Source organism: Lepisosteus oculatus, unplaced genomic scaffold (genome assembly GCF_040954835.1).
Source record: "Lepisosteus oculatus isolate fLepOcu1 unplaced genomic scaffold, fLepOcu1.hap2 HAP2_SCAFFOLD_58, whole genome shotgun sequence".
NCBI lineage: Eukaryota > Metazoa > Chordata > Actinopteri > Semionotiformes > Lepisosteidae > Lepisosteus > Lepisosteus oculatus.
In genome coordinates, this window is record NW_027168128.1 from 22,239 (window position 1) to 94,327 (window position 72,089).

Below are 72,089 nucleotides of genomic sequence, written 5' to 3' on the forward strand. Positions count from 1 at the left end.
GGGAGTTTCACAATGGCCCTCCTTATAGAAATGTGGGTTTGATTAAAGGAGTGAAGAAAAAGCACTGAATAATATTTGCTTCTGTAAACGTAATCATCTCAAAATATGGTTGAAGAAATTGAAGAAGGTTAAACATAATCCAAAACGTATAAGGTCAATTTAAGTACAACCAGAATTCTAGTGTTTATGCAATGCATCTGTGGGTTGATATGAAATATGGCCGTACTGCATTTCGAACAAGTTATAAGGGATTTAGCCAGGAGAGGTATTGTCATTCACTCAGTAAGGTCTTTATTCATTTTGCAATATGGGAAAAAGCCATCACCTGTCTGCGCAGAGAAGTGAAAGCTGATTCAAAAGCAAGCAGGGAGACCCCTTGTTTTATATCTTTTTTAAGCTGATGCAACACTTCAAGGACAGGCAAAGCAGTCATTTTCCATTCCTTATAGGTTTTTGCTTTAAGCAAAGAAGAGCAGTTATTCAAATGGTTTCTCACACTCCCTTCTTCAAGCAGCCGAGATAAACAGTATTAAAACATCCTGTGCCCTTGACAAGTTGGGTGCTATCACACTTTGTTCTAAGTATCCAGCTGCTTCTGCAGGACAGCTCTGTCCGTAAACAACATAGAATAAAACACTTTTTCTCAGTAACTTTTCATTACATTCCCTCCTTTTTATCCTTAAATGTGTTCATACCACAGAGTCCTCATAGGGGTCACCCAAGTCAGACAACAGCACAACAGCAAAAACACTACAACAGGCATGAATAGCTTTAAGAAAAACAGTCCCCAAGACCCAAAAAATGATTTTAACCATGAAAAGAAGGGGAACTCATTGCCAATGCCCTGTTCTTGATTTACCCTGTTCTTAAGTTCTTTCAGCCGGTGTATTGCGAGGGTGAGGTGACGATGGTCATCATCACTAGCAGGGATATACAGATGCAGCCATTCAAAACAAGCGGGCGATACCGCATTATTTTGCGGTGTGCTTATTGCGGTGTAACACAAGTTACCATATTAATACCGTGTATTCTCGCATAGTACCGCATAATACCACATGTTCTAATGAATGACCTTGGACACGCTGTAAACTCAAAGTATTGCCCTGGTCCACATTCTTTTTTTCATTGACCGTCTTTGTAAAAGTAACACCACAGCATTTCGTTGATCCAATCACGCATTTGTTTCCAATCATGCAAAGTACAGTCATTTTTGAGAATCTCCAATTCACCATGCCTTTTGCATGCTCATAAGAGATATTGATTTAGGAACATAAACATATTACTGTATGCAAACTGTACTGTATACAGTATGTATATGTATATTTAATGTCTTTACTGTGCCCGTTTAAGTATTAAATATTTATATGGAATTTTACCACTGAAGGGAAATCTTAGTAGCTGAGCATAAAAAGAATAGGAGCATAACGCGTGTGAAGGCCATAATCGATATTAATTTTGGAACATAAATATACAGTATTACAGTATGTAAACTGTATATGGCTGGTCTCGGTACAAAAATACACACCAGTATTCCATTTCTCCCAAAACAATATTAAGCATCGAAGTCTTTAACTAACATGTGAAATAACGTGTGTATAATAAGTGGTAGTTTTAAGCTTTTCTGCAAATACGCTCAATACAGGAGCAAACAAGCATACTTTTAGAATTTGATTAATAGGGAATATAATATGGAATCGCATATCTAAAGAAATTAATAATGATATAATTCTATTCATGTGCTGAACTTGTAAGTGAGAGGTTGGCTATTCAAATCCAGCCTGTGCCATGACTTTTCTTTTAACAAGCATTTCTTTGAAAAAATAAAATAGCAATATTATGGACAATTAATTGACTTTTTATATTTCTAAATATCACAACATGTTCGAATCTAAGTCATTTTTTAATAACAATGAATAGTCACCACGCATGCTTACACAGCTCCCTGGGTAAAGTATCACAAAGTCTTAGAGAACTTATTATTATCAACAAATTGTAAATACGCTGTTTACATTGGAGTTATTAATATTTCACTTGAGTGTATGGGGGATTGTCAGCAGACCCCCCCCCCCCTCTTAGACTGCGCAAACAATTTTTTTAATTTTTAGAAAGAAATGGCGGCTGTATGCTTTACAATATAAACATTTACTGTCAAACTTTAAATCAACAATTGATTTAAAGATGATCTGTCAAAGTGCAATGGAAAACAATATTGTTTTTGTTTTTGTTGTTTTTATCCCGTAAGGCACTTTGAGAAGCCACCTTTAAAGGCGCTATATAAAGGCACTGATTCCTATGGAATGTGTATTCTTTCTTCTTTTTTTCAGCATGGAATAAACCTATTACGTGATGTTAAGGTTTGTGTGAGAAGCCAGGGTATCAGCTTGTTCCCCCCTCCCGCACCTCTCTCTGTACAGTAGAGGCTCCTGTCCTGACTGGTGGAGCTCATACAACTGTGTCTGGAGAGGATCAAGCGGGGTATCAGCTTCAAACCCACGGCTGGGCAGCTTGTTCCCCCCTCCTGCCCCCCTCTGTGTACAGCAGAGCATTCCTTCATGACTGGTGGAGCTCATACAGCTGTGTCTCGAGAGGATCCAGGGTATCAGCTTCAACCCCATGGCTGGGTAGCTTGTTCCCCCCTCCCACCCCTCTCTGTGTACAGTAGAGCCTCCTTCCTGACTGGTGGAGCTCATACAGCTGTATCTGGAGAGGGAGAGAGAGAGGGGTGCGGAACCAGGGAACTATTTACATGAAAAACGGGCGATCTCCCCAGCCCGTATGCCCCTTTCACTGTGTGGCAGCTGCAATAGTCAGCGGCCTACCTAAACCCCGCCCTGACCACTCCTGTCCTGCCCCTCACCGCGCACCCAAGCCGGGTGTTCTTCAGCCGCCCCCCAGGGCGAAAGCGCTACAATGCTAAAAATAAGATACACTCTGCAGACATTCACAACAGCGACTGTCAGAAGATAGGACACAGCAACTCAGACACCCATTGAATGGAAAGGGACACTTTAATGTTCTGTGCGGGTGGTACAGCACCCCACTGCGCCCGCGCGCCAGCAAAGAGAGAGATACACACCAGTTTTCATTGTCAAAAAGTAATTGTTTTTTACTTTTGTACAATTTGTTTTACATTCCTCTTGTTTAACAGGAATGTTTTGTTTCTGGACAGACTGTTAAACTAGGGGAAAGAGTGCCTATGAAAGACGGGTTCCTTTCGCGAAGTCTGGAGACATTAGAAGCTTGCCACACCCGGACTGTTACACCAACGCATTAGCAAGTTAAAGCTATCCCATTGAGGAGCTGGGCGCAATAATTGTTTTGTTCCTTGATTTTCTGATCTGCAAGGCCATTAGAATTCTGTCTGGCATTGCCAGATTGTGAAAAAATAAAAGTATTTAAATCATAAGATACAATCTACAGACATTCACAACATATACATATCTTAAAACATTTACATATCTTGTTAAATTATTACTTTAAATATATACTTTAAGTTACTGAAACAGCCAATTAATAAAATCGTTGCAATTTTGTTCTTGTTTGGAGGTGGGGATATTCTGACAACAATTGATTTAAAGACAATCGGTCAAAGTGAAATGAAATACAATATTACGCTGGGTAAACGTTCCGAGGTCAAATTCTTCAGTGATGGGGGTACCTTTAAAGGTCTAAGCCGGAAACCATCATTATGTCTCATTTTTGATTCTCTCTTCCAAATGAGAACAAAATTGCGACAATTTTATTAGCGGGCTGTTTCAGTAACTCAAAGTATTTATTTAAAGTAATAATTTAACAATAAATCCCGCACCCAGCAGAAGAATCCTACTCCGTTGGGCTGCTGAGCAAGGCCCTTAACCCCAACTGCTCCAGGGGCGCTGTACAATGGCTGACCCTGTACTCTGACCACAGGCTCTCTCCCTATCTATTTCATCTGTGTGTCTGTGTATCTCATGGAGAGCAAGCTGGGGTATGCGAAAAGATAATTACTAATGCAAGAAATTGTAAAGGGTTAATAAAGTAATGTTGTTGTATATCTAAGCAAGTGTTCCTGCATCCCTCTTCTGCACTATAGGCATGGCTTTTATTCTGTTTGCTCCATTTCTAAAACTTTTTGCTCATGTGCATTTTTGTATTTTTTTACACCTCTAGCACTTTAACGTCCTGAATTTTCATTTGCCTTAATTTGTAGAATGAATTTGAGTTTTAGCCTTAAAAATCTTAAGTTTTCACTATCTTTTGTTTCTTGTCCTACAACTGTTATAATTGATCACCATGACTTCATTCAGCCTTTCCTGAACGTCTATGACAGGCAGAGAGAGTGCTGTTTCTGGTGCGATCTTTTGCAGCTGACATTTCACTGTTTTAAACGAACAAGAAATTAGATTGCTCATAAATCACTTATTCTATATAAATACAGCGTAATTGCCCTCCGAAAATCCTCTTTTTCTTGTTCGTTTTAGAGACCTTGATCAGATGTCAGAAAGGATTTATTTTCTCTGTATTTCCTACATTGCTTTGTCGAGATTTTAACTTTATATTTAGGCTCAGATTTCAACTATAAATCGTAAACTAATTAATAGCAGTAAATACTGATGTTTTGCTCCCTCTTACCACAAAAATATATATGTTTTGTAGCTGGGATGAACTTTATTTCGTACGCGTAGCTACTGCGATTTGGACACGAAGCGGTTAAAGATGGCGGCAAATCAGGCACCCAGAGAGGGGGGGGGGGGGCGTCTTCTCGCCTCCATAACTAAAATGCCAAATAGAAGTGGCTTAAGCGACATACACAGTCGTGTAACTGACAGTTTGAGGTAGCCTATCGTGTAAATTTCGCTTTGTTGCTGATAGGTTAAGCTTTCGAAACTCTGCCCCAAAGTCATGTGACTGATTTTTCGCCCTGTTTCGTTGGTTAAACGCAATGATCACAAGCACCACCATGGTAACTGGGATGTGTCGTTTTTAATTCCGTTTGAATTATAACTGTACGTACTGTCTTCATATTTGGCCAGGGCTTTAAAGAGAAGGCGCGCCAAAAAATTTCGGTGCCGTCGTCTCCGCTTTAAAGGTACAACCGTGCTGGAAGAATTTGACCTCGGAAGTTTGCCCAGCGCACTTCAAGTACTGCACCTTCTCACACGTGTAGCCAGCTGCGTTGAGCCGTGGTTATATGATGTCATCTTTTATTTTATTATTTTATTTTGTGAACTTCCCCCAGATGAGTTCCGTTTCTCTGTATGGAGTTGGCTTTGCGACAGCCCTTGGGGTTTGTTGGTGGCGGGGCGCCAGTGAAGGTGCCCCTGGGGTCACAGGCGGCTCGTTTCTCTGGGGAGCCCTCAGACGCGCTGTGGCCGCCAGTCGGGTGAGACGCCAGCGGCATTTTTAATTTTATTTTCATTACAGATTCGTGTGGCGACATTATATATATTATTTCTGTAGTGGTACAGTTGTGTGCCAGATGAATCGCGGTAATGCACGAAGGTGATGTTTAATGCCTCACACGGTGTTGACCCACATGTTGTGTTTTGCTGAGCAGGAGAGAGAGAGACATTCAGCGTGTGTGACGCCAACGGGTTTTCTGTTCTAGAGGCTCTGTCATCCGTTGTGTTATAATTGTTTTCTTTCTTATTTAGTATTTCAGGTGTGTCGATTTTATGAACCAAATGTTAACGTACAACACGGGAAAAGGTGCATTGTAGAGTAAGATAACGGATATCGGCTTGTATCGTGGAGAGGACGTATACTGTGCTGAAAGATGGGAAGAGAAAGGGGCGATTTCTGCGCGCATTCTAATCATTGTGATTGATTTGATATTGATCTGATATGTGTGGTCATGTGAATGTACATAGATGGTGGGTATGGTGTTAATAATATATGATATGATATAATTACTTGTATATATCATATATCATTCTTTCTATTTTTATATATGGTAATCCTTCTAGATATTATGATTCTGTTTCCCGAAAGCATCGTAGCGCTAAGAACATCGTAAACTCGCTCTTAAGCTCGATCGTTAATTGACGAGTGTTTCCCAAAACCCATCGTAACTGAAGTAGCACGTTAAATCCTTCGTCATCTACGTGCTCCCCGACCCGCTCGTTCATCACTAAGTGCTTCTTAAACTGGCCTCCTCCTGCCCACCCTGAGCGCCAGAGATCGCCAGACAGAGCACAGTCACTTCACGGCAGGGGCATCCTCTGGGAATACAGGACACTAAGAGTTTATATGAAGGACTTTGATATTGTGTTGTACTGTGTCAGAGGAAATTCGAAAAAAGAACATTTATTTATACAGTGATGAATTTATGAGTCATCTTGGGTATATTTCATATTCATTTTTATACTTGACTAGATGATATTATTTTCAGTATGAAATGCAGCAATGCATTATTTTAGTGAAATCATTGGGCCTAACATGTATTTATAATGTAGCGCCACGCAGGGCGCTTTAGTCATGCGCACGCAAGGCGGGCTGAGAACAGCACCTGGGTTCTACCGGACTGTATAGCGGGACGGAGGCTGGGATACAGTCTCTTCCCTTCAGGTGTGTGTGTGTGTGTGTGTGTGTGTGTTAGTGAAGGTGCAGCGCTGTAACCCCTGTCCCTGTGTGTGTACCTTTCCCGATTCGAGTTAATAAATGTGTTGTTCAGCCCCATTCCTGAGTCCCACGCCTGCTCCATTCCGTACCCAAACCCGCGGTCGATACCGCGTAGTTCCAACACCGTTTGATGTTCTGTCGTGATTGTTGACGGTAAAGCTTAGATCTACTTGTTTTTAAATTTGATTATAGGTCCTGTATTTGTTGAGTGACACATGCCAAGCTTAGTAGTTAATGTTTCCATTGAGTTCCAGTACACCCAATAACTCTAAACAACAGTTTTTTCTCATGAAATATTGTGATTCTTAACTATGGCAGCGCGCCAAAAAATATTGCTTTAAATCAAGGACGTCGTGCGGGACGCATACACTGTCCACGCAGTTAATCTTGGTTTTCTTTTACGGCATGTCAGTCCTTTCTTTTCTTTGCTCTTAGAAACAATAAGGTCCCTTTTTGTGCCTATCTATATGCTTTTGCTTAAACTATGATGTCAAGTTTACTTCATATTCCTTTTCACAACTTTATTTCATCCCACTGAAGGACCAAAACCGACACCATATAATGAAAGAATTGTCAATCGATTGTTTACATACGTACATACGTACATCGTAAAGTTGCTTGAAAGTCTCTAAGATTAGTTGTTTTTGGGAAACTCACCCCTGTTCTTTATCCTTCTGCTCTCACTGTGTTTATTACCGCCATCTACTATCTCCTCTAACTGTGTATTGTCATCATGCATATCTTGTGTATTATTTATTGTTTTTGGTTTTGTCATTCTATTAAGAAGCCACCTTTCAAGGCGCTATATAAATTAATGTTTATTATTATTATTATTATTATTATTTATTTTTTTAAAGTTGTACATTCTGACGCCATGAGATTTTTAGATTTTGAGATTCTCATATTTTTGGCTTCTACAACAAACAGTAACAATGCGCTTGAATGGTTCTGCAAAAGTTTAGCTGTATCTTTAAAGCCATCCTCATCTTTATCAGGTACAAAGAAAAGAAGAAAAGAAGAAAAATAGTATTACCGTATTCCACTTTCTTTGTAAATACGGAATAACAGATTCACAACGCGAAGCTGTGTCACTCTTCTGGGTAAAAAAAAACGTTTTGAACACCCTGTTTTTAATAAGCTGCTGAGTAAAGAACAGGAATGTTCCTGCTGTCAGTTTTTACCGAAGATATCCCTAATAGTATTAATAATGAATGATCTTGGACAAGCTGTAAACTCAAAGTATTACCCTGGTCCACATTCTTTGTAATCGTCTTTGTAAACAAAAAAACTTTATTTTGTGTGACGATATAAAGTTTTCACGAAACCTCCTCGAGTTGTGAGAACACGTGCTTTGTGTATACAGCACATTGTGAATGTTTTCACAGCCTTAATTTAATTACTAATTAAATGACCACGGGCACTTTCCACCCCCTCTTCATTCTCCGAGTAGAATAGGCTAACCTTCTAATGAAAGACAGTCCACCCTCCCCCACGGAAAGGAAAAGTGCCCGCAGGCAGGCAGTATGGTCAGTAACAGTGAACAGTTTTAACTGCACTGCATCCCAGAGAATACCAGGGCGCATTTTTTCTACTCCCTGGCGGAAACGGGCTTCCATAAGAATCAGTATAGCTTCTGGGAAATCCATTTTTCCTGCATTAAAGATGAACTCGTTCAGAGCGCCGTACATTGCAAACTCCAAGCGTTTCATTATGAGCTGAAGACCCTCACAGCTGAAGAAGGATTCACAGCCGAAACAATATTATTAGAGTTCATAAAGCCTGTATTACGTACTATGCCTATGTCTGCAATACACCTTTGCTAGTTAATGCTACAGTACTTCACTTTCTCGGGCGTGAGTTTTTTAGGTAAAATCCAGGCTAGCAGGCTTGTTTTGTGATCTTCCTAAGATTGTTGAGCGCGGTGTCAAAATGTTTCCATATGAAAGGCAGTGACGTCACCATCCTGAGGTGTGTGTAGTAGATCTGTGATGTGGTTGAGCGTGAATTGTGGTTCACGAATTGTAATTCTCCTAAAAAGAGAATTAAAGTTTCACATAACAAGGCATGAGGTGTGCTGGCAGCTGTGGGATGCAGTTGTGGCCTGGCACGTTGAGGTGCGCTTTCAGCTGTGTGTGGTCTGACGCAGTGGTGGCCTGGCACGGTGAGGTGCGCTGGCAGCTGTGTGGTGTGACGCAGTGGTGGCTGGCATGGTGAGGTGCGCTGGCAGCTGTGTGACGCAGTGGTGGCTGGTACGGTGAAGTATGCTGGCAGCTGTGTGATGCAGTGGTGGCCTGGCACGGTGAGGTGCGCTTTCAGCTGTGTGTGGTCTGACGCAGTGGTGGCCTGGCACGGTGAGGTGCGCTGGCAGCCGTGTGGTGTGACGCAGTGGTGGCCTGGCACGGTGAGGTGCGCTGGCAGCTGTGTGACGCAGTGGTGGCCTTGCACGCTCAGGTGTTCTGGCAGGTGTGTGATGCAGTGGTGGCCTGGCACGGTGAGGTGTGCTGGCAGCTGTTTGACTCAGTGCTGGCCTGGCATGGTGAGGTACGCTGGCAGCTGTGTGGAATGACGCATTGGTGGCCGGGTACTTTGAAGTGCGCTGGCAATTCTATGATGAAGTGGTGGCCTGGCACGGTGAGGTGCACTGGCATCTGTGTGGTGTGACGCAGTGGTGGCCTGGCACGGTGAGGTGCACTGGCAGCTGTGTGGTTTGACACAGTGGTGTCCTGGCACGGTGAGTTGTGCTTTCAGCTGTGTGATGCAGTGGCTGCTGGGCACAGTGAGGTGCACTGGCACCTGTGTGGTTTGATGTAGTGGTGGCCTGGTATGGTGAGGTGCGCTGGCAGCTGTGTGATGCAGTGGTGGCCGGGCACGGTGAGGTCTGCTGGCAGCTGTGTGACGCAGTTGTGGCTTGGCACGTAAAGTGCGATTTCAGCTGTGTGACGCAGTGGTGGCCTGGCACAGTGATGTGCGCTGGCGGCTGTGTGGAGTGATGCAGTGGTGGCCTGGCACGGTGAGGTGCGCTGGCAGCTGTGTGACGCAGTGGTGGCCTGGCACGGTGAGGTGCGCTGGCAGCTGTGTGGTGTGACGTAGTGGTGGCCTGGCACGGTGAGGTGCGCTGGCAGCTGTGTGGTGTGACGCAGTGGTGGCCTGGAACGGTGAGGTGTGCTGGCAGCTGTATGACGCAGCTGTGGCAGGGTACGGTGAGGTGCGCTGGCAGCTGTGTGATGCGGCTGTGGCCGGCCTCGGTGAGGTGTGCTGGCATCTGTGTGACGCAGTTGTGGCCTGGTACGGTGAAGTGTGCTGGCAGCTGTGTGATGCAGTGGCTGTGTGGTGTGACGTAGTGGTGGCCTGGCACGGTGAGGTGCGCTGGCAGCTGTGTGGTGTGACTCAGTGGCGGCCTGGCACGGTGAGGTGCGCTGGCAGCTGTGTGACGCAGTGGTGGCCTGGCATGCTGAGGTGCGCTGGCAGCTGTGTGACGCAGTGGTGGCCTGGCACGGTGAGGTGCGCTGGCAGCTGTGTGACGCAGTGGTGGCCTTGCACGGTCAGGTGTACTGGCAGTTGTATGATGAAGTGGTGGCCGGGCACGGTGAGGTGTGCTGGCAGTTGTGTGACGCAGTGGTGGCTGGGCACGGTGAGGTGCGTTGGCAGATGTGTGACGTAGTTGTGGCCTGGCACGGTGAGGTGCGCTGGCAGCTGTGTGACGCAGCTGTGGCAGAATACGGTGAGGTGCGCTGGCAGCTGCGTGATGCAGCTGTGGCCGTGCTCGGTGAGGTGTGCTGGCAGCTGTGTGACGCAGTTGTGGCCTGGTACGGTGAGGTGTGCTGGCAGCTGTGTGACGCAGTGGTGGCCTGGCACGGTGAGGTGCGCTGGCAGCTGTGTGACGCAGTGGTGGCCTTGCACGGTCAGGTGTACTGGCAGTTGTATGATGAAGTGGTGGCCGGGCACGGTGAGGTGTGCTGGCAGTTGTGTGACGCAGTGGTGGCCTGGCACGGTGAGGTGCGCTGGCAGCTGTGTGACGCAGCTGTGGCAAAATACGGTGAGGTGCGCTGGCAGCTGCGTGATGCAGCTGTGGCCGTGCTCGGTGAGGTGTGCTGGCAGCTGTGTGACGCAGTTGTGGCCTGGTACGGTGAGGTGTGCTGGCAGCTGTGTGACGCAGTGGTGGCTTGGCACGGTGAGGTGCACTGGCGGGTGTGTGGTGTGACGCAGTGGTGGCCTGGCATGGTGAGGTGTGCTGGCAGCTGTGTGACTCAGTGGTGGCCTTGCACGGACAGGTGTACTGGCAGTTGTATGATGAAGTGGTGGCCGGGCACGGTGAGGTGCACTGGCACCTGTGTGACGCAGTGGTGGTCTGGTACGGTGCGCTGCCACCTGTGTGGTGTGATTCAGTAGTGGCCGGGAACTTTGAGGTGCGCTTGCAGTTGTGTGATGCAGTGGTGGCTGGGCATGGTGAGGTGCGCTGGTAGCTGTGTGACGCAGTGGTGGCCTGGTACGGTGAGGTGCGCTGGCAGTTGTGTGATGCAGTGGTGGCCGGGCACAGTGAGGTGCACTTGCAGCTGTGTGGTGTGACGCAGTGGTGTTCATCAGGCACAAGTTCATCAGTGGAAAGACCACTGGCATTTTTCCTTCCCCCTACATTCTCAGAGCAGAATCGAATTAAATATTAGCATAATTTATTACAGTGCTAAGTTTAATATTTTTTATTTACTAATAGTTTATGCTAACACCTAACTTTTTTAACGTGAGAAGTACTAATGTAAGTACCTACTGTACTGTACTTAAGTACTACCATAAGAAGTACTGCTGTATGCAACAAAAAAAAAGGAGTGGTGAAACAGCCCTACTCATACAGTATCAGTATCAACAGACATTGGATCAGTATCAGTTCTTGCTTTGTGCTGGGTTTAGGAGTTTTCCAAACATAGTCTTTCAGCTAATGCCATACCATCCTTATTGGATTTAAATCTGGAGATTCGGCTGGAGTTTTCACCCAGTTCACTCGTTCTGCTATAAGCCTCGCCCTTGCTGCTGTGTGTTTCGGATCGTTGTCTTGAAAGAGACTGTGCCTTGATCCAATGTGCTCCCTGATATATGGGGCGGCATGCTGTGTGACCCCGACTTCCTCGAAGAATTCCCGATCCATAATTCCTTCGAAATAAAATTGTTTTTCAAGCAATGTAATGCAAGGTGCTTTCTAACGTTGGGCAATGTGTTTTTTCTCGAAATTTTGTTTCGAGAAAGTAGATAAGTAATTCAAGTGTTTATGATATGTCACTGTTGTGAATGTCTGTGGAGTGTATCTTATTAGCCTGTCCTGGCTGGTAGAGCTCATCCAGCTGTGTCTGGCTAATATAAAAGCCAGTACTTTAATATTGTTTTCTGTATGTTTATCAATAGCGGGTACTGCCCTAATTCGGTCCTGCACCCGTTGTTAGGTGTTTTTTAGGTGTTGTTAGGGCTTCTACCAAATATGAACACATGGCTTTAAAATGTATACAATTCTAATATTTCCTTTTTTCCCATTGAAAGTCTAACATATGTGGTGTGAGAAAGAGGTCCTCATTTAATTGCATGAAACTCTGGCACTGGCGCAACAAACTGAACAAAGTTCAAGAGGGTATACGCTTTCTGTAGACACTTTATTTCCTCTTTTTCCATACTCTAAGAAATGATTTGGGAAACCTGTGGGACACTGGAGGTCATTATACATGAGCCTCTTTCTGCACCTTTTAAGCCATTGAAACCTAGTTGCCTTGTTACAAGGTCTAATATTACAGTAGGTGTGGTTTCCGTCTCCTAATTTCTGAGAATGATCAAATTGGGGAATAAGTTGTAGGGAATACCACTCTTGCACTTCTAAGAAAAGACTATCTCAAATGAAACTCGCTATAGAAAGACATCTTGTTGAAAAATTCTTTATTTTTTGTCATTTCTAAAGAAAAAACATTCATCAAGTCCTTCACAAATGTTTTGTTTGTAACTTTCTCTGTTCTTCCCTTTCACACTCAACTGAACTATGTGTTATGTCTTGTAAACGTAATCAAACATTTCACTTAGGTGTGTGGGTTAACACAAACCCATATTGTATGAAACATTCAGTTTTTCATTCAAGTTTTTTCTAACAATTGCATCCATGCTAGGACTACAGTAAACAACACTTTTTACTAAAGTAAATGAAATTGTTCATTAAACAAGACACATTGTTTTAAATGTATGCAATACGACGACACTAAAAACAACACTGAAACTTTTCATTGAAATACTGGACGAGATTGTGCATATTCAATGGATTTCTCCTGGTGCTTTTTTTCATCAGTCTTTTCATATTCTTGTTCTCTACTCAGGTGTCTCCTGTTCCTTTGGTGATGTCTGCTGTACACACATGGTATCATACACTTGAGCAAAGTGTGATACCACCGTTTGTTCTTCTCCTAAAATAAAGATGAACATTGACAAAAGTCAGAAGCACTCTTTTCTTTGACAGACGAACAAAACAATGCAAGAATAACCATACTCTCTGTTCCTTACTCATTTCTACCTACCTGTTTGACCACTTTGTCTGCTTCAGTCAGGACAGGGTGCTGGGGCTGACTCTGAACAATCTGAGAAGAGCTCTCTGTGATCTTCTCCCTTACAGTGGCTACATTGTACTCTGTTTGAAATCCAGGTATCGCCTCCGGTAAGTTCCTCGGTCCTTTTTGGGACTTGAAAGGGTAGAATCATCTTGTGGGTACATTTCATTGTCATGCACTGATATGTTCTGGTTTGTGTTCAATTACTGTAGGCGTTCAAGTACTTTCTTTTTGTTCTAGATTGGCAGTGTTTGAGATGGTAGGAACTTGTCATATTCTCAACTTATTTTCTCTATGAGACTCTGAATGCTCTGTAAACATACTATTTTAGCAGTTCTTAGAAATCTGAAAGCAGTGATACCTGTATCATTTTTTGTCTTGGTAGTAGTATTGCAGCTCCAACATCAGCACTTACATAATGGTTTGTGATGTTACTTGTCCTTGGAGTTAGTATACTCCTGAGAAGTCAAGAGAAATCTTACGTAAGCATTAATTATGTTTCACTTTTGAAAGCAAAGTACATGTCAAGTACTTTGAAGGCATTTGTTGATACTTTTAAGCACTTTCGTTGATTATTATTATCCTTCAATTAGTTATTACAAGTCCAACATTCCCTACATGATCTCACTCCATATTCAGTGTAGCTCCACTCTACGAAGATGAATTTGCTAATTAATCAGTCAGGGACACAGCTTGTACTTCAGTAGTCTTAGATCATTTAATGATGATTATTGTACTTTATAACTAGCAAAATCCCCATATCCTGTTCATTGCCCCATTTCCGGTCATGTGGATTGACTTATGCTTGAAGTGGTTAATTCTCACCTTGACATCTCGTAGAACAACTGAATCTCTACCAAGGGTGAATGTGTCCTCCCTCTTAATGTCTAAAAGAAAAGGTTAAAATTCATTGAAGCAAAATGCAACAACCCAAAATGTTGGGGAGGTCGTTTCCACAGTTATTTCATAAGACAGTGCTTGGAGTGAAACTACATGACCATGGTGAAGAAGTAAAAACACTTTACCTTGTTCCTCCTGACTGATGTCCTTATGCGTGTTTTGCACAGTTGAGCGTTTTGTGTCTTGTCGTCTGTGTAGGCAACAGCCCTCTTCCCTGGGATAGAACTAGATGATATTTAGACACGTTAATTTGACTTCTCCATTGCTCACATTGATGTGGATATGATTATAATGCTCTGTTTTGTGGGCTTCCCAAGAAAACAGTAAATCCCTTACTACTTGTTCGAAATGCAGTAGCACAGATCCTAACAAATACAAGAAAGAGAATATCATTCTCGTTTTGAAAAAACTTCACTGGTCACCTGTATTATTTAGGATAAATTTGAAAGTTCTTTTACTTGTTTTTAAAGCTTTAAGCGACCTAGCACGTCTGTACCTTACTGAATGTCTGTCTTCATATGTTCCTATACGTGACCTGAGATCTGCACATACTGGCCTACTGCAAATACCACATGTGAAATGCAGAAAGAGTGGAGAGGCTGCTTTTTGTTTTTATGCTTCTAAATTATGAAACTCACTTCCACTTTTTATTAGGCAGTCAAGCTTGGTACATTGTTTTAAAAAACATTTGAAAATGTTGCTTTTAGTTAAAGTGGTTCTTTGTTCTTTCTATTTCTGTTTCTTTTTTTAGTTCTCTTTAATTGTTCTTATTTTATTACGACTTTCCTAATTTTTATTTATTTAATTGACATGTATGTTGCTTTACTGTATTGCTGTATTTTCCTTGACAACTGAAAGTATATCTCTCAATTTTAATATTTTATTTTTACGCTTGCTTTTTAAAGCACCAAAGCACTATTTGTATGAAAGGTGCTCTATAAATAAAGTTTATTATTATTATTTTTAATATTATTATTATACTTTGTTACATTTTTGGTTAGGACAAAGATTCTAGTAGAGGTGGCCTCTTTTACCCCGTTCCAAAAAATTGGAAAACTTCCTTCAGGATACACTGACAATGACCATCTACTGTCTCCTCTAACTGTGTATTGTCATCATGCATATCTTGTGTATTATTTATTGTAGTTGGTTTTGTCATTCTGTAAAGAAGCCACCTTTCAAGGCACTATATAAAATAATGTTTGTTATTATTATTTACATTTTTCATCGTAAAATCTGGCGAAGAGTCTTAAGAGAATATCAAAGAACACGTTGCTCTTACCTTTCCATTCCAAGAAATACCCTCAGCTCGGATTGCAGAGATTGACCTCTCTGTCTCAAATTCTGAGAAACATAGACTCGATTGAAAAATGACCATTTCCTAAGATTCACATAACATCACCAGTCAACATTTGCCACTTGACATCAATAGAAACCATAGAGTACATGACATTTCCAATCAGTTTTCTTTCAAGGTACAATACCAATCGCCTTGCCAGAAGAGTTATACTGCGGTAGATAAATATTACAAATGTCAGATGCACGCAGAGTTGTTTGGATTACTATGAAAAGATTGGCAAATATATTTATGTTCATTAAATTTCTTGGAGTGACAGAGCTAAAGAGAAAAAAATACTTACCTTTATCTCTGCAGACAGGATCGCAAGGGATTCCCTTATACTGGGTTCCTATTTAACAAATAATACATTATTCAAAAAACATGATATTTCTCTGTCCATTGGCAGCATGATTGTTTATCATTACAGTTTTAGTTAGCTTTAATTTTGTAAACCCCAAGTAAACATAGTTTGTGCCTTTCTCTGAACTTTTTGGCATTTCAATTCAGTTGTTTGTAAGCTTATTTTACAGTTGCTAGGTTGATGAAGTTCCTGAACTGTGCAGTATTTCTTTTGGGTTTGGTGCGAATCATATTCTAGCGGTTGGGGGAAAAAAGCACAGGTGCCATCCCACCATTAAACCCTGAAACTTACCTTAGCCGATTCTTCAACTAAACCAGACATGTTAACTAAGTGTTACAGTATGTTTCAAAGTGTGTATTTTAGCAAACACAACTGAAGGTCTGTTGTCTCCTTGGAGACACCTGGAACTGGTGTGATGCTGGTTCTATGACATCATTCGTTCTAAATGTAAATGCAGGTATTGGCACAACATAGTAAATTGATGTAAAGTTATGGATCCATTTATGATTTTCACTCAGTTTGAAAGAGTTCCTGTCGTGTGGTTAAACTTTGTGTTACGGAGGGTTAACTGGGGTTCTGGCTACTAGTTAGGCTTGGTCATTCAGTCATCTGGTTCATGAAATAGGAAGCTAAGAGATCTGTGTTTTAGTTTTACTGTTTGTTTTTGTTCCATAGAATAAGAAATGTTTCATTAATATTAGTAATAGAGTAGCTGTTTCTCTAAACAGTGTGTGTCAGTTTGCACTGCAGGTGTGCCAGGTAGAGACCATTTAAGAACCCAAAAATATGCTGTCATTTACTGCCGTGGCTAATTTCTGTTAACCTTGTCTCTCACTCACTTTGATGAGCAAAATGTTCATACATAAAGCATACATTTCTGATTGGTCAGAAGAAGCTTCTTAACATATAAGGTATAAAGAAAGTCAGAAAGTTAGGCACTTAGGTCAGCCTTAGGCAGTTAACCAAGACCATAATCCGATAAGAAGCTATTCCCTTTCATGTTGCTAAATCACATGTAGGATACATGAGTTACACCTCCACTTAAGAGACCTTAAAGAGACCTTGGCCAGCCAGGAGTGTAGAAAACCGTAAAACAGTTCTTGAGGACCTAATTGTTAACTCTTAACAGGCAAAGGTTCCTTCAGTCCTATGAGAAATATTTTAGAATTGAACTAAAGTGTGTTTCCGATACAGGAGCATATGTCTGTCAGGGCATTTTGGAGAGGCCCTGGATGAGAACCCCTGGCTGCAGTTCCACATCCCCCTGAAAGTAAATAGAGCCATAAGCACGGAGCTAAGGACACTGCTCCAGGACATGCTGGCTGTCGATCCTGACCAGCGACCAGAACCCATCTAGTAGAAGAAGCAAGTCAGGCAAGCCATGGCACGAGAGAAAACATCTTTGTAGTGACTGATAGCAAGATGTCCGTGACCAAGGGCAATTCGTCTGAGTAAAGTCTGATTTCATTTTTATGTCCCGAAAGGCCACTGCCTTTGTGCTGTAGATTTCTGATTTAGACGGGCATTTCTATGGACAACTTTGACTTTTCTGTGGGTCCAATGAAAATAAGTTTTTTAACTTATTCTTTGTTACAGTTTTCGAAAGTTTAAAGACATTCACTGAGTTGACGATAAAGGAAAAGTTTCATCTTTCACCTCTTGGAAGGTAGGCCCGTCAGAGGTACAATATATGTCTTCATGTCTTCATCCTCCATGTTTGTAACTACAGGTTTCACAGTGTTGAGTTAAGACACAAAAACACCTACAAATGGCAGTTCCAAATGTATCAAATGTATAAACCTGGGCTGAAAAAGTGTGTACAGTATATACTCTGTGTAGGTCTGATAAAAGTATTCGAGTCAAAGTGTCATATGGATACAAATTCTCATGATTTTGTATTGTGTGTTTTTTCTCTGTTCTGCTTTATTGAAAGAAATCAGATGCTCTTCCTGAAACTTACCTTAGCTGATTCTTCAGCTAAACCAGACAGACTTCTGAAATTCTCAAATATTATCAAATCTTGTTGGTGCAGAGGTGGTGGAGCCCATTACCAACAGACTCACAGCTGAAATTGCTGTGAAAAGGGCTTCTACCAAATATTAACATGTGGGTGAAAATGTAATATTTCCTTTTTTCCCATTGAAAGTATAACATATGTGGTGTGAGAAAGAGGTCCTCATTTAATTGCATGAAACTCTGGCACTGGCGCAACAAACTGAACAAAGTTCAAGGGGGTATACGCTTTCTGTAGACACTTTATTTCCTCTTTTTCCATACTCTAAGAAATGATTTGGGAAACCTGTGGGACACTGGAGGTCATTATACATGAGCCTCTTTCTGCACCTTTTAAGCCATTGAAACCTAGTTGCCTTGTTACAAGGTCTAATATTACAGTAGGTGTGGTTTCCGTCTCCTAATTTCTGAGAATGATCAAATTGGGGAATAAGTTGTAGGGAATACCACTCTTGCACTTCTAAGAAAAGACTATCTCAAATGAAACTCGCTATAGAAAGACATCTTGTTGAAAAATTCTTTATTTTTTGTCATTTCTAAAGAAAAAACATTCATCAAGTCCTTCACAAATGTTTTGTTTGTGACTTTCTCTGTTGTTCCCTTTCACACTCAACTGAACTATGTGTTATGTCTTGTAAACGTAATCAAACATTTCACTTAGGTGTGTGGGTTAACACAAACCCATATTATATGAAACATTCAGTTTTTCATTCACGTTTTTTCTAACAATTGCATCCATGCTAGGACTACAGTAAACAACACTTTTTACTAAAGTAAATGAAATTGTTCATTAAACAAGACACATTGTTTTAAATGTATGCAATACGACGACACTAAAAACAACACTGAAACTTTTCATTGAAATACTGGACGAGATTGTGCATATTCAATGGATTTCTCCTGGTGCCTTTTTTCATCAGTCTTTTCATATTCTTGTTCTCTACTCAGGTGTCTCCTGTTCCTTTGGTGATGTCTGCTGTACACACATGGTATCATACACTTGAGCAAAGTGTGATACCACCGTTTGTTCTTCTCCTAAAATAAAGATGAACATTGACAAAAGTCAGAAGCAATCTTTTCTTTGACAGACGAACAAAACAATGCAAGAATAACCATACTCTCTGTTCCTTACTCATTTCTACCTACCTGTTTGACCACTTTGTCTGCTTCAGTCAGGACAGGGTGCTGGGGCTGACTCTGAGCAATCTGAGAAGAGCTCTCTGTGATCTTCTCCCCTACAGTGGCTACATTGTACTCTGTTTGAAATCCAGGTATCGCCTCCGGTAAGTTCCTCGGTCTTTTTTGGGACTTGAAAGGGTAGAATCATTTTGTGACTACATTTTATTGTCATGCACTGATATGTTCTGGTTTGTGTTCGATTACTGCAGGCGTTCAAGTACTTTCTTTTTGTTCTAGATTGGCAGTGTTTGAGATGGTAGGAACTTGTCATATTCTCAACTTATTTTCTCTATGAGACTCTGAATGCTCTGTAAACATACTATTTTAGCAATTCTTAGAAATCTGAAAGAAGTGTTACCTGTATCATTTTTTGTCTTGGTAGTAGTATTGCAGCTCCAACATCAGCACTTACATAATGGTTTGTGATGTTACTTGTCCTTGGAGTTAGTATACTCCTGAGAAGTCAAGAGAAATCTTACGTAAGCATTAATTATGTTTCACTTTTGAAAGCAAAGTACGTGTCAAGTACTTTGAAGGCATTTGTTGATACTTTTAAGCACTTTCGTTGATTATTATTATCCTTCAATTAGTTATTACAAGTCCAACATTCCCTACATGATCTCACTCCATATTCAGTGTAGCTCCACTCTACGAAGATGAATTTGCTAATTAATCAGTCAGGGACACAGCTTATACTTCAGTAGTCTTAGATCATTTATTGATGATTATTGTACTTTATAACTAGCAAAATCCCCATATCCTGTTCATTGCCCCATTTCCGGTCATGTGGATTGACTTATGCCTGAAGTGGTTAATTCTCACCTTGACATCTCGTAGAACAACTGAATCTCTACCAAGGGTGAATGTGTCCTTCCTCTTAATGTCTAAAAGAAAAGGTTAAAATTCATTGAAGCAAAATGCAACAACCCAAAATGTTTTGGAGGTCGTTTCCACAGTTATTTCATAAGACAGTGCTTGGAGTGAAACTACATGACCATGGTGAAGAAGTAAAAACACTTTACCTTGTTCCTCCTGACTGATGTCCTTATGCGTGTTTTGCACAGTTGAGCGTTTTGTGTCTTGTCGTCTGTGTAGGCAACAGCCCTCTTCCCTGGGATAGAACTAGATGATATTTAGACACGTTAATTTGACTTCTCCATTGCTCACATTGATGTGGATATGATTATAATGCTCTGTTTTGTGGGCTTCCCAAGAAAACAATAAATCCCTTACTACTTGTTCGAAATGCAGTAGCACAGATCCTAACAAATACAAGAAAGAGAATATCATTCCTGTTTTGAAAAAACTTCACTGGTCACCTGTATTATCTAGGATAAATTTAAAAGTTCTTTTACTTGTTTTTAAAGCTTTAAGCGACCTAGCACGTCTGTACCTTACTGAATGTCTGTCTTCATATGTTCCTATACGTGACCTGAGATGTGCACATACTGGCCTACTGCAAATACCACATGTGAAATGCAGAAAGAGTGGAGAGGCTGCTTTTTGTTTTTATGCTTCTAAATTATGAAACTCACTTCCACTTTTTATTAGGCAGTCAAGCTCGGTATATTGTTTTAAAAAACATTTGAAAATGTTGCTTTTAGTTAAAGTGGTTCTTTGTTCTTTCTATTTCTGTTTCTTTTTTTAGTTCTCTTTAATTGTTCTTATTTTATTACGACTTTCCTAATATTTATTTATTTAATTGACATGTATGTTGCTTTACTGTATTGCTGTATTTTCCTTGACAACTGAAAGTATATCTCTCAATTTTAATATTTTATTTTTACGCTTGCTTTTTAAAGCACCAAAGCACTATTTGTATGAAAGGTGCTCTATAAATAAAGTTTATTATTATTATTATTTTTAATATTATTATTATACTTTGTTACATTTTTGGTTAGGACAAAGATTCTAGTAGAGGTGACCTCTTTTACCCTGTTCCAAAAAATTGGAAAACTACCTTCAGGATACACTGACAATGACCATCTACTGTCTCCTCTAACTGTGTATTGTCATCATGCATATCTTGTGTATTATTTATTGTAGTTGGTTTTGTCATTCTGTAAAGAAGCCACCTTTCAAGGCACTATATAAAATAATGTTTGTTATTATTATTTACATTTTTCATCGTAAAATCTGGCGAAGAGTCTTAAGAGAATATCAAAGAACACGTTGCTCTTACCTTTCCATTCCAAGAAATACCCTCAGCTCGGATTGCAGAGATTGACCTCTCTGTCTCAAATTCTGAGAAACATAGACTCGATTGAAAAATGACCATTTCCTAAGATTCACATAACATCACCAGTCAACATTTGCCACTTGACATCAATAGAAACCATAGAGTACATGACATTTCCAATCAGTTTTCTTTCAAGGTACAATACCAATCGCCTTGCCAGAAGAGTTATACTGCGGTAGATAAATATTACAAATGTCAGATGCACGCAGATTTGTTTGGATTACTATGAAAAGATTGGCAAATATATTTATGTTCATTATATTTCTTGGAGTGACAGAGCTAAAGAGAAAAAAATACTTACCTTTATCTCTGCAGACAGGATCGCAAGGGATTCCCTTATACTGGGTTCCTATATAACAAATAATACGTTATTCAAAAAACATGATATTTCTCTGTCCATTGGCAGCATGATTGTTTATCATTACAGTTTTAGTTAGCTTTAATTTTGTAAACCCCAAGTAAACATAGTTTTTGCCTTTCTATGAACTTTTTGGCATTTCAATTCAGTTGTTTGTAAGCTTATTTTACAGTTGCTAGGTTGATGAAGTTCCTGAACTGTGCAGTATTTCTTTTGGGTTTGGTGCGAATCATATTCTAGCGGTTGGGGGAAAAAAGCACAGGTGCCATCCCACCATTAAACCCTGAAACTTACCTTAGCCGATTCTTCAACTAAACCAGACATGTTAACTAAGTGTTACAGTATGTTTCAAAGTGTGTATTTTAGCAAACACAACTGAAGTTCTGTTGTCTCCTTGGAGACACCTGGAACTGGTGTGATGCTGGTTCTATGACATCATTCGTTCTAAATGTAAATGCAGGTATTGGCACAACATAGTAAATTGATGTAAAGCTATGGATCCATTTATGATTTTCACTCAGTTTGAAAGAGTTCCTGTCGTGTGGTTAAACTTTGTGTTACGGAGGGTTAACTGGGGTTCTGGCTACTAGTTAGGCTTGGTCATTCAGTCATCTGGTTCATGAAATAGGAAGCTAAGAGATCTGTGTTTTAGTTTTACTGTTTGTTTTTGTTCCATAGAATAAGAAATGTTTCATTAATATTAGTAATAGAGTAGCTGTTTCTCTAAACAGTGTGTGTCAGTTTGCACTGCAGGTGTGCCAGGTAGAGACCATTTAAGAACCCAAAAATATGCTGTCATTTACTGCCGTGGCTAATTTCTGTTAACCTTGTCTCTCACTCACTTTGATGAGCAAAATGTTCATACATAAAGCATACATTTCTGATTGGTCAGAAGAAGCTTCTTAACATATAAGGTATAAAGAAAGTCAGAAAGTTAGGCACTTAGGTCAGCCTTAGGCAGTTAACCAAGACGATAATCCGATAAGAAGCTATTCCCTTTCATGTTGCTAAATCACATGTAGGATACATGAGTTACACCTCCACTTAAGAGACCTTAAAGAGACCTTGGCCAGCCAGGAGTGTAGAAAACCGTAAAACAGTTCTTGAGGACCTAATTGTTAACTCTTAACAGGCAAAGGTTCCTTCAGTCCTATGAGAAATATTTTAGAATTGAACTAAAGTGTGTTTCCGATACAGGAGCATATGTCTGTCAGGGCCTGTTGGAGAGGCCCTGCATGAGAACCCCTGGCTGCAGTTCCACATCCCCCTGAAAGTAAATAGAGCCATAAGCACGGAGCTAAGGACACTGCTCCAGGACATGCTGGCTGTCGATCCTGACCAGCGACCAGAACCCATCTAGTAGAAGAAGCAAGTCAGGCAAGCCATGGCACGAGAGAAAACATCTTTGTAGTGACTGATAGCAAGATGTCCGTGACCAAGGGCAATTCGTCTGAGTAAAGTCTGATTTCATTTTTATGTCCCGAAAGGCCACTGCCTTTGTGCTGTAGATTTCTGATTTAGACGGGCATTTCTATGGACAACTTTGACTTTTCTGTGGGTCCAATGAAAATAAGTTTTTTAACTTATTCTTTGTTACAGTTTTCGAAAGTTTAAAGACATTCACTGAGTTGACGATAAAGGAAAAGTTTCATCTTTCACCTCTTGGAAGGTAAGCCGGTCAGATGTACAATATATGTCTTCATGTCTTCATCCTCCATGTTTGTAACTACAGGTTTCACAGTGTTGAGCTAAGACACAAAAACACCTACAAATGGCAGTTCCAAATGTATTAAATGTATAAACCTGGGCTGAAAAAGTGTGTACAGTATATACTCTGTGTAGGTCTGATAAAAGCATTCGAGTCAAAGTGTCATATGGATACAAATTCTCATGATTTTGTATTGTGTGTTTTTTCTCTGTTCTGCTTTATTGAAAGAAATCAGATGCTCTTCCTGAAACTTACCTTAGCTGATTCTTCAGCTAAACCAGACAGACTTCTGAAATTCTCAAATATTATCAAATCTTGTTGGTGCAGAGGTGGTGGAGCCCATTACCAACAGACTCACAGCTGAAATTACTGTGAAAAGGACTTCTACCAAATATTAACATGTGGGTGAAAATGTATACAATTGTAATATTTCCTTTTTTCCCATTGAAAGTATAACATATGTGGTGTGAGAAAGAGGTCCTCATTTAATTGCATGAAACTCTGGCACTGGCGCAACAAACTGAACAAAGTTCAAGGGGGTATACGCTTTCTGTAGACACTTTATTTCCTCTTTTTCCATACTCTAAGAAATGATTTGGGAAACCTGTGGGACACTGGAGGTCATTATACATGAGCCTCTTTCTGCACCTTTTAAGCCATTGAAACCTAGTTGCCTTGTTACAAGGTCTAATATTACAGTAGGTGTGGTTTCCGTCTCCTAATTTCTGAGAATGATCAAATTGGGGAATAAGTTGTAGGGAATACCACTCTTGCACTTCTAAGAAAAGACTATCTCAAATGAAACTCGCTATAGAAAGACATCTTGTTGAAAAATTCTTTATTTTTTGTCATTTCTAAAGAAAAAACATTCATCAAGTCCTTCACAAATGTTTTGTTTGTGACTTTCCCTGTTGTTCCCTTTCACACTCAACTGAACTATGTGTTATGTCTTGTAAACGTAATCAAACATTTCACTTAGGTGTGTGGGTTAACACAAACCCATATTATATGAAACATTCAGTTTTTCATTCACGTTTTTTCTAACAATTGCATCCATGCTAGGACTACAGTAAACAACACTTTTTACTAAAGTAAATGAAATTGTTCATTAAACAAGACACATTGTTTTAAATGTATGCAATACGACGACACTAAAAACAACACTGAAACTTTTCATTGAAATACTGGACGAGATTGTGCATATTCAATGGATTTCTCCTGGTGCCTTTTTTCATCAGTCTTTTCATATTCTTGTTCTCTACTCAGGTGTCTCCTGTTCCTTTGGTGATGTCTGCTGTACACACATGGTATCATACACTTGAGCAAAGTGTGATACCACCGTTTGTTCTTCTCCTAAAATAAAGATGAACATTGACAAAAGTCAGAAGCAATCTTTTCTTTGACAGACGAACAAAACAATGCAAGAATAACCATACTCTCTGTTCCTTACTCATTTCTACCTACCTGTTTGACCACTTTGTCTGCTTCAGTCAGGACAGGGTGCTGGGGCTGACTCTGAGCAATCTGAGAAGAGCTCTCTGTGATCTTCTCCCCTACAGTGGCTACATTGTACTCTGTTTGAAATCCAGGTATCGCCTCCGGTAAGTTCCTCGGTCTTTTTTGGGACTTGAAAGGGTAGAATCATTTTGTGACTACATTTTATTGTCATGCACTGATATGTTCTGGTTTGTGTTCGATTACTGCAGGCGTTCAAGTACTTTCTTTTTGTTCTAGATTGGCAGTGTTTGAGATGGTAGGAACTTGTCATATTCTCAACTTATTTTCTCTATGAGACTCTGAATGCTCTGTAAACATACTATTTTAGCAATTCTTAGAAATCTGAAAGAAGTGTTACCTGTATCATTTTTTGTCTTGGTAGTAGTATTGCAGCTCCAACATCAGCACTTACATAATGGTTTGTGATGTTACTTGTCCTTGGAGTTAGTATACTCCTGAGAAGTCAAGAGAAATCTTACGTAAGCATTAATTATGTTTCACTTTTGAAAGCAAAGTACGTGTCAAGTACTTTGAAGGCATTTGTTGATACTTTTAAGCACTTTCGTTGATTATTATTATCCTTCAATTAGTTATTACAAGTCCAACATTCCCTACATGATCTCACTCCATATTCAGTGTAGCTCCACTCTACGAAGATGAATTTGCTAATTAATCAGTCAGGGACACAGCTTAAACTTCAGTAGTCTTAGATCATTTAATGATGATTATTGTACTTTATAACTAGCAAAATCCCCATATCCTGTTCATTGCCCCATTTCCGGTCATGTGGATTGACTTATGCCTGAAGTGGTTAATTCTCACCTTGACATCTCGTAGAACAACTGAATCTCTACCAAGGGTGAATGTGTCCTTCCTCTTAATGTCTAAAAGAAAAGGTTAAAATTCATTGAAGCAAAATGCAACAACCCAAAATGTTTTGGAGGTCGTTTCCACAGTTATTTCATAAGACAGTGCTTGGAGTGAAACTACATGTCCATGGTGAAGAAGTAAAAACACTTTACCTTGTTCCTCCTGACTGATGTCCTTATGCGTGTTTTGCACAGTTGAGCGTTTTGTGTCTTGTCGTCTGTGTAGGCAACAGCCCTCTTCCCTGGGATAGAACTAGATGATATTTAGACACGTTAATTTGACTTCTCCATTGCTCACATTGATGTGGATATGATTATAATGCTCTGTTTTGTGGGCTTCCCAAGAAAACAATAAATCCCTTACTACTTGTTCGAAATGCAGTAGCACAGATCCTAACAAATACAAGAAAGAGAATATCATTCCTGTTTTGAAAAAACTTCACTGGTCACCTGTATTATCTAGGATAAATTTAAAAGTTCTTTTACTTGTTTTTAAAGCTTTAAGCGACCTAGCACGTCTGTACCTTACTGAATGTCTGTCTTCATATGTTCCTATACGTGACCTGAGATGTGCACATACTGGCCTACTGCAAATACCACATGTGAAATGCAGAAAGAGTGGAGAGGCTGCTTTTTGTTTTTATGCTTCTAAATTATGAAACTCACTTCCACTTTTTATTAGGCAGTCAAGCTCGGTATATTGTTTTAAAAAACATTTGAAAATGTTGCTTTTAGTTAAAGTGGTTCTTTGTTCTTTCTATTTCTGTTTCTTTTTTTAGTTCTCTTTAATTGTTCTTATTTTATTACGACTTTCCTAATATTTATTTATTTAATTGACATGTATGTTGCTTTACTGTATTGCTGTATTTTCCTTGACAACTGAAAGTATATCTCTCAATTTTAATATTTTATTTTTACGCTTGCTTTTTAAAGCACCAAAGCACTATTTGTATGAAAGGTGCTCTATAAATAAAGTTTATTATTATTATTATTTTTAATATTATTATTATACTTTGTTACATTTTTGGTTAGGACAAAGATTCTAGTAGAGGTGACCTCTTTTACCCCGTTCCAAAAAATTGGAAAACTACCTTCAGGATACACTGACAATGACCATCTACTGTCTCCTCTAACTGTGTATTGTCATCATGCATATCTTGTGTATTATTTATTGTAGTTGGTTTTGTCATTCTGTAAAAAAGCCACCTTTCAAGGCACTATATAAAATAATGTTTGTTATTATTATTTACATTTTTCATCGTAAAATCTGGCGAAGAGTCTTAAGAGAATATCAAAGAACACGTTGCTCTTACCTTTCCATTCCAAGAAATACCCTCAGCTCGGATTGCAGAGATTGACCTCTCTGTCTCAAATTCTGAGAAACATAGACTCGATTGAAAAATGACCATTTCCTAAGATTCACATAACATCACCAGTCAACATTTGCCACTTGACATCAATAGAAACCATAGAGTACATGACATTTCCAATCAGTTTTCTTTCAAGGTACAATACCAATCGCCTTGCCAGAAGAGTTATACTGCGGTAGATAAATATTACAAATGTCAGATGCACGCAGATTTGTTTGGATTACTATGAAAAGATTGGCAAATATATTTATGTTCATTATATTTCTTGGAGTGACAGAGCTAAAGAGAAAAAAATACTTACCTTTATCTCTGCAGACAGGATCGCAAGGGATTCCCTTATACTGGGTTCCTATATAACAAATAATACGTTATTCAAAAAACATGATATTTCTCTGTCCATTGGCAGCATGATTGTTTATCATTACAGTTTTAGTTAGCTTTAATTTTGTAAACCCCAAGTAAACATAGTTTTTGCCTTTCTATGAACTTTTTGGCATTTCAATTCAGTTGTTTGTAAGCTTATTTTACAGTTGCTAGGTTGATGAAGTTCCTGAACTGTGCAGTATTTCTTTTGGGTTTGGTGCGAATCATATTCTAGCGGTTGGGGGAAAAAAGCACAGGTGCCATCCCACCATTAAACCCTGAAACTTACCTTAGCCGATTCTTCAACTAAACCAGACATGTTAACTAAGTGTTACAGTATGTTTCAAAGTGTGTATTTTAGCAAACACAACTGAAGTTCTGTTGTCTCCTTGGAGACACCTGGAACTGGTGTGATGCTGGTTCTATGACATCATTCGTTCTAAATGTAAATGCAGGTATTGGCACAACATAGTAAATTGATGTAAAGCTATGGATCCATTTATGATTTTCACTCAGTTTGAAAGAGTTCCTGTCGTGTGGTTAAACTTTGTGTTACGGAGGGTTAACTGGGGTTCTGGCTACTAGTTAGGCTTGGTCATTCAGTCATCTGGTTCATGAAATAGGAAGCTAAGAGATCTGTGTTTTAGTTTTACTGTTTGTTTTTGTTCCATAGAATAAGAAATGTTTCATTAATATTAGTAATAGAGTAGCTGTTTCTCTAAACAGTGTGTGTCAGTTTGCACTGCAGGTGTGCCAGGTAGAGACCATTTAAGAACCCAAAAATATGCTGTCATTTACTGCCGTGGCTAATTTCTGTTAACCTTGTCTCTCACTCACTTTGATGAGCAAAATGTTCATACATAAAGCATACATTTCTGATTGGTCAGAAGAAGCTTCTTAACATATAAGGTATAAAGAAAGTCAGAAAGTTAGGCACTTAGGTCAGCCTTAGGCAGTTAACCAAGACGATAATCCGATAAGAAGCTATTCCCTTTCATGTTGCTAAATCACATGTAGGATACATGAGTTACACCTCCACTTAAGAGACCTTAAAGAGACCTTGGCCAGCCAGGAGTGTAGAAAACCGTAAAACAGTTCTTGAGGACCTAATTGTTAACTCTTAACAGGCAAAGGTTCCTTCAGTCCTATGAGAAATATTTTAGAATTGAACTAAAGTGTGTTTCCGATACAGGAGCATATGTCTGTCAGGGCCTGTTGGAGAGGCCCTGCATGAGAACCCCTGGCTGCAGTTCCACATCCCCCTGAAAGTAAATAGAGCCATAAGCACGGAGCTAAGGACACTGCTCCAGGACATGCTGGCTGTCGATCCTGACCAGCGACCAGAACCCATCTAGTAGAAGAAGCAAGTCAGGCAAGCCATGGCACGAGAGAAAACATCTTTGTAGTGACTGATAGCAAGATGTCCGTGACCAAGGGCAATTCGTCTGAGTAAAGTCTGATTTCATTTTTATGTCCCGAAAGGCCACTGCCTTTGTGCTGTAGATTTCTGATTTAGACGGGCATTTCTATGGACAACTTTGACTTTTCTGTGGGTCCAATGAAAATACGTTTTTTAACTTATTCTTTGTTACAGTTTTCGAAAGTTTAAAGACATTCACTGAGTTGACGATAAAGGAAAAGTTTCATCTTTCACCTCTTGGAAGGTAAGCCGGTCAGATGTACAATATATGTCTTCATGTCTTCATCCTCCATGTTTGTAACTACAGGTTTCACAGTGTTGAGCTAAGACACAAAAACACCTACAAATGGCAGTTCCAAATGTATCAAATGTATAAACCTGGGCTGAAAAAGTGTGTACAGTATATACTCTGTGTAGGTCTGATAAAAGTATTCGAGTCAAAGTGTCATATGGATACAAATTCTCATGATTTTGTATTGTGTGTTTTTTCTCTGTTCTGCTTTATTGAAAGAAATCAGATGCTCTTCCTGAAACTTACCTTAGCTGATTCTTCAGCTAAACCAGACAGACTTCTGAAATTCTCAAATATTATCAAATCTTGTTGGTGCAGAGGTGGTGGAGCCCATTACCAACAGACTCACAGCTGAAATTACTGTGAAAAGGACTTCTACCAAATATTAACATGTGGGTGAAAATGTATACAATTGTAATATTTCCTTTTTTCCCATTGAAAGTATAACATATGTGGTGTGAGAAAGAGGTCCTCATTTAATTGCATGAAACTCTGGCACTGGCGCAACAAACTGAACAAAGTTCAAGGGGGTATACGCTTTCTGTAGACACTTTATTTCCTCTTTTTCCATACTCTAAGAAATGATTTGGGAAACCTGTGGGACACTGGAGGTCATTATACATGAGCCTCTTTCTGCACCTTTTAAGCCATTGAAACCTAGTTGCCTTGTTACAAGGTCTAATATTACAGTACGTGTGGTTTCCGTCTCCTAATTTCTGAGAATGATCAAATTGGGGAATAAGTTGTAGGGAATACCACTCTTGCACTTCTAAGAAAAGACTATCTCAAATGAAACTCGCTATAGAAAGACATCTTGTTGAAAAATTCTTTATTTTTTGTCATTTCTAAAGAAAAAACATTCATCAAGTCCTTCACAAATGTTTTGTTTGTGACTTTCTCTGTTGTTCCCTTTCACACTCAACTGAACTATGTGTTATGTCTTGTAAACGTAATCAAACATTTCACTTAGGTGTGTGGGTTAACACAAACCCATATTATATGAAACATTCAGTTTTTCATTCACGTTTTTTCTAACAATTGCATCCATGCTAGGACTACAGTAAACAACACTTTTTACTAAAATAAATGAAATTGTTCATTAAACAAGACACATTGTTTTAAATGTATGCAATACGACGACACTAAAAACAACACTGAAACTTTTCATTGAAATACTGGACGAGATTGTGCATATTCAATGGATTTCTCCTGGTGCCTTTTTTCATCAGTCTTTTCATATTCTTGTTCTCTACTCAGGTGTCTCCTGTTCCTTTGGTGATGTCTGCTGTACACACATGGTATCATACACTTGAGCAAAGTGTGATACCACCGTTTGTTCTTGTCCTAAAATAAAGATGAACATTGACAAAAGTCAGAAGCACTCTTTTCTTTGACAGACGAACAAAACAATGCAAGAATAACCATACTCTCTGTTCCTTACTCATTTCTACCTACCTGTTTGACCACTTTGTCTGCTTCAGTCAGGACAGGGTGCTGGGGCTGACTCTGAGCAATCTGAGAAGAGCTCTCTGTGATCTTCTCCCCTACAGTGGCTACATTGTACTCTGTTTGAAATCCAGGTATCGCCTCCGGTAAGTTCCTCGGTCTTTTTTGGGACTTGAAAGGGTAGAATCATTTTGTGACTACATTTCATTGTCATGCACTGATATGTTCTGGTTTGTGTTCGATTACTGCAGGCGTTCAAGTACTTTCTTTTTGTTCTAGATTGGCAGTGTTTGAGATGGTAGGAACTTGTCATATTCTCAACTTATTTTCTCTATGAGACTCTGAATGCTCTGTAAACATACTATTTTAGCAATTCTTAGAAATCTGAAAGCAGTGTTACCTGTATCATTTTTTGTCTTGGTAGTAGTATTGCAGCTCCAACATCAGCACTTACATAATGGTTTGTGATGTTACTTGTCCTTGGAGTTAGTATACTCCTGAGAAGTCAAGAGAAATCTTACGTAAGCATTAATTATGTTTCACTTTCGAAAGCAAAGTACGTGTCAAGTACTTTAAAGGCATTTGTTGATACTTTTAAGCACTTTCGTTGATTATTATTATCCTTCAATTAGTTATTACAAGTCCAACATTCCCTACATGATCTCACTCCATATTCAGTGTAGCTCCACTCTACGAAGATGAATTTGCTAATTAATCAGTCAGGGACACAGCTTATACTTCAGTAGTCTTAGATCATGTAATGATGATTATTGTACTTTATAACTAGCAAAATCCCCATATCCTGTTCATTGCCCCATTTCCGGTCATGTGGATTGACTTATGCCTGAAGTGGTTAATTCTCACCTTGACATCTCGTAGAACAACTGAATCTCTACCAAGGGTGAATGTGTCCTTCCTCTTAATGTCTAAAAGAAAAGGTTAAAATTCATTGAAGCAAAATGCAACAACCCAAAATGTTGGGGAGGTCGTTTCCACAGTTATTTCATAAGACAGTGCTTGGAGTGAAACTACATTGCCATGGTGAAGAAGTAAAAACACTTTACCTTGTTCCTCCTGACTGATGTCCTTATGCGTGTTTTGCACAGTTGAGCGTTTTGTGTCTTGTCGTCTGTGTAGGCAACAGCCCTCTTCCCTGGGATAGAACTAGATGATATTTAGACACGTTAATTTGACTTCTCCATTGCTCACATTGATGTGGATATGATTATAATGCTCTGTTTTGTGGGCTTCCCAAGAAAACAATAAATCCCTTACTACTTGTTCGAAATGCAGTAGCACAGATCCTAACAAATACAAGAAAGAGAATATCATTCCTGTTTTGAAAAAACTTCACTGGTCACCTGTATTATCTAGGATAAATTTGAAAGTTCTTTTACTTGTTTTTAAAGCTTTAAGCGACCTAGCACGTCTGTACCTTACTGAATGTCTGTCTTCATATGTTCCTATACGTGACCTGAGATGTGCACATACTGGCCTACTGCAAATACCACATGTGAAATGCAGAAAGAGTGGAGAGGCTGCTTTTTGTTTTTATGCTTCTAAATTATGAAACTCACTTCCACTTTTTATTAGGCATTCAAGCTCGGTATATTGTTTTAAAAAACATTTGAAAATGTTGCTTTTAGTTAAAGTGGTTCTTTGTTCTTTCTATTTCTGTTTCTTTTTTTAGTTCTCTTTAATTGTTCTTATTTTATTACGACTTTCCTAATTTGTATTTATTTAATTGACATGTATGTTGCTTTACTGTATTGCTGTATTTTCCTTGACAACTGAAAGTATATCTCTCAATTTTAATATTTTATTTTTACGCTTGCTTTTTAAAGCACCAAAGCACTATTTGTATGAAAGGTGCTCTATAAATAAAGTTTATTATTATTATTATTTTTAATATTATTATTATACTTTGTTACATTTTTGGTTAGGACAAAGATTCTAGTAGAGGTGACCTCTTTTACCCCGTTCCAAAAAATTGGAAAACTACCTTCAGGATACACTGACAATGACCATCTACTGTCTCCTCTAACTGTGTATTGTCATCATGCATATCTTGTGTATTGTTTATTGTAGTTGGTTTTGTCATTCTGTAAAGAAGCCACCTTTCAAGGCACTATATAAAATAATGTTTGTTATTATTATTTACATTTTTCATCGTAAAATCTGGCGAAGAGTCTTAAGAGAATATCAAAGAACACGTTGCTCTTACCTTTCCATTCCAAGAAATACCCTCAGCTCGGATTGCAGAGATTGACCTCTCTGTCTCAAATTCTGAGAAACATAGACTCGATTGAAAAATGACCATTTCCTAAGATTCACATAACATCACCAGTCAACATTTGCCACTTGACATCAATAGAAACCATAGAGTACATGACATTTCCAATCAGTTTTCTTTCAAGGTACAATACCAATCGCCTTGCCAGAAGAGTTATACTGCGGTAGATAAATATTACAAATGTCAGATGCACGCAGAGTTGTTTGGATTACTATGAAAAGATTGGCAAATATATTTATGTTCATTATATTTCTTGGAGTGACAGAGCTAAAGAGAAAAAAATACTTACCTTTATCTCTGCAGACAGAATCGCAAGGGATTCCCTTATACTGGGTTCCTATATAACAAATAATACGTTATTCAAAAAACATGATATTTCTCTGTCCATTGGCAGCATGATTGTTTATCATTACAGTTTTAGTTAGCTTTAATTTTGTAAACCCCAAGTAAACATAGTTTGTGCCTTTCTATGAACTTTTTGGCATTTCAATTCAGTTGTTTGTAAGCTTATTTTACAGTTGCTAGGTTGATGAAGTTCCTGAACTGTGCAGTATTTCTTTTGGGTTTGGTGCGAATCATATTCTAGCGGTTGGGGGAAAAAAGCACAGGTGCCATCCCACCATTAAACCCTGAAACTTACCTTAGCCGATTCTTCAACTAAACCAGACATGTTAACTAAGTGTTACAGTATGTTTCAAAGTGTGTATTTTAGCAAACACAACTGAAGTTCTGTTGTCTCCTTGGAGACACCTGGAACTGGTGTGATGCTGGTTCTATGACATCATTCGTTCTAAATGTAAATGCAGGTATTGGCACAACATAGTAAATTGATGTAAAGTTATGGATCCATTTATGATTTTCACTCAGTTTGAAAGAGTTCCTGTCGTGTGGTTAAACTTTGTGTTAGGGAGGGTTAACTGGGGTTCTGGCTACTAGTTAGGCTTGGTCATTCAGTCATCTGGTTCATGAAATAGGAAGCTAAGAGATCTGTGTTTTAGTTTTACTGTTTGTTTTTGTTCCATAGAATAAGAAATGTTTCATTAATATTAGTAATAGAGTAGCTGTTTCTCTAAACAGTGTGTGTCAGTTTGCACTGCAGGTGTGCCAGGTAGAGACCATTTAAGAACCCAAAAATATGCTGTCATTTACTGCCGTGGCTAATTTCTGTTAACCTTGTCTCTCACTCACTTTGATGAGCAAAATGTTCATACATAAAGCATACATTTCTGATTGGTCAGAAGAAGCTTCTTAACATATAAGGTATAAAGAAAGTCAGAAAGTTAGGCACTTAGGTCAGCCTTAGGCAGTTAACCAAGACCATAATCCGATAAGAAGCTATTCCCTTTCATGTTGCTAAATCACATGTAGGATACATGAGTTACACCTCCACTTAAGAGACCTTAAAGAGACCTTGGCCAGCCAGGGGTGTAGAAAACCGTAAAACAGTTCTTGAGGACCTAATTGTTAACTCTTAACAGGCAAAGGTTCCTTCAGTCCTATGAGAAATATTTTAGAATTGAACTAAAGTGTGTTTCCGATACAGGAGCATATGTCTGTCAGGGCCTGTTGGAGAGGCCCTGCATGAGAACCCCTGGCTGCAGTTCCACATCCCCCTGAAAGTAAATAGAGCCATAAGCACGGAGCTAAGGACACTGCTCCAGGACATGCTGGCTGTCGATCCTGACCAGCGACCAGAAGCCATCCAGCTGAAGAAGCAAGTCAGGCAAGCCATGGCACGAGAGAAAACATCTTTGTAGTGACTGATAGCAAGATGTCCGTGACCAAGGGCAATTCGTCTGAGTAAAGTCTGATTTCATTTTTATGTCCCGAAAGGCCACTGCCTTTGTGCTGTAGATTTCTGATTTAGACGGGCATTTCTATGGACAACTTTGACTTTTCTGTGGGTCCAATGAAAATAAGTTTTTTAACTTATTCTTTGTTACAGTTTTCGAAAGTTTAAAGACATTCACTGAGTTGACGATAAAGGAAAAGTTTCATCTTTCACCTCTTGGAAGGTAAGCCGGTCAGATGTACAATATATGTCTTCATGTCTTCATCCTCCATGTTTGTAACTACAGGTTTCACAGTGTTGAGCTAAGACACAAAAACACCTACAAATGGCAGTTCCAAATGTATCAAATGTATAAACCTGGGCTGAAAAAGTGTGTACAGTATATACTCTGTGTAGGTCTGATAAAAGTATTCGAGTCAAAGTGTCATATGGATACAAATTCTCATGATTTTGTATTGTGTGTTTTTTCTCTGTTCTGCTTTATTGAAAGAAATCAGATGCTCTTCCTGAAACTTACCTTAGCTGATTCTTCAGCTAAACCAGACAGACTTCTGAAATTCTCAAATATTATCAAATCTTGTTGGTGCAGAGGTGGTGGAGCCCATTACCAACAGACTCACAGCTGAAATTACTGTGAAAAGGACTTCTACCAAATATTAACATGTGGGTGAAAATGTATACAATTGTAATATTTCCTTTTTTCCCATTGAAAGTATAACATATGTGGTGTGAGAAAGAGGTCCTCATTTAATTGCATGAAACTCTGGCACTGGCGCAACAAACTGAACAAAGTTCAAGGGGGTATACGCTTTCTGTAGACACTTTATTTCCTCTTTTTCCATACTCTAAGAAATGATTTGGGAAACCTGTGGGACACTGGAGGTCATTATACATGAGCCTCTTTCTGCACCTTTTAAGCCATTGAAACCTAGTTGCCTTGTTACAAGGTCTAATATTACAGTACGTGTGGTTTCCGTCTCCTAATTTCTGAGAATGATCAAATTGGGGAATAAGTTGTAGGGAATACCACTCTTGCACTTCTAAGAAAAGACTATCTCAAATGAAACTCGCTATAGAAAGACATCTTGTTGAAAAATTCTTTATTTTTTGTCATTTCTAAAGAAAAAACATTCATCAAGTCCTTCACAAATGTTTTGTTTGTGACTTTCTCTGTTGTTCCCTTTCACACTCAACTGAACTATGTGTTATGTCTTGTAAACGTAATCAAACATTTCACTTAGGTGTGTGGGTTAACACAAACCCATATTATATGAAACATTCAGTTTTTCATTCACGTTTTTTCTAACAATTGCATCCATGCTAGGACTACAGTAAACAACACTTTTTACTAAAGTAAATGAAATTGTTCATTAAACAAGACACATTGTTTTAAATGTATGCAATACGACGACACTAAAAACAACACTGAAACTTTTCATTGAAATACTGGACGAGATTGTGCATATTCAATGGATTTCTCCTGGTGCCTTTTTTCATCAGTCTTTTCATATTCTTGTTCTCTACTCAGGTGTCTCCTGTTCCTTTGGTGATGTCTGCTGTACACACATGGTATCATACACTTGAGCAAAGTGTGATACCACCGTTTGTTCTTGTCCTAAAATAAAGATGAACATTGACAAAAGTCAGAAGCACTCTTTTCTTTGACAGACGAACAAAACAATGCAAGAATAACCATACTCTCTGTTCCTTACTCATTTCTACCTACCTGTTTGACCACTTTGTCTGCTTCAGTCAGGACAGGGTGCTGGGGCTGACTCTGAGCAATCTGAGAAGAGCTCTCTGTGATCTTCTCCCCTACAGTGGCTACATTGTACTCTGTTTGAAATCCAGGTATCGCCTCCGGTAAGTTCCTCGGTCTTTTTTGGGACTTGAAAGGGTAGAATCATTTTGTGACTACATTTCATTGTCATGCACTGATATGTTCTGGTTTGTGTTCGATTACTGCAGGCGTTCAAGTACTTTCTTTTTGTTCTAGATTGGCAGTGTTTGAGATGGTAGGAACTTGTCATATTCTCAACTTATTTTCTCTATGAGACTCTGAATGCTCTGTAAACATACTATTTTAGCAATTCTTAGAAATCTGAAAGCAGTGTTACCTGTATCATTTTTTGTCTTGGTAGTAGTATTGCAGCTCCAACATCAGCACTTACATAATGGTTTGTGATGTTACTTGTCCTTGGAGTTAGTATACTCCTGAGAAGTCAAGAGAAATCTTACGTAAGCATTAATTATGTTTCACTTTCGAAAGCAAAGTACGTGTCAAGTACTTTAAAGGCATTTGTTGATACTTTTAAGCACTTTCGTTGATTATTATTATCCTTCAATTAGTTATTACAAGTCCAACATTCCCTACATGATCTCACTCCATATTCAGTGTAGCTCCACTCTACGAAGATGAATTTGCTAATTAATCAGTCAGGGACACAGCTTATACTTCAGTAGTCTTAGATCATGTAATGATGATTATTGTACTTTATAACTAGCAAAATCCCCATATCCTGTTCATTGCCCCATTTCCGGTCATGTGGATTGACTTATGCCTGAAGTGGTTAATTCTCACCTTGACATCTCGTAGAACAACTGAATCTCTACCAAGGGTGAATGTGTCCTTCCTCTTAATGTCTAAAAGAAAAGGTTAAAATTCATTGAAGCAAAATGCAACAACCCAAAATGTTGGGGAGGTCGTTTCCACAGTTATTTCATAAGACAGTGCTTGGAGTGAAACTACATGACCATGGTGAAGAAGTAAAAACACTTTACCTTGTTCCTCCTGACTGATGTCCTTATGCGTGTTTTGCACAGTTGAGCGTTTTGTGTCTTGTCGTCTGTGTAGGCAACAGCCCTCTTCCCTGGGATAGAACTAGATGATATTTAGACACGTTAATTTGACTTCTCCATTGCTCACATTGATGTGGATATGATTATAATGCTCTGTTTTGTGGGCTTCCCAAGAAAACAATAAATCCCTTACTACTTGTTCGAAATGCAGTAGCACAGATCCTAACAAATACAAGAAAGAGAATATCATTCCTGTTTTGAAAAAACTTCACTGGTCACCTGTATTATCTAGGATAAATTTGAAAGTTCTTTTACTTGTTTTTAAAGCTTTAAGCGAGCTAGCACGTCTGTACCTTACTGAATGTCTGTCTTCATATGTTCCTATACGTGACCTGAGATGTGCACATACTGGCCTACTGCAAATACCACATGTGAAATGCAGAAAGAGTGGAGAGGCTGCTTTTTGTTTTTATGCTTCTAAATTATGAAACTCACTTCCACTTTTTATTAGGCAGTCAAGCTCGGTATATTGTTTTAAAAAACATTTGAAAATGTTGCTTTTAGTTAAAGTGGTTCTTTGTTCTTTCTATTTCTGTTTCTTTTTTTAGTTCTCTTTAATTGTTCTTATTTTATTACGACTTTCCTAATTTGTATTTATTTAATTGACATGTATGTTGCTTTACTGTATTGCTGTATTTTCCTTGACAACTGAAAGTATATCTCTCAATTTTAATATTTTATTTTTACGCTTGCTTTTTAAAGCACCAAAGCACTATTTGTATGAAAGGTGCTCTATAAATAAAGTTTATTATTATTATTATTTTTAATATTATTATTATACTTTGTTACATTTTTGGTTAGGACAAAGATTCTAGTAGAGGTGACCTCTTTTACCCCGTTCCAAAAAATTGGAAAACTACCTTCAGGATACACTGACAATGACCATCTACTGTCTCCTCTAACTGTGTATTGTCATCATGCATATCTTGTGTATTGTTTATTGTAGTTGGTTTTGTCATTCTGTAAAGAAGCCACCTTTCAAGGCACTATATAAAATAATGTTTGTTATTATTATTTACATTTTTCATCGTAAAATCTGGCGAAGAGTCTTAAGAGAATATCAAAGAACACGTTGCTCTTACCTTTCCATTCCAAGAAATACCCTCAGCTCGGATTGCAGAGATTGACCTCTCTGTCTCAAATTCTGAGAAACATAGACTCGATTGAAAAATGACCATTTCCTAAGATTCACATAACATCACCAGTCAACATTTGCCACTTGACATCAATAGAAACCATAGAGTACATGACATTTCCAATCAGTTTTCTTTCAAGGTACAATACCAATCGCCTTGCCAGAAGAGTTATACTGCGGTAGATAAATATTACAAATGTCAGATGCACGCAGAGTTGTTTGGATTACTATGAAAAGATTGGCAAATATATTTATGTTCATTATATTTCTTGGAGTGACAGAGCTAAAGAGAAAAAAATACTTACCTTTATCTCTGCAGACAGAATCGCAAGGGATTCCCTTATACTGGGTTCCTATATAACAAATAATACGTTATTCAAAAAACATGATATTTCTCTGTCCATTGGCAGCATGATTGTTTATCATTACAGTTTTAGTTAGCTTTAATTTTGTAAACCCCAAGTAAACATAGTTTGTGCCTTTCTATGAACTTTTTGGCATTTCAATTCAGTTGTTTGTAAGCTTATTTTACAGTTGCTAGGTTGATGAAGTTCCTGAACTGTGCAGTATTTCTTTTGGGTTTGGTGCGAATCATATTCTAGCGGTTGGGGGAAAAAAGCACAGGTGCAATCCCACCATTAAACCCTGAAACTTACCTTAGCCGATTCTTCAACTAAACCAGACATGTTAACTAAGTGTTACAGTATGTTTCAAAGTGTGTATTTTAGCAAACACAACTGAAGTTCTGTTGTCTCCTTGGAGACACCTGGAACTGGTGTGATGCTGGTTCTATGACATCATTCGTTCTAAATGTAAATGCAGGTATTGGCACAACATAGTAAATTGATGTAAAGCTATGGATCCATTTATGATTTTCACTCAGTTTGACAGAGTTCCTGTCGTGTGGTTAAACTTTGTGTTACGGAGGGTTAACTGGGGTTCTGGCTACTAGTTAGGCTTGGTCATTCAGTCATCTGGTTCATGAAATAGGAAGCTAAGAGATCTGTGTTTTAGTTTTACTGTTTGTTTTTGTTCCATAGAATAAGAAATGTTTCATTAATATTAGTAATAGAGTAGCTGTTTCTCTAAACAGTGTGTGTCAGTTTGCACTGCAGGTGTGCCAGGTAGAGACCATTTAAGAACCCAAAAATATGCTGTCATTTACTGCCGTGGCTAATTTCTGTTAACCTTGTCTCTCACTCACTTTGATGAGCAAAATGTTCATACATAAAGCATACATTTCTGATTGGTCAGAAGAAGCTTCTTAACATATAAGGTATAAAGAAAGTCAGAAAGTTAGGCACTTAGGTCAGCCTTAGGCAGTTAACCAAGACCATAATCCGATAAGAAGCTATTCCCTTTCATGTTGCTAAATCACATGTAGGATACATGAGTTACACCTCCACTTAAGAGACCTTAAAGAGACCTTGGCCAGCCAGGAGTGTAGAAAACCGTAAAACAGTTCTTGAGGACCTAATTGTTAACTCTTAACAGGCAAAGGTTCCTTCAGTCCTATGAGAAATATTTTAGAATTGAACTAAAGTGTGTTTCCGATACAGGAGCATATGTCTGTCAGGGCCTGTTGGAGAGGCCCTGGATGAGAACCCCTGGCTGCAGTTCCACATCCCCCTGAAAGTAAATAGAGCCATAAGCACGGAGCTAAGGACACTGCTCCAGGACATGCTGGCTGTCGATCCTGACCAGCGACCAGAAGCCATCCAGCTGAAGAAGCAAGTCAGGCAAGCCATGGCACGAGAGAAAACATCTTTGTAGTGACTGATAGCAAGATGTCCGTGACCAAGGGCAATTCGTCTGAGTAAAGTCTGATTTCATTTTTATGTCCCGAAAGGCCACTGCCTTTGTGCTGTAGATTTCTGATTTAGACGGGCATTTCTATGGACAACTTTGACTTTTCTGTGGGTCCAATGAAAATAAGTTTTTTAACTTATTCTTTGTTACAGTTTTCGAAAGTTTAAAGACATTCACTGAGTTGACGATAAAGGAAAAGTTTCATCTTTCACCTCTTGGAAGGTAGGCCGGTCAGAGGTACAATATATGTCTTCATGTCTTCATCCTCCATGTTTGTAACTACAGGTTTCACAGTGTTGAGCTAAGACACCAAAACACCTACAAATGGCAGTTCCAAATGTATAAACCTGGGCTGAAAAAGTGTGTACAGTATATACTCTGTGTAGGTCTGATAAAAGTATTCGAGTCAAAGTGTCATGGATACAAATTCTCATGATTTTGTATTGTGTGTTTTTTCTCTGTTCTGCTTTATTGAAAGAAATCAGATGCTCTTCCTGAAACTTACCTTAGCTGATTCTTCAGCTAAACCAGACAGACTTCTGAAATTCTCAAATATTATCAAATCTTGTTGGTGCAGAGGTGGTGGAGCCCATTACCAACAGACTCACAGCTGAAATTGCTGTGAAAAGGGCTTCTACCAAATATTAACATGTGGGTGAAAATGTATACAATTGTAATATTTCCTTTTTTCCCATTGAAAGTATAACATATGTGGTGTGAGATAGAGGTCCTCATTTAATTGCATGAAACTCTGGCACTGGCGCAACAAACTGAACAAAGTTCAAGGGGGTATACGCTTTCTGTAGACACTTTATTTCCTCTTTTTCCATACTCTAAGAAATGATTTGGGAAACCTGTGGGACACTGGAGGTCATTATACAGAGCCTCTTTCTGCACCTTTTAAGCCATTGAAACCTAGTTGCCTTGTTACAAGGTCTAATATTACAGTAGGTGTGGTTTCCGTCTCCTAATTTCTGAGAATGATCAAATTGGGGAATAAGTTGTAGGGAATACCACTCTTGCACTTCTAAGAAAAGACTATCTCAAATGAAACTCGCTATAGAAAGACATCTTGTTGAAAAATTCTTTATTTTTTGTCATTTCTAAAGAAAAAACATTCATCAAGTCCTTCACAAATGTTTTGTTTGTAACTTTCTCTGTTCTTCCCTTTCACACTCAACTGAACTATGTGTTATGTCTTGTAAACGTAATCAAACATTTCACTTAGGTGTGTGGGTTAACACAAACCCATATTGTATGAAACATTCAGTTTTTCATTCAAGTTTTTTCTAACAATTGCATCCATGCTAGGACTACAGTAAACAACACTTTTTACTAAAGTAAATGAAATTGTTCATTAAACAAGACACATTGTTTTAAATGTATGCAATACGACGACACTAAAAACAACACTGAAACTTTTCATTGAAATACTGGACGAGATTGTGCATATTCAATGGATTTCTCCTGGTGCTTTTTTTCATCAGTCTTTTCATATTCTTGTTCTCTACTCAGGTGTCTCCTGTTCCTTTGGTGATGTCTGCTGTACACACATGGTATCATACACTTGAGCAAAGTGTGATACCACCGTTTGTTCTTCTCCTAAAATAAAGATAAACATTGACAAAAGTCAGAAGCACTCTTTTCTTTGACAGACGAACAAAACAATGCAAGAATAACCATACTCTCTGTTCCTTACTCATTTCTACCTACCTGTTTGACCACTTTGTCTGCTTCAGTCAGGACAGGGTGCTGGGGCTGACTCTGAGCAATCTGAGAAGAGCTCTCTGTGATCTTCTCCCCTACAGTGGCTACATTGTACTCTGTTTGAAATCCAGGTATCGCCTCCGGTAAGTTCCTCGGTCCTTTTTGGGACTTGAAAGGGTAGAATCATTTTGTGACTACATTTCCTTCTCATGCACTGATATGTTCTGGTTTGTGTTCGATTACTGCAGGCGTTCAAGTACTTTCTTTTTGTTCTAGATTGGCAGTGTTTGAGATGGTAGGAACTTGTCATATTCTCAACTCTGAATGCTCTGTAAACATACTATTTTAGCAATTCTTAGAAATCTGAAAGCAGTGTTACCTGTATCATTTTTTGTCTTGGTAGTAGTATTGCAGCTCCAACATCAGCACTTAAATAACGGTTTGTGATGTTACTTGTCCTTGGAGTTAGTATACTCCTGAGAAGTCAAGAGAAATCTTACGTAAGCATTAATTATGTTTCACTTTTGAAAGCAAAGTACGTGTCAAGTACTTTGAAGGCATTTGTTGATACTTTTCAGCACTTTCGTTGATTATTATTATCCTTCAATTAGTTATTACAAGTCCAACATTCTCTACATGATCTCACTCCATATTCAGAATGTGGGAATACAGTTGTTTTAAGGACATGCCACTGAATAGATAGTAGCTGCATTCTACAAAGATGAATTTGCTAATTCATCAGTCAGGGACACAGCTTATACTTCAGTAGTCTTAGATCATTTAATGATGATTATTGTACTTTATAACTAGCAAAATCCCCATATCCTGTTCATTGCCCCTTTTTCAGTCATGTGGATTGACTTATGCCTGAAGTGGTTAATTCTCACCTTGACATCTCATAGAACAACTGAATCTCTACCAAGGGTGAATGTGTCCTTCCTCTTAATGTCTAAAAGAAAAGGTTAAAATTCATTGAAGCAAAATGCAACAACCCAAAATGTTGGGGAGGTCGTTTCCACAGTTATTTCATATGACAGTGCTTGGAGTGAAACTACATGACCATGGTGAAGAAGTAAAAACACTTTACCCTGTTCCTCCTGAGTGATGTCCTTATGCGTGTTTTGCACAGTTGAGCGTTTTGTGTCTTGTCGTCTGTGTAGGCAACAGCCCTCTTCCCTGGGATAGATCTAGATGATATTTAGACACGTTAATTTGACTTCTGCATTGCTCACATTGATGTGGATATGATTTTATTGCTCTGTTTTGTGAGCTTCCCAAGAAAACAATAAATCCCTTACTACTTGTTCGAAATGCAGTAGCACTGATCCTAACAAATACAAGAAAGAGAATATCATTCCTGTTTTGAAAAAACTTCACTGGTCACCTGTATTATCTAGGATAAATTTGAAAGTTCTTTTACTTGTTTTTAAAGCTTTAAGCGACCTAGCACGTCTGTACCTTACTGAATGTCTGTCTTCATATGTTCCTATACGTGACCTGAGATCTGCACATACTGGCCTACTGCAAATACCACATGTGAAATGCAGAAAGAGTGGAGAGGCTGCTTTTTGTTTTTATGCTTCTAAATTATGAAACTCACTTCCACTTTTTATTAGGCAGTCAAGCTCGGTACATTGTTTTAAAAAACATTTGAAAATGTTGCTTTTAGTTAAAGTGGTTCTTTGTTCTTTCTATTTCTGTTTCTTTTTTTAGTTCTCTTTAATTGTTCTTATTTTATTACGACTTTCCTAATTTTTATTTATTTAATTGACATGTATGTTGCTTTACTGTATTGCTGTATTTTCCTTTACAACTGAAAGTATATCTCTCAATTTTAATATTTTATTTTTACGCTTGCTTTTTAAAGCACCAAAGCACTATTTGTATGAAAGGTGCTCTATAAATAAAGTTTATTATTATTATTTTTAATATTATTATTATACTTTGTTACATTTTTGGTTAGGACAAAGATTCTAGTAGAGGTGGCCTCTTTTACCCTGTTCCAAAAAATTGGAAAACCACCTTCAGAGTACACTGACAATGACCATCTACTGTCTCCTCTAACTGTGTATTGTCATCATGCATATCTTGTGTATTATTTATTGTAGTTGGTTTTGTCATTCTGTAAAGAAGCCACCTTTCAAGGCACTATATCAAATAATGTTTGTTATTATTATTTACATTTTTCATCGTAAAATCTGGCGAAGAGTCCTAAGAGAATATCAAAGAACTCTTACCAAAGTTGCTCTTACCTTTCCATTCCAAGAAATGCCCTCAGCTCGGATTGCAGAGATTGACCTCTCTGTCTCAAATTCTGAGAAACATAGACTCGATTGAAAAATGACCATTTCCTATGATTCACATAACATCACCAGTCAACATTTGCCACTTGACATTGAAGAATGATGTGAAGACGGGGGTTTGAATTTAATCCTTTCTGTAGGGGGTTTAGACTTCTAAGTCACAAGCTGGGGTTTATGGCAGGAAAGGGGGTTAACTGATAAGGACTGCAGATGCAAGCTAGGAACCCCCCTGGGTGTAATCTTAAACTGACCATTTGTCCAGAACATCGTAAACTGGCCAAATACCATGAACCCCCCTCTTTACCATCAGACCAAGTGACGTCAGAAACGGAGAAGAAAACACTATATAACCCAAAAGTTTGTAACAGTACGGCTAACAATACTTCGGTTTTGTTGTTTCTTGCGGGAAACAAGAATTCGGCTTTATTGTTCCTTGCATGCAATAAACTCATTTGTTTTACTTCATCTCCGGATCAAGAACCTTATTTCTTCTGTTACAACAGTCCCCTACAAGTCTGATGTGCCCTACCACTGAGCAATTTCCATATGAGAATAGCCAGAGTGGAAACCCTCAGCTGGTGCCCTGTGAACTGTGTCACAGGAAGTTTGCTGTAGAGAGGTTGGAGAAACACAGCAAGATCTGCAAGAAGCTTCAGAATTCAAAGAGGAAGGTTTTTGACTCTTTCAAGCACAGGGCCAAGGGAACAGAACTGGAGACATACATCCATAAGAAGAAGGTTAGACCGCCAATCGTGGTAAGGGCTATCCTTAAACTCTTTCCAAGCTTCCCTTGTTTTCTCCTAGAGTCAGACTCAGCTTATAAATCAATGTAAACAATAAATAAGTGTTTTATGAAGTACTCTTCTGAAAAACTGCCGCAAAGGCACATTTGCCAGACAGAATAAATGGGTCTTAGTGACTTCTGAATTCTGTTGTAAAAATCTACATGAGATATCAAGCAAATAGCACTCACGGGAAACAAAACCATAACTAAATTGTACTCTCTACCCAATGACATGAAAGGTAGGCCCAGAAAGCTAAGTTATTACTGTATTGATATTTTCTTGCCTTGTGAATGGTTTGCGACCAGACTGTGTACGCAGTGCTAGTCTAGACTTTTTCTGGAAGCTGTTTCATTGGTTTCATTTCCTGTTCCCAGCTGAGAAAGAACAACTGGAGGCAGAAGCACGAGGATTTCATTCGGAGCATCAAATAGGCCAGGGAGGTGCAGCAGGTGATCACGCAAGGAGGGAAGGTTGTGAACCTGCCCCAGCCCCCCGCGAATCCAAACCCCGACTACGTGCCCTGCCCTCACTGTGGCCGGCACTTTGCCCCCAGCCTGGCACAGAGGCACATCCCCAAGTGTCAGCACATCAGGAGCCGCCCCCCTCCTCCTCCTCACAGATGAAAACTGATGTGAAGAAGAGTAAAAGAGTCATGATCTTGGCTCACGACTCACGTCCTGCTTTTTCTTTTTAGAAATATATTTAGTACAGTTCATCCGTATGATGATAAAAAAAATGTTACCTTGTTTTAATAAAATGATTTTTTTTGGTGGACTGGTGTTTACGTAACTGTGGTTTTTTCAGTTTTTTTCCCTTGCGAAAATGTGTGTCGACCGTGAAAATAAATTTCAAGCTGTTCTTATCATTCATACACCTTGACCTCCTAAAAATAATTGTTCAACCTGGAACGTACAATTAGCAGGCAATAGAACAGGTCACATTGGCCTTGGAACCATCAAAAAGTAGTATTCACACATTCTCTGCATCAATTTTCCTTTAAAACAACTGAAAAAGCAAGGTAAAGTGTGATTGATTTTTTTAATGAAAGTTATTTGATTTAATTTATTTAATTTTCATAATATTTGAAATATGTTGGGATTAATGTGACTCAATATTATCTGCAGCTCTTACACTCCAGGCACCTGATAAAGTGGAACGCAGTGTCTTTGCCTTACATGGCGCTCAGCTCTTCCTCAATCCCAGCAGAAGCAGCAGCCTCCGGGTCCTGCCTCATGCACAGCTTAAAATGCAACACCGAGTAATACAACAAACAACAGGGAAAACCATTTACGATCAGACACATCCATTGATTGCTGGCTCTCGGTAAAGGGACATTGCTGTGGTCCACGCATGAATCTGTTTTCTAAGTGCCTTATCCAATACAGTGTTGAGGCCAGTTTTCCCAGAAGCCATCTAAAGGGGAACACACAATAACTTGTACAACCTCCAATTTACATCACAAAATAGACTACATTTCAAGGTTAAAGAATTACCATGTTCTGCGATTCAGAACGAGGCAGCAAAACTTCCTGTAATCTGATGTGGCCCTGTGACATTGTAAAGGAGCAGGCTTGTGAATACATCTCGTTTAATCCAATGGAAATATTGCTCTCAACTTTTATACGTTTTTGCCAATAAATAATATTACATTGTTAACTCTGCATAAAGAACCTTGGAATGGAACGTTTTTTGCAGTGAAATGTTTGCTGCATAACCTATACCTTTTCTCTCCTACATCACATTGCATTAGTCATTACAGTGATTAGTGAGCAGGAAGGGCTGCATCACATTGCAATTTGTGTGGAACTTGAATGCGAATTTGTTACAACATGGCGTAACTTACAGTACTTTCACAAAATTCATGATTTTGTGCTCAATTTTGAGTTTGTAAAGTTTTTCTATAATGTCAATGATTTTATTTTGTGACTGAAATTAAATACTTTTGTGTCTGCAAAATTGGGACTGTAGTTCCACCTTAACCTACTAGTACTGTATGTCTTTGGACTGTGGGAAGAAACTGGAGCACCTGGAAGAAATCCACACAAATGAAGGGAGAACATACAATTCCATCCAGACTGCACCCCAGGAATTGAACCCAGGACCCCAGCTCTGTGAACCACAGTGCCACCTCATTGCTATAGTCACTATAATTAATGTCAAAACTCATTTGCAAATGAGCAGCCTGGGATCCAAAAGGATCAAGACAAGGATCCAAACAAAGCACTATCCCAAAGCTTGGCTTTGTACAGTATATCATACAGGGCTTGATGCAGAAGGCAGATAATCTAAGTCCATGCAATAATTGCTAAGGGAAAGTGACTTTGTGTTTTTGGAGGGAAGTCACTCAACATGGAGCTGTGTTAGTGAAATGATTGTTCTGATGTACGGCTGATGTCCAAACACTGAAAACATGATTGTGTATGCAATCGCACTCCCGAGCTCCATTGGGTATGGTTAAAATAACTTTTTATAGTTCATCACATTCAAAGTGTGTGTACCTGATGAAAGTGTAACACGCATTTGGAGGAGTTATTCAGGATTTTCTTTCATTCAACTATTTCAAGACCCATTATTTTCAGATGTTGTAGTATACGTGAATAATGAAAGGCCTTCATATTACACAATGAAGGAATGACTTCGCAGGTGTGAAGAATAAAAGATTAATTCAGCTCACTTTGGGGAGTTTCACAATGGCCCTCCTTAAAGAAATGTGGGTTTGATTAAAGGAGTGAAGAAAAAGCACTGAATAATATTTGCTTCTGTAAACGTAATCATCTCAAAATATGGTTGAAGAAATTGAAGAAAGTTAAACATAATCCAAAACGTATACGGTCAATTTAAGTACAACCAGAATTCTAGTGTTTATGCAATGCATCTGTGGGTTGATATGAAACTTAAACTAAACGAGGTTATCGAGAGCATATTCCGAGTACGGCTGTGGCCAGTTGTACTGTGAACTGCGAGGACCGTATCTTTTCCTGAACTGGCTGTGTGAATACCGTCCTCTGCTGGCAGAAGGAATAGATTACAACGGCACTGTATTGGCGATTAGTCCTATTGCTAGAATATTGAAACAACAAGGAGTCCGCGGAGTCAAGCAATGCTGAATGAACAAGTACCTGAAATTCAATAGGATTTTGTGTATTGATTACAAATAGGTGTGAAATTCTCATGTACAGTGGTATTCATGGATTCCTTACACAAGCAGCCGTTGTTATGATACTTTCGTAATCTGAATATAAATCAGTTATCTACTTGAAACTGTTATTATTGAATAGATTAATGTCTTTGAAATGCTTCATTAACTGGGCAGTTACAATGTTTGGAAATGTTTTTATTTTGATTGCTGATTGCTAGATACTGTATGTTTAATAGGCATGCTGTTAATATTTTCTACAAGAGCCATATAAGACAGTTATGCTGTAGTAAGTTCTATATAAGTTATATAACATAAGTTATATTTTGTTCTGAGGTCAATTTGAATCTCATACTAAATTACTGGTGTTCTTTTATCTGAGAAACACTACCTGATTGATCACCTGATGCCTAGAAATTAGCATGCACAGTAGCCCAGCGTTTAGCATTGCTAGCTCACAGTGCTGAGGCCCTGGGTACACTTCTGGACCTGGGGTGCTATCTGTATGGAGCTTGTATGTTCTCCCCATGTTTGCATGAGTTTGCTTTGGGTGCTCCGGCTTCCTCCCACAGTTCAAAGAACTACTGGTAGGTTCATTGGCTTCTGGGATAATTGGTGAGTGTCTGTGTCTTCCCTGCATTGGACTACCATCCAGTCCCAGGTATCTCCTGCTTATTACTTTCTGAGGCTCTGGCTCCCCCGTGCCCCGCGACCCCCTGACCCCCTGACCCTGAATTGGATGAAGTGGTTAGAAAATGGGTGGTTTCTGTTATGCTCTGGTCATGCTCTGCCATAGCAACAACTTGTAAAAAATGCAGATGCTAGGATTTAACTCAAAGAAGGAGCTCAGATCACTGTGTTGGCATCACTGTACAGGTGTCCGGTGTGTTTTAGAACATGTGCTAAAATCTTATTTACTCACTTCTAGACTTTTTACCCCCCATATCAGCCTGCAGGTGCACAGTGGTCTGTGGACACCCTCCTTGCTCTGTCGTAAAACAGGAAATAAAAAGCAACTGGTTTTGACTTTAATGCACTGAGACTGTGGAACTCAAAGAACTCTCTTGTCAGAAAGGCAGCTTCTAACAGCTTTTAAGTGAAGACTAAGAACACTTTTCTATTTTATTAAAATAGATTATATATGTTTTGTTTAAATATCTGTTATAAATGTTAAAACGACAGCTCGTATAAGCTTGTATTTTTACCTTTCGATCATTTTTAGAATTGCTTTGAGTTGCTTTTACCATGATAAACAGTACAAAATATGAGGTGTTGAACTTGTCAAAAGTTTTAAAGCGCTTTATGACGTAAAGTGTGATGACAGTCCTTGGCGGTCTATGTAACAATTCTTCTTGAAGTAGGTCATCGGGCCAACAGTATATAAACATTACAGCTCAAGTGCTTTTGTATCTGAACGCTTTTAGGTAAGTAATTTAGCAGCTGCGGTATTAATCGTGATTTTAATGGCAAATTCAATTGCAGGTAAAATAAAAATGGCGGATAACTTTCTTTCTAGCTTCGTGAAGCGGTCGCGCCACATTATACATATATACAATAATAAGAAACATAATATGTACAGTAGAATTTTTCACTTTAAGCTGGCATTATCCAGAACCGGGTCAGGGCTCGGACCCGGACCGTGCAGTGTGGTCCGTCGGCCTTCTAAAGATGTTTAGGAGATCGAGGCGCCCTTGGATTTGATTAGAAAGTTGCATAATTTCTTAACTTGACCCCATTATCCTAAAAAAAACGGCCAGGCCCAGACCAAAGTATGAAGGCTGCGAGGATCGGGGGACTCTCATTTTTGGTCACAGCGTACAGTAGTAGATCAGTAACCTCTGTTTATCGTGATAACCTTTAATTATTTTCCAGTACTTTTTGAAATGATAAAACACATTGTCTCGCCAGTTTTGCTAAAGATACGGTTTTAGTGTTTACGTATAAATTTGTAAGCCGTAGGTTTAAATCTCGTCTTATTTTCTGCATTTTCATCGTAAGGGAAGGCGCTCGTTTGCGATTTACGCGCTGAACATTGTAAGCAGAGGAGCCTTAAGGCACAGCTTCACCTTAACACCATCGTTTGCATTGTCATTGTCATCCAGAAAAGCAGTCGTAAGAAAATGAATCTGTGGCGGCTCCGAACATTAAAAAAACTATATCTAGACTGCAAATACATCCCAATCTTACTATCAACACGTTTTAAGAGCCCTCTCCTTTCCACCGGTATACAAGCTAAGAGAGAAATATTGGAAATCCCATCTGAAGTAGCCCTCGTCTCACCTTCGGAGCTGTGAGCGATGGGGATCATAATTAAAAGGGGTACAGTTACTTTGAAAATGTGTATGTTATACTTAAATTTAAATAAAATAAAAAGATAAATTATATAACACAGACTGCTATCTATGTCCATGTGTTTAAGACGTATGAATCGGTTTTAAAACAGGCACACCCCTTTACTTCTCACAAATCCAACTGGAGTCTCAGTCCGTCGTCGCGATGAATTAGGAGCTCAGATGTAGGCTAAGTGATTGCAATTTACTTATTTAAAAGAACCACTTCAAATCAAAAGGGAGACATTTTGTAATGGTAGTTATCGTATTATACAGTATACGTAATTGTAGATATACAGTACATAAAGGGTATGAATAGGTGTGAGCTTTTACTGTATATTTAATATTTTATCTGACCCATTTGTAGAAACCGCCTACTCAGATTTAGTTAAGTGGTCTGCCACCATAAAGACAGAAAAATATAATGACACCCTGTTACATTAACTGTAAAATAAACGCCGTAACTGCGGCCATATGAAAATTTGGATAAAGATTATACAAACATCCTAAGGAGCTCTATGACATATGAGCGTCGTAATAATGGTTGGTGACCTGACGTAACAGTGCTCCCTGAATTACATGATCTGTATATACCCAAATACAGATATATCACTCAACACGGAGCTGTGTTAGTGAAATGATTGTTCTGATGTACGGCTGATGTCCAAACACTGAAAACATGATTGTGTATGCAATCGCACTCCGAGCTCCATTGGGTATGGTTAAAATAACTTTTTATAGTTCATCACATTCAAAGTGTGTGTACTTGATGAAAGTGTAACACCCATTTCGAGGAGTTATTCAGGATTTTCTTTCGTTCAACTATTTCAAGACCCATTATTTTCAGATGTTGTAGTATACGTGAATAATGAAAGGCCTTCATATTACACAATGAAGGAATGACTTCGCAGGTGTGAAGAATAAAAGATTAATTCAGCTCACTTTGGGGAGTTTCACAATGGCCCTCCTTATAGAAATGTGGGTTTGATTAAAGGAGTGAAGAAAAAGCACTGAATAATATTTGCTTCTGTAAACGTAATCATCTCAAAATATGGTTGAAGAAATGAAAGAAATTGAAGAAGGTTAAACATAATCCAAAACGTATAAGGTCAATTTAAGTACAACCAGAATTCTAGTGTTTATGCAATGCATCTGTGGGTTGATATGAAATATGGCCGTACTGCATTTCGAAGAAGTTGTAAGTGATTTTGCCAGGAGAGGTATTCTCATTCACTCAGTAAGGTCTTTATTCATTTTGCAATATGGGAAAAAGCCATCACCTGTCTGCGCAGAGAAGTGAAAGCTGATTCAAAAGCAAGCAGGGAGACCCCTTGTTTTATATCTTTTTTAAGCTGATGCAACACTTCAAGGACAGGCAAAGCAGTCATTTTCCATTCCTTATAGGTTTTTGCTTTAAGCAAAGAAGAGCAGTTATTCAAATGGTTTCTCACACTCCCTTCTTCAAGCAGCCGAGATAAACACTATTAAAACATCCTGTGCCCTTGACAAGTTGGGTGCTATCACACTTTGTTCTAAGTATCCAGCTGCTTCTGCAGCACAGCTCTGTCCGTAAACAACATAGAATAAAACACTTTTTCTCAGTAACTTTTCATTACATTCCCTCCTTTTTATCCTTAAATGTGTTCATACCACAGAGTCCTCATAGGGGTCACCCAAGTCAGACAACAGCACAACAGCAAAAACACTACAACAGGCATGAATAGCTTTAAGAAAAACAGTCCCCAAGACCCAAAAAATGATTTTAACCATGAAAAGAAGGGGAACTCATTGCCAATGCCCTGTTCTTGATTTACCCTGTTCTTAAGTTCTTTCAGCCGGTGTATTGCGAGGGTGAGGTGACCATGGTCATCATCACTAGCAGGGATATACAGATGCAGCCATTCAAAACAAGCGGGCGATACCGCATTATTTTGCGGTGTGCTTATCGCGGTGTAACACAAGTTACCATATTAATACCGTGTATTCTCGCATAGTACCGCATAATACCACATGTTCTAATGAATGACCTTGGACAAGCTGTAAACTCAAAGTATTGCCCTGGTCCACATTCTTTTTTTCTTTGACCGTCTTTGTAAAAGTAACACCACAGCATTTCGTTGATCCAATCACGCATTTGTTTCCAATCATGCAAAGTACAGTCATTTTTGAGAATCTCCAATTCACCATGCCTTTTGCATGCTCATAAGAGATATTGATTTAGGAACATAAACATATTACTGTATGCAAACTGTACTGTATACAGTATGTATATGTATATTTAATGTCTTTACTGTGCCCGTTTAAGTATTAAATATTTAGATGGAATTTTACCACTGAAGGGAAATCTTAGTAGCTGAGCATAAAAAGAATAGGAGCATAACGCGTGTGAAGGCCATAAACGATATTAATTTTGGAACATAAATATACAGTATTACAGTATGTAAACTGTATATGGCTGGTCTCGGTACAAAAATACACACCAGTATTTCATTTCTCCCTAAACAATATTAAGCATCGAAGTCTTTAACTAACATGTGAAATAACGTGTGTATAAAAAGTGGTAGTTTTAAGCTTTTCTGCAAATACGCTCAATACAGGAGCAAACAAGCATACTTTTAGAATTTGATTAATAGGGAATATAATATGGAATCGCATATCTAAAGAAATTAATAATGATATAATTCTATTCATGTGCTGAACTTGTAAGTGAGAGGTTGGCTGTTCAAATCCAGCCTGTGCCATGACTTTTCTTTTAACAAGCGTTTCTTTGAAGAAATAAAATAGCAATATTATGGACAATTAATTGACTTTTTATATTTCTAAATATCACAACATGTTCGAATCTAAGTCATTTTTTAATAACAATGAATAGTCACCACGCATGCTTACATAGCTCCCTGGGTAAAGTATCACAAAGTCTTAGAGAACTTAACATTTTTATTATCAAAAAATTGTAAATACGCTGTTTACATTGGGGTTATTAATATTTCACTTGAGTGTATGGGGGATTGTCAGCAGACCCCCCCCCCTCTTAGACTGCGTAAACAATTTTTTTAATTTTTAGAAAGAAATGGCGGCTGTATGCTTTACAATATAAACATTTACTGTCAAACTTTAAATCAACAATTGATTTAAAGATGATCTGTCAAAGTGCAATGGAAAACAATATTGTTTTTGTTTTTGTTGTTTTTATCCCGTAAGGTGCTTTGAGAAGCCACCTTTAAAGGCGCTATATAAAGGCACAGATTCCTATGGAATGTGTATTCTTTCTTCTTTTTTTCAGCATGGAATAAACCTATTACGTGATTTTAAGGTTTGTGTGAGAAGCCAGGGTATCAGCTTTTCCCCCCTCCCGCACCTCTCTCTGTACAGTTGAGGCTCCTGTCCTGACTGGTGGAGCTCATACAACTGTGTCTGGAGAGGATCCATGGTATCAGGGTCAACCCCATGGCTATGCAGCTTGTTTCCCCCCCTGCACCTCTCTGTGTACAGTAGAGCCTCCTGTCTTGACTGGTGGAGCTCATTCAGCTGTATCTGGAGAGGATCCAGGGTATCAGCTTCAAACCCATGGCTGGGTAGCTTGTTCCCCCCTCCCACCCCTCTCTGTGTACATGTAAGTGACATGCCTGAATGATTACCGCCCAGTAGCATTAACATCTGTGGTGATGAAATGCCTGGAGAAGCTGGTGTTGGCACACATCAACTCCTCCATCACAGAGTCCCTGGACCCCCTGCAGTTCGCCTACCAGAACAACAGATCAGTGGATGATGCTGTCTCCCTGGCTCTGCATACAGCCTTGGAACACCTGGACACTAAGAACTCGTATGTGAGAATGCTGTTTGTGGACTACAGCTCAGCATTCAATTCCATCATACCCTGTCAACCGGTGACAAAGCTCAGGGGATTAGGTCTGTGCAACTCTGTCTGCAACTGGCTGCTGGACTTTCTTATCGAGAGACCACAGGTGGTGCGGATAGGCAATAAAACATCAACACCACTCACCCTGAGCACTGGAACCCCACAAGGCTGCTGTCTGAGTCCAAGGTTGTACTCCCTATTTACTCACGACTGCACAGAAAGACACAGCAATAACCGCATCATCAAGTTTGCCGATGACACCACTATAATAGGACTGATCAGTGATGATGACGAGTCCACTTACAGGGATGAAGTTGTACAGCTGCTTAGGTGGTGTCATAGCAATAACCTGGACTTGAACATAAAGAAAACGAAAGAGCTAATAGTGGACTTTCGGAGACACAGGCCACACACTCACAGCCCACTCAGTATTGATGGAACGGAAGTGGAAACAGTCACCAGCTTTAGGTTTTTGGGAATTCACATCTCTAAAGATCTAACCTGGACTGTGAAAACTGACTCTATCATGAAGAAGGCTCAGCAGCGCCTTTATTTCTTGAGGTGCCTCAAGCGATGGGGGATGCCAATACATGTGTTGGTGAACTTCTACCGCTGCACTATCGAGAGCGTCCTCACCAACGGGATCACCGTGTGGTATGGAAACACCTCTTCGCGAGAAAGAAAGGCACTGCAGAGAATGGACTATATGGCCCAGAAGATCATCGGCTGCGGTCTCACCGAGATTAAACAGCTCTACGAGGACCGCTGCCGTGGTAGAATTCTGGCCATCACAGAGGACATTCACCACCCTGGGCATGAGCTCTTCACCCCACTGCCCTCAGGCAAGAGATATAAGAGGATACGGACACTTACCACTAGATTCTTCAATAGCTTCTATCCACAAGCAGTGAGACTGGCGAACACATTTAGCCATCCCCCTCGGACCACACCTACACCATCACCATCTACCTCATTGTAATTTATTTATTGTACGTCTCCAGTCATTGTTTACACGTCTGTATTGTTTACATTCAAACTGTCTGCATGTTTACTTGCACATTGTCTATTGTTTGTTTGTATATTGTCTTGATGCACTGTTTGCACTTTGTTTTGTTTTTTTACACTTGTTTTACAATCGAGAGACTTTCTGTAACTAAGAATTCCATTGTACCAGTACCGGTTACATATGGCAATAAAGTTCAAGTTCAAGTACAGTAGAGCCTCCTGTCCTGACTGGTGGAGCTCATACAGCTGTATCTGGAGAGGGAGAGAGAGAGGGGTGCGGAACCAGGGAACTATTTACATGGAAAACGGGCGATCTCCCCAGCCCGTATGCCCCTTTCACTGTGTGGCAGCTGCAATAGTCAGCGGCCTACCTAAACCCCGCCCTGACCACTCCTGTCCTGCCCCTCACCGCGCACCCCAGCCGGGTGTTCTTCAGCCGCCCCCCAGGGCGAAAGCGCTACAATGCTAAAAATAAGATACACTCTGCAGACATTCACAACAGCGACTGTCAGAAGATAGGACACAGCAACTCAGACACCCATTGAATGGAAAGGGACACTTTAATGTTCTGTGCGGGTGGTACAGCACCCCACCGCGCCCGCGCGCCAGCAAAGAGAGAGATACACACCAGTTTTCATGGTCAAAAAGTAATTGTTTTTTACTTTTGTACAATTTGTTTTACATTCCTCTTGTTTAACAGGAATGTTTTGTTTCTGGACAGACTGTTAAACTAGGGGAAAGAGTGCCTATGAAAGACGGGTTCCTTTCGCGAAGTCTGGAGACATTAGAAGCTTGCCACACCCGGACTGTTACACCAACGCATTAGCAAGTTAAAGCTATCCCATTGAGGAGCTGGGCGCAATAATTGTTTTGTTCCTTGATTTTCTGATCTGCAAGGCCATTTGAATTCTGTCTGGCATTGCCAGATTGTGAAAAAATAAAAGTATTTAAATCATAAGATACAATCTACAGACATTCACAACATATACATATCTTAAAACATTTACATATCCTGTTAAATTATTACTTTAAATATGTACTTTAAGTCACTGAAACTTAAACTCAAATCGTTGCAATTTTGTTCTTGTTTGGAGGTGGGGATATTCTGACAACAATTGATTTAAAGACAATCGGTCAAAGTGAAATGAAATACAATATTACGCTGGGTAAACGTTCCGAGGTCAAATTCTTCCGTGATGGGGGCACCTTTAAAGGTCTAAGCCGGAAACCATCATTATGTCTCATTTTTGATTCTCTCTTCCAAACGAGAACAAAATTGCTACAATTTTATTAGCGGGCTGTTTCAGTAACTCAAAGTATTTATTTAAAGTAATAATTTAACAATAAATCCCGCACCCAGCAGAAGAATCCTACTCCGTTGGGCTGCTGAGCAAGGCCCTTAACCCCAACTGCTCCAGGGGCGCTGTACAATGGCTGACCCTGTACTCTGACCACAGGCTCTCTCCCTATCTCTTTCATCTGTGTGTCTGTGTATCTCATGGAGAGCAAGCTGGGGTATGCGAAAAGATAATTACTAATGCAAGAAATTGTAAAGGGTTAATAAAGTAATGTTGTTGTATATCTAAGCAAGTGTTACTGCATCCCTCTTCTGCACTATAGGCATGGCTTTTATTCTGTTTGCTCCATTTCTAAAACTTTTTGCTCATGTGCATTTTTGTATTTTTTTACACCTCTAGCACTTTAACGTCCTGAATTTTCATTTGCCTTAATTTGTAGAATGAATTTGAGTTTTAGCCTTAAAAATCTTAAGTTTTCACTATCTTTTGTTTCTTGTCCTACAACTGTTATTATTGATCACCACGACTTCATTCAGCCTTTCCTGAACGTCTATGACAGGCAGAGAGAGTGCTGTTTCTGGTGCGATCTTTTGCAGCTGACATTTCACTGTTTTAAACGAACAAGAAATTAGATTGCTCATAAATCACTTATTCTATATAAATACAGCGTAATTGCCCTCCGAAAATCCTCTTTTTCTTGTTCGTTTTAGAGACCTTGATCAGATGTCAGAAAGGATTTATTTTCTCTGTATTTCCTACATTGCTTTGTCGAGATTTTAACTTTATATTTAGGCTCAGATTTCAACTATAAATCGTAAACTAATTGATAGCAGTAAATACTGATGTTTTGCTCCCTCTTACCACAAAAATATATATGTTTTGTAGCTGGGATGAACTTTATTTCGTACGCGTAGCTACTGCGATTTGGACACGAAGCGGTTAAAGATGGCGGCAAATCAGGCACCCAGAGAGGGGGGGGGGAGGCGTCTTCTCGCCTCCATAACTAAAATGCCAAATAGTTATGTAACTGGGATGTGTAGTTTTTAATTCCGTTTGAATTATAACTGTACGTACTGTCTTCATATTTGGCCAGGGCTTTAAAGAGAAGGCGCGCCAAAAAATGTCGGTGCCGTCGTCTCCGCTTTAAAGGTACAACCGTGCTGAAGAATTTGACCTCGGAAGTTTGCCCAGCGCACTTCAAGTACTGCACCTTCTCACACGTGTAGCCAGCTGCGTTGAGCCGTGGTTATATGATGTCATCTTTTATTTTATTATTTTATTTTGTGAACTTCCCCCAGATGAGTTCCGTTTCTCTGTATGGAGTTGGCTTTGCGACAGCCCTTGGGGTTTGTTGGTGGCGGGGCGCCAGTGAAGGTGCCCCTGGGGTCACAGGCGGCTCGTTTCTCTGGGGAGCCCTCAGACGCGCTGTGGCCGCCAGTCGGGTGAGACGCCAGCGGCATTTTTAATTTTATTTTCATTACAGATTCGTGTGGCGACATTATATATATATTATTTCTGTAGTAGTACAGTTGTGTGCCAGATGAATCGCGGTAATGCACGAAGGTGATGTTTAATGCCTCACACGGTGTTGACCCACATGTTGTGTTTTGCTGAGCAGGAGAGAGAGAGACATTCAGCGTGTGTGACGCCAACGGGTTTTCTGTTCTAGAGGCTCTGTCATCCGTTGTGTTATAATTGTTTTCTTTCTTATTTAGTATTTCAGGTGTGTCGATTTTATGAACCAAATGTTAACGTACAACACGGGAAAAGGTGCATTGTAGAGTAAGATAACGGATATCGGCTTGTATCGTGGAGAGGACGTATACTGTGCTGAAAGATGGGAAGAGAAAGGGGCGATTTCTGCGCGCATTCTAATCATTGTGATTGATTTGATATTGATCTGATATGTGTGGTCATGTGAATGTACATAGATGGTGGGTATGGTGTTAATAATATATGATATGATATAATTACTTGTATATATCATATATCATTCTTTCTATTTTTATATATGGTAATCCTTCTAGATATTATGATTCTGTTTCCCGAAAGCATCGTAGCGCTAAGAACATCGTAAACTCGCTCTTAAGCTCGATCGTTAATTGACGAGTGTTTCCCAAAACCCATCGTAACTGAAGTAGCACGTTAAATCCTTCGTCATCTACGTGCTCCCCGACCCGCTCGTTCATCACTAAGTGCTTCTTAAACTGGCCTCCTCCTGCCCACCCTGAGCGCCAGAGATCGCCAGACAGAGCACAGTCACTTCACGGCAGGGGCATCCTCTGGGAATACAGGACACTAAGAGTTTATATGAAGGACTTTGATATTGTGTTGTACTGTGTCAGAGGAAATTCGAAAAAAGAACATTTATTTATACAGTGATGAATTTATGAGTCATCCTGGGTATATTTCATATTCATTTTTATACTTGACTAGATGATATTATTTTCAGTATGAAATGCAGCAATGCATTATTTTAGTGAAATCATTGGGCCTAACATGTATTTATAATGTAGCGCCACGCAGGGCGCTTTAGTCATGCGCACGCAAGGCGGGCTGAGAACAGCACCTGGGTTCTACCGGACTGTATAGCGGGACGGAGGCTGGGATACAGTCTCTTCCCTTCAGGTGTGTGTGTGTGTTAGTGAAGGTGCAGCGCTGTAACCCCTGTCCCTGTGTGTGTACCTTTCCCGATTCGAGTTAATAAATGTGTTGTTCAGCCCCATTCCTGAGTCCCACGCCTGCTCCATTCCGTACCCAAACCCGCGGTCAATACCGCGTAGTTCAACACCGTTTGATGTTCTGTCGTGATTGTTGACGGTAAAGCTTAGATCTACTTGTTTTTAAATTTGATTATAGGTCCTGTATTTGTTGAGTGACACATGCCAAGCTTAGTAGTTAATGTTTCCATTGAGTTCCAGTACACCCAATAACTCTAAATAACAGTTTTTTCTCATGAAATATTGATTCTTAACTATGGCAGCGCGCCAAAAAATATTGCTTTAAATCAAGGACGTCGTGCGGGACGCATACACTGTCCACGCAGTTAATCTTGGTTTTCTTTTACGGCATGTCAGTCATTTCTTTTCTTTGCTCTTAGAAACAATAAGGTCCCTTTTTGTGCCTATCTATATGCTTTTGCTTAAACTATGATGTCAAGTTTACTTCATATTCCTTTTCACAACTTTATTTCATCCCACTGAAGGACCAAAACCGACACCATATAATGAAAGAATTGTCAATCGATTGTTTACATACGTACATACGTACATCGTAAAGTTGCTTGAAAGTCTCTAAGATTAGTTGTTTTCGGGAAACTCACCCCTGTTCTTTATCCTTCTGCTCTCACTGTGTTTATTACCGCCATCTACTGTCTCCTCTAACTGTGTATTGTCATCATGCATATCTTGTGTATTATTTATTGTTGTTGGTTTTGTCATTCTATTAAGAAGCCACCTTTCAAGGCGCTATATAAATTAATGTTTTTTATTATTATTATTATTATTTATTTTTTTAAAGTTGTACATTCTGACGCCATGAGATTTTTAGATTTTGAGATTATCATATTTTTGGCTTCTACAGCAAACAGTAACAATGCGCTTGAATGGTTCTGCAAAAGTTTAGCTGTATCTTTAAAGCCATCCTCATCTTTATCAGGTACAAAGAAAAGAAGGTAGGCCAGCTTCTGTTTGGAATGTTTTAGTTAGTTTTAATTTTTTAAACCCCAAGTAAACATATTTTGTGCCTTTCTCTGAACTTTTTTGCATTTCAGTTCAGTTGTTTTTAAGCTTATTTTACAGTTGCTAGGTTCTTGAACTGTGCAGTATTTCTTTTGGGTTTTGTGCGAATCATATTCTAGCGGTTGGGGGAAAAAAGCACAGGTGCCATCCCACCATTAAACCCTGAAACTTACCTTAGCCGATTCTTCAACTAAACCAGACATGTTAACTAAGTGTTACAGTATGTTCTTCGAATGTGTGTCAGCCAATCAGATTTCAGGACTGGAATTATTGGTTTTGTAATAGGGAATATATTATGGAATCACATATCTAAAGAAATGAATAATGATATTAATTTAAGGATCTGAATATCTAAAAATATGTATCTATATAGCAGGTAGTATTACTGTATTCCACTTTCTTTGTAAATACGGAATAACAGATTCACAATGCAAAGCTGTGTCACTCTTCTGGGTAAAAAAAACGTTTTGAACACCCTGTTTTTAATAAGCTGCTGAGTAAAGAACAGGAATGTTCCTGCTGTCAGTCTTAACCGAAGATATCCCTAATAGTATTAATAATGAATGATCTTGGACAAGCTGTAAACTCAAAGTATTACCCTGGTCCACATTCTTTGTAATCGTCTTTGTAAACAAAAAAACTTTATTTTGTGTGACGATATAAAGTTTTCACGAAACCTCCTCGAGTTGTGAGAACACGTGCTTTGTGTATACAGCACATTGTGAATGTTTTCACAGCCTTCATTTTGTCGTTTTTATGGCATTTTTTGACCACGCACGAATATTCTTATGTCCATATCTTCGCAGGGGAATCAGTGCGAATTGTAATACTAATTAAATGACCGCGGGCACTTTCCACCCCCTCTACATTCTCTAAGTAGAATAGGCTAACCTTCTAATGAAAGACAGTCCACCCTCCCCCACGGAAAGGAAAAGTGCCCGCAGGCAGGCAGTATGGTCAGTAACAGTGAACAGTTTTAACTGCACTGCATCCCAGAGAATACCAGGGCGCATTTTTTCTACTCCCTGGCGGAAACGGGCTTCCATAAGAATCAGTATAGCTTCTGGGAAATCCATTTTTCCTGCATTAAAGTTGAACTCGTTCAGAGCGCCGTACATTGCAAACTCCAAGTGTTTCATTATGAGCTGAAGACCCTCACAGCTGAAGAAGGATTCACAGCCGAAACAATATTATTAGAGTTCATAAAGCCTGTATTACGTACTATGCCTATGTCTGCAATACACCTTTGCTAGTTAATGCTACAGTACTTCACTTTCTCGGGCGTTTTTTTTAGGTAAAATCCAGGCTAGCAGGCTTGTTTTGTGATCTTCCTAAGATTGTTGAGCGCGGTGTCAAAATGTTTCCATTTGAAAGGCAGTGACGTCACCATCCTGAGGTGTGTGTAGTAGATCTGTGATGTGGTTGAGCGTGAATTGTGGTGAGCCTCTGATTGGGGGAACAAAAGACCATGTTCAAAAAATCCTAAAAAGAGAATTAAAGTTTCACATAACAAGGCATGAGGTGTGCTTGCAGCTGTGGGATGCAGTTGTGGCCTGGCACGTTGAGGTGGGCTTTCAGCTGTGTGTGGTCTGACGCAGTGGTGGCCTGGCACGGTGAGGTGCGCTGGCAGCTGTGTGGTGTGACGCAGTGGTGGCTGGCATGGTGAGGTGCGCTGGCAGCTGTGTGACGCAGTGGTGGCCTGGTACGGTGAGGTATGCTGGCAGCTGTGTGATGGTGGCTTGGCACGGTGAGGTGCGCTGGCAGCTGTGTGGTGTGACGTAGTGGTGGCCTGGCACGGTGAGGTGTGCTGGCAGCTGTTTGACGCAGTGGTGGCTTGGCACGGTGAGGTGCGCTTTCAGCTGTGTGTGGTCTGACGCAGTGGTGGCCTGGCACGGTGAGGTGCGCTGGCAGCTGTGTGGTGTGACGCAGTGGTGGCCTGGCACGGTGAGGTGTTCTGGCAGGTGTGTGATGCAGTGGTGGCCTTGCACGGTGAGGTGCACTGGCAGCTGTGTGGTGTGACACAGTGGTGGCCTGGCATGGTGAGGTGCGCTGGCAGCTGTGTGGTGTGACTCAGTGCTGGCCTGGCATGGTGAGGTACGCTGGCAGCTGTGTGGTGTGACGCATTGGTGGCCGGGTACTTTGAGGTGCGCTGGCAATTCTATGATGAAGTGGTGGCCTGGCACGGTGAGGTGCACTGGCATCTGTGTGGTGTGACACAGTGGTGGCCTGGCACGGTGAGGTGCGCTGGTGGCTGTGTGGTGTGACGCAGTGGTGGCCTGACACGGTGAGGTGTGCTGGCAGCTGTGTGACGCAGTGGTGGCCTGGCACGGTGAGGTGTGCTGGCAGCTGTGTGACGCAGTGGTGGCCTGGCACGGTGAGGTGCGCTTGCAGCTGTGCGACGCAGTGGTGGCCTGGCACGGTGAGGTGCGCTGGCAGCTGTGTGGTGTGACGCAGTGGTGGCCTGGCACGGTGAGGTGCGCTGGCAGCTGTATGACGCAGCTGTGGCAGGGTACGGTGAGGTGCGCTGGCAGCTGTGTGATGCAGCTGTGGCCGGGCTCGGTGAGGTGTGCTGGCATCTGTGTGACACAGTTGTGGCCTGGTACGGTGAGGTGTGCTGGCAGCTGTGTGACGCAGTGGTGGCTTGGCACAGTGAGGTGCGCTGGCAGCTGTGTGGTGTGATACAGTGGTGGCCTGGCACGGTGAGTTGTGCTTTCAGCAGTGTGATGCAGTGGCTGCTGGGCACAGTGAGGTGCACTGGCACCTGTGTGGTTTGATGTAGTGGTGGCCTGGTATGGTGAGGTGCGCTGGCAGCTGTGTGATGCAGTGGTGGCCGGGCACGGTGAGGTCTACTGGCAGCTGTGTGACGCAGTTGTGGCTTGGCACATTGAGGTGCGCTGGCGGCTGTTTGGTGTGACTCATTGGTGGCCTGGTATGGTGAGGTGCACTGGCGGCTGTGTGGTTTGACGTAGTGGTGGCCTGTTATGGTGAGGTGCGCTGGCAGCTGTGTGACGCAGTGGTGGCTTGGCACTTTGAGGTGCACTGGCGGCTGTGTGGTTTGACGCAGTGGTGGCCTGGCACGGTGAGGTGCGCTGGCAGCTGTGTGGTGTGACGCAGTGGTGGCCTGGCACGGTGAGGTGCGCTGGCAGCTATGTGACGCAGTGGTGGCCTGGCACAGTGAGGTGCGCTGGCAGCTATGTGACGCAGTGGTGGCCTGGCACGGTGAGGTGCGCTGGCAGCTGTGTGGTGTGATACAGTGGTGGCCTGGCACGGTGAGTTGTGCTTTCAGCTGTGTGATGCAGTGGCTGCTGGGCACAGTGAGGTGCACTGGCACCTGTGTGGTTTGATGTTGTGGTGGCCTGGTATGGTGAGGTGCGCTGGCAGCTGTGTGATGCAGTGGTGGCCGGGCACGGTGAGGTCTACTGGCAGCTGTGTGACGCAGTTGTGGCTTGGCACATTGAGGTGCGCTGGAGGCTGTTTGGTGTGACTCATTGGTGGCCTGGTATGGTGAGGTGCACTGGCGGCTGTGTGGTTTGAGGTAGTGGTGGCCTGTTATGGTGAGGTGCGCTGGCAGCTGTGTGACGCAGTGGTGGCTGGGCACTTTGAGGTGCACTGGCGGCTGTGTGGTTTGACATAGTGGTGGCCTGGCACGGTGAGGTGCACTGGCGGCTGTGTGGTTTGACGTAGTGGTGGCCTGTTAAGGTGAGGTGCGCTGGCAGCTGTGTGACGCAGTGGTGGTCTGGCACGGTGAGGTGCGCTGGTGGCTGTGTGGCGTGACTCAGTGCTGGCCTGGCACGGTGAGGTGCACTGGCGGCTGTGTGGTTTGACGTAGTGGTGGCCTGTTATGGTGAGGTCCGCTGGCAGCTGTGTGACGCAGTGGTGGCTGGGCACGGTGAGGTGCACTGGTGGCTGTGTGGTTTGACGTAGTGGTGGCCTGGCACGGTGAGGTGCGTTGGCAAATGTGTGACGCAGTGGTGGCCTGGCACGGTGAGGTGCACTGGTGGCTGTGTGGCGTGACTCAGTGCTGGCCTGGCACGGTGAGGTGTGCTGGTGGCTGTGTGGCGTGACTCAGTGGTGGCCTGGCACGGTGACGTGCGCTGGTGGCAGTGTGGTGTGACACAGTGGTGGTCTGACACGGTGAGGTGCGCCTGTGGCTGTGTGGCGTGAGTCAGTGCAGGCCTGGCACGGTGAGGTGCGCTGGTGGCTGTGTGGCGTGACTCAGTGGTGGCCTGGCACGGTGAGGTGCGCTGGTGGCTGTGTGGTGTGACTCAGTGGCGGCCTGGCACGCTGAGGTGCAGTGGCAGCTGTGTGGTGTGACGCAGTGGTGGCCCGGCACGGTGAGGTGTTCTGGCAGATGTGTGGTGTGACTCTGTGGGTGCCTGGCATGGTGAGGTGTGCTGGCAGCTGTGTGGTGTGACACAGTGGTGTCCTGGCACGGTGAGTTGTGCTTTCAGCTGTGTGATGCAGTGGCTGCTAGGCACAGTGAGGTGCACTGGCACCTGTGTGGTTTGACACAGTGGTGGCCTGGCACTGTGAGGTGTGCTGGCAGCTGTGTGACGCAGTGGTGGCCTGGTATGGTGAGGTGCGCTGGCAGCTGTGTGACGCAGTGGTGGCTGGGTACGGTGAGGTGCGTTGGCAGATGTGTGACGTAGTGGTGGCCTGGCACGGTGAGGTGCGCTGGCAGCTGTGTGACGCAGCTGTGGCAGAATACGGTGAGGTGCGCTGGTAGCTGCGTGATGCAGCTGTGGCCGTGCTCGGTGAGGTGCGCTGGCAGCTGTGTGACGCAGTTGTGGCCTGGTACGGTGAGGTGTGCTGGCAGCTGTGTGACGCAGTGGTGGCTTGGCACGGTGAGGTGCACTGGCGGCTGTGTGGTGTGACGCAGTGGTGGCCTGGCATGGTGAGGTGTTCTGGCAGCTGTGTGACTCAGTGGTGGCCTTGCACGGTCAGGTGTACTGGCAGTTGTATGATGAAGTTGTGGCCGGGCATGGTGAGGTGCACTGGCACCTGTGTGACGCAGTGGTGGTCTGGTACGGTGCGCTGCCACCTGTGTGGTGTGATTCAGTAGTGGCAGGGAACTTTGAGGTGCGCTTGCAGCTGTGTGATGCAGTGGTGGCTGGGCATGGTGAGGTGCGCTTGTAGATGTGTGGCGCAGCTGTGGCAGGGTTCAGTGAGTTGCGCTGGCAGCTGTGTGACGCAGTGGTGGCCTTGCACGGTCAGGTGTGCTGGCAGTTGTATGATGAAGTGGTGGCCGGGCACGGTGAGGTGTGCTGGCAGCTGTGTGACGCAGTGTTGGCCTGGCACGTCGAGGTGCGCTGGCAGCTGTATGGTGTGACTCAGTGCTGGCCTGGCATGGTGAGCTGCGCTGGCAGCTGTGTGGTGTGACGCACTGGTGGCCGGGTACTTTGAGGTGCGCTGGCAGCTGTGTGGTGTGACGCAGTGGTGGCCTGGCATGGTGAGGTGCGCTGGCAGCTGTGTGACGCAGTGGTGGCCTGGCACGGTGAGGTGCGCTGGCAGCTGTGTGTTGTGACGCCGTGGTGGCCTGGCACGGTGAGGTGTGCTGGCAGCTGTGTGACGCAGTGGTGGCCTGGTATGGTGAGGTGCGCTGGCAGTTGTGTGATGCAGTGGTGGCCGGGCACAGTGAGGTGCACTCGCAGCTGTGTGGTGTGACGCAGTGGTGTTCATCAGGCACAAGTTCATCAGTGAAAAGACCACTGGCATTTTTCCTTCCCCCTACATTCTCAGAGCAGAATCAAATTTAATATTAGCATAATTTATTACAGTGCTAACTTTAATATTTTTTATTTACTAATAGTTTATGCTAACATCTAACTTTTTTAATGTGAGAAGTACTAATGTAAGTACCTACTGTACTCTACTTAAGTACTACCATAAGAAGTACTGCTGTATGCAACAAAAAAAAAGGAGTGGTGAAACAGCCCTACTCATACAGTATCAGTATCAACAGACATTGTATCAGTATCAGTTCTTGATTTGTGCTGGGTTTAGGAGTTTTCCAAACATAGTCTTTCAGCTAATGCCATACCATCCTTATTGGATTTAAATCTGGAGATTCGGCTGGAGTTTTCACCCAGTTCACTCGTTCTGCTATAAGCCTCGCCCTTGCTGCTGTGTGTTTCGGATCGTTGTCTTGAAAGAGACTGTGCCTTGATCCAATGTGCTCCCTGATATATGGGGCGGCATGCTGTGTGACCCCGACTTCCTCGAAGAATTCCCGATCCATAATTCCTTCGAAATAAGATTGTTTTTCAAGCAATGTAATGCAAGGTGCTTCCTAACGTTGGGCAATGTGTTTTTTCTCGAAATTTTGTTTCGAGAGACTAGATAAGTAATTCAAGTGTTTATGATATGTCACTGTTGTGAATGTCTGTGGAGTGTATCTTATTAGCCTGTCCTGACTGGTGGAGCTCATCCAGCTGTGTCTGGATATCTTGGTCAAATATTCGGGTAGTATGTTTTGTCTGTTTGGGGTTCTGTAGCATTCCACACGGCTGGGCAGCTTGTTCCCCCCTCCCACCCCTCTCTGTGTACAGTAGAGCCTCCTGTCCTGGCTGGTAGAGCTCATCCAGCTGTGTCTGGCTAATATTAAAGCCAGTACTTTAATTTTGTTTTCTGTATGTTAATCAATAGTGGGTACTGCCCTAATTCGGTCCTGCACCCGTTGTTAGGTGTTTTTTTAGGTGTTTTTAGGGCTTCTACCAAATATGAACACATGGCTTTAAAATGTATACAATTGTAATATTTCCTTTTTTCCTATTGAAAGTATAACATATGTGGTGTGAGAACGAGGTCCTCATTTAATTGCATGAAACTCTGGCACTGGCGCAACAAACTGAACAAAGTTCAAGGGGGTATACGCTTTCTGTAGACACTTTATTTCCTCTTTTTCCATACTCTAAGAAATGATTTGGGAAACCTGTGGGACACTGGAGGTCATTATACATGAGCCTCTTTCTGCACCTTTTAAGCCATTGAAACCTAGTTGCCTTGTTACAAGGTCTAATATTAGAGTAGGTGTGGTTTCCGTCTCCTAATTTCTGAGAATGATCAAATTGGGGAATAAGTTGTAGGGAATACCACTCTTGCACTTCTAAGAAAAGACTATCTCAAATGAAACTCGCTATAGAAAGACATCTTGTTGAAAAATTCTTTATTTTTTGTCATTTCTAAAGAAAAAACATTCATCAAGTCCTTCACAAATGTTTTGTTTGTGACTTTCTCTGTTGTTCCCTTTCACACTCAACTGAACTATGTGTTATGTCTTGTAAACGTAATCAAACATTTCACTTAGGTCTGTGGGTTAACACAAACCCATATTATATGAAACATTCAGTTTTTCATTCACGTTTTTTCTAACAATTGCATCCATGCTAGGACTACAGTAAACAACACTTTTTACTAAAGTAAATGAAATTGTTCATTAAACAAGACACATTGTAATAAATGTATGCAATACGACGACACTAAAAACAACACTGAAACTTTTCATTGAAATACTGTACGAGATTGTGCATATTCAATGGATTTCTCCTGGTGCCTTTTTTCATCAGTCTTTTCATATTCTTGTTCTCTACTCAGGTGTCTCCTGTTCCTTTGGTGATGTCTGCTGTACACACATGGTATCATACACTTGAGCAAAGTGTGATACCACCGTTTGTTCTTCTCCTAAAATAAAGTTGAACGTTGACAAAAGTCAGAAGCACTCTTTGTCTGCTTCAGTCAGGACAGGGTGCTGGGGCTGACTCTGAGCAATCTGAGAAGAGCTCTCTGTGATCTTCTCCCCTACAGTGGCTACATTGTACTCTGTTTGAAATCCAGGTATCGCCTCCGGTAAGTTCCTCGGTCTTTTTTGGGACTTGAAAGGGTAGAATCATTTTGTGACTACATTTCATTGTCATGCACTGATATGTTCTAGTTTGTGTTCGATTACTGCAGGCGTTCAAGTACTTTCTTTTTGTTCTAGATTGGCAGTGTTTGAGATGGTAGGAACTTGTCATATTCTCAACTTATTTTCTCTATGAGACTCTGAATGCTCTGTAAACAAACTATTTTAGCAATTCTTAGAAATCTGAAAGCAGTGTTACCTGTATCATTTTTTGTCTTGGTAGTAGTATTGCAGCTCCAACATCAGCACTTAAATAATGGTTTGTGATGTTACTTGTCCTTGGAGTTAGTATACTCCTGAGAAGTCAAGAGAAATCTTACGTAAGCATTAATTATGTTTCACTTTTGAAAGCAAAGTACGTGTCAAGTACTTTGAAGGCATTTGTTGATACTTTTAAGCACTTTCGTTGATTATTATTATCCTTCAATTAGTTATTACAAGTCCAACATTCTCTACATGATCTCACTCCATATTCAGTGTAGCTCCACTCTATGAAGATGAATTTGCTAATTAATCAGTCAGGGACACAGCTTATACTTCAGTAGTCTCAGATCATTTAATGATGATTATTGTACTTTATAACTAGCAAAATCCCCATATCCTGTTCATTGCCCCATTTCCGGTCATGTGGATTGACTTATGCCTGAAGTGGTTAATTCTCACCTTGACATCTCGTAGAACAACTGAATCTCTACCAAGGGTGAATGTGTCCTTCCTCTTAATGTCTAAAAGAAAAGGTTAAAATTCATTGAAGCAAAATGCAACAACCCAAAATGTTGGGGAGGTCGTTTCCACAGTTATTTCATAAGACAGTGCTTGGAGTGAAACTACATGACCATGGTGAAGAAGTAAAAACACTTTACCTTGTTCCTCCTGACTGATGTCCTTATGCGTGTTTTGCACAGTTGAGCGTTTTGTGTCTTGTCGTCTGTGTAGGCAACAGCCCTCTTCCCTGGGATAGAACTAGATGATATTTAGACACGTTAATTTGACTTCTCCATTGCTCACATTGATGTGGATATGATTATAAGGCTCTGTTTTGTGGGCTTCCCAAGAAAACAATAAATCCCTTACTACTTTTTCGAAATGCAGTAGCACAGATCCTAACAAATACAAGAAAGAGAATATCATTCCTGTTTTGAAAAAACTTCACCGGTCACCTGTATTATCTAGGATAAATTTGAAAGTTCTTTTACTTGTTTTTAAAGCTTTAAGCGACCTAGCACGTCTGTACCTTACTGAATGTCTGTCTTCATATGTTCCTATACGTGACCTGAGATCTGCACATACTGGCCTACTACAAATACCACATGTGAAATGCAGAAAGAGTGGAGAGGCTGCTTTTTGTTTTTATGCTTCTAAATTATGAAACTCACTTCCACTTTTTATTAGGCAGTCAAGCTCGGTACATTGTTTTAAAAAACATTTGAAAATGTTGCTTTTAGTTAAAGTGGTTCTTTGTTCTTTCTATTTCTGTTTCTTTTTTTAGTTCTCTTTAATTGTTCTTATTTTATTACGACTTTCCTAATTTGTATTTATTTAATTGACATGTATGTTGCTGTACTGTATTGCTGTATTTTCCTTGACAACTGAAAGTATATCTCTCAATTTTAATATTTTATTTTTATGCTTGCTTTTTAAAGCACCAAAGCACTATTTGTATGAAAGGTGCTCTATAAATAAAGTTTATTATTATTATTTTTAATATTATTATTATACTTTGTTACATTTTTGGTTAGGACAAAGATTCTAGTAGAGGTGGCCTCTTTTACCCCGTTCCAAAAAATTGGAAAACTACCTTCAGGATACACTGACAATGACCATCTACTGTCTCCTCTAACTGTGTATTGTCATCATGCATATCTTGTGTATTATTTATTGTAGTTGGTTTTGTCATTCTGTAAAGAAGCTACCTTTCAAGGCACTATATCAAATAATGTTTGTTATTATTATTTACATTTTTCATCGTAAAATCTGGCGAAGAGTCTTAAGAGAATATCAAAGAACACGTTGCTCTTACCTTTCCATTCCAAGAAATACCCTCAGCTCGGATTGCAGAGATTGACCTCTCTGTCTCAAATTCTGAGAAACATAGACTCGATTGAAAAATGACCATTTCCTAAGATTCACATAACATCACCAGTCAACATTTGCCACTTGACATCAATAGAAACCATAGAGTACATGACATTTCCAATCAGATTTCTTTCAAGGTACAATACCAATCGCCTTGCCAGAAGAGTTATACTGCGGTAGATAAATATTAGAAATGTCAGATGCACGCAGAGTTGTTTGGATTACTATGAAAAGATTGGCAAATATATTTATGTTCATTATATTTCTTGGAGTGACAGAGCTAAAGAGAAAAAAAGACTTACCTTTATCTCTGCAGACAGGATCGCAAGGGATTCCCTTATACTGGGTTCCTATATAACAAATAATACATTATTCAAAAAACATGATATTTCTCTGTCCATTGGCAGCATGATTGTTTATCATTACAGTTTTAGTTAGCTTTAATTTTGTAAACCCCAAGTAAACATAGTTTGTGCCTTTCTCTGAACTTTTTGGCATTTCAATTCAGTTGTTTGTAAGCTTATTTTACAGTTGCTAGGTTGATGAAGTTCCTGAACTGTGCAGTATTTCTTTTGGGTTTGGTGCGAATCATATTCTAGCAGTTGGGGGAAAAAAGCACAGGTGCCATCCCACCATTAAACCCTGAAACTTACCTTAGCCGATTCTTCAACTAAACCAGACATGTTAACTAAGTGTTACAGTATGTTTCAAAGTGTGTATTTTAGCAAACACAACTGAAGTTCTGTTGTCTCCTTGGAGACACCTGGAACTGGTGTGATGCTGGTTCTGTGACATCATTCGTTCTAAATGTAAATGCAGGTATTGGCACAACATAGTAAATTGATGTAAAGTTATGGATCCCTTTATGATTTTCACTCAGTTTGAAAGAGTTCCTGTCGTGTGGTTAAACTTTGTGTTACGGAGGGTTAACTGGGGTTCTGGCTACTAGTTAGGCTTGGTCATTCAGTCATCTGGTTCATGAAATAGGAAGCTAAGAGATCTGTGTTTTAGTTTTACTGTTTGTTTTTGTTCCATAGAATAAGAAATGTTTCATTAATATTAGTAATAGAGTAGCTGTTTCTCTAAACAGTGTGCGTCAGTTTGCACTGCAGGTGTGCCAGGTAGAGACCATTTAAGAACCCAAAAATATGCTGTCATTTACTGCCGTGGCTAATTTCTGTTAACCTTGTCTCTCACTCACTTTGATGAGCAAAATGTTCATACATAAAGCACACATTTCTGATTGGTCAGAAGAAGCTTCTTAACATATAAGGTATAAAGAAAGTCAGAAAGTTAGGCACTTAGGTCAGCCTTAGGCAGTTAACCAAGACCATAATCCGATAAGAAGCTATTCCCTTTCATGTTGCTAAATCACATGTAGGATACATGAGTTACACCTCCACTTAAGAGACCTTAAAGAGACCTTGGCCAGCCAGGAGTGTGGAAAACCGTAAAACAGTTCTTGAGGACCTAATTTTTAACTCTTAACAGGCAAAGGTTCCTTCAGTCCTATGAGAAATATTTTAGAATTGAACTAAA